Raw genomic sequence first — 72,089 nt, 5'->3', positions numbered from 1 at the left:
TGTTAGACCAGGCTTCAGTGTTTGTAGAGAACCATGAACCACAAAGGATGTACTTCTAGAAAATAATTTTACTAGTGAAAATCTGACTTTTCTTTTTTGTACATCCTTGGATATAGATCATATATATATCTATAATGATAGAGACATCCCAAAGCAATGAAATGAGATGAGGGCACATAGAAACCAAACACCCACCACCAACCCCATATAGATAAGAACCTGCAAAACATGCCAACTAAAGGAAGCATCCTCAGCAGCATGAACATCAACTTGGAACAGCTTGGCTAAAGTATGAACCGAACCCCAGGTAGCAACTTTACAAACTTGAGCTACCAAAGTCTGATGGTGAATAGCCCAGGAGACACCAACACTCCTAGTAGACTGGGCTTTCACCAGAAAGGGTGTAACCTCACCCTTTAAGACATAAACTTCAGAAATACCAGCATAAAAACTGGAGCCTGGGATAACAGGGGTTATATCTGGAAAGGAAATTACTGTCTTTTTTGCCAGTGTTCAATCACCTGAACGTGCCAGCATAACCCTATCATTATGAATATGAAAGTGATCTGTGTCTCAGGATGTACGAAAAAGCAACATAGTTAAAATATAGGTATTTCAAACCTGTATTTAGCTGTTTGCCTGAAGCATTTAACAGAGTACTGTTTACCAACTACTGTACCTATTAGACCATTAAAGAACAATTGTCATTGAACAATTGTCATTGACAAGAACTGTATGTGGGCTGCTTTTGCTGACAAATTCTGATTTGTCTCTTGACTGTATCCTGATTGTCTCTGGACTGTATATTCTGATATATTAGTCCAGTGCAAGCATGAGTAAGTTACGTCATAACTTCTGATTTGGAAACTTGATTTAGGTATTGAGATAAATGGTTGGCATGATAGTCAGCCAACTAACACTTTCATAAGTAGATCCAAAATAGCATTGTCCAAATTTCTCACATGAATGGTTTACTTTATTTAAGTTGCCTAACTGCTTGCTTTGAATGCAAGTTTATAAATATTGAAACAGGGCATACTCAACTGATATTGGCAGTGGTAAACCATACATGAGACAGACTGTCACGTACAGTACCTGATCGAGGCTGAGCTGAGAAGAGGGCTGCCCTTACACCTCTTATCCTGTTTTCCCCTGGGAATGATTACAGGATATAACAGGGCTTAGAGTGGCACAGGTGCCTGCAGGGGATCTGGTTTAGGATGTCTTAATAGCAGATGTGGAGCTGAAGAAGATCAACTGGCAGTAGGCAACAGGCAGGTACAGGATCTCAGATGCGTGGTCAGACAGGCAAAGGTCAGCAACAACTGGACAGAAGGAGTGCCAAACCAGGAGCAGAGCCAGGCCAATGCCAACATCAGATGAGCAGAACAGCAGAAATGAAGCAAGTTTGGATCACAAGCCAAAGTCAGCAAGAGGAGTTCAGGAACGAGCAAGATTTAGCAGCCAAGTCAGAATACAGGAAGACACATGATCAAGTCACAAGCAAAGGGAGCTGATGACCACTCAGATCCTAAGTCTAGTAGTACTTTAAATAGGCCACTGGTTGCCAGAGAAAATACGCTCACCCAAATGGTCACGTGCTCATGTAGATGCATGCAGGGTCCTAATTCTATGCACAGTTCTATTACGCATTTTGCTGAGCACAGGCATTTCTTTGAGCATGGAAATTCCTTTGAACAGGCACTTGAGTATGGGTGTCTTGACACAGGCACACACAAGAACAGTCCAACCATTCATTTTTAAATTACAGTAGATGTAAACACAATTACCAAAATCTCATATATACGTTTTACCATTTCAACGTAAATTCCCAAGCTGTCTTTCCTTCTGCTTTGAGATGCATTATGATTTGATAAATGTAAAAAAAATTTAAACTTAACCAGTAGATGTAGACCTCACCCATGTATGTGGTGCCACAGAGTTGGGCTTTCTTTTGAGCTGCCACATACAGTATATAGGCTCCTGTGTTTGTGCTGAAAGTGCATTCCCAGCACAGAGACCGAGCTGTCACCAACAGATCCTGGTCTCATATCAACAATCAGGAGCTGGGAGGATCGGCTCCCAATCACATGAACAATATGATAGCCGGTTATTTGATATTGCCTAGAGACCCTGTCATCAAATTTTTCACATTAACTATATAACTTCTTACCTAATTGCACATAAATGCTAATTTGTTTTACTCCTGCAAAATCATGTGCATTTATTTATTTATTTATTTTTACAAAGGGTGTACTTAGCCATTAATTGTGCTAACCACTAAGCCAAGGTACCATTATTTTTGTAGGCCTCAAAAAATAAATGTTATGCTGTTATAACCTTATTTATAAAACTTTCAACAATTTCACAAGGTTAAGACAACAGTTTATTGATGGTAATTTAGCGGAACCTGATTTTACTTATCAGCTTAATCATCTGTCTTTAGTTCCAGCTTCACAGCTATCTCCTTGGTCACAGCACAGCAGAGGGGAAATTAATCACACATTTCTCTGAAACAGCTGGGAGATGTGTGTAATATTAATGAAAAAAATGACAAAAGTAATCTTATTAGTCTAGAGATCTTATTACAGCAAAAGAGTCATTATTATTAAGAGAAGTGTTCTGTCTTAGCTGCATAGGAAATTATTGACACTAAATGCCAAAGTGATGTGAAATGGTATTAAATATAAAGAGATAACTAGATCATTTTCTTAATGATGGAATAAAATATCCTAATTTTATACTGTCACCAATATTAGTTATTGGAATTAAATCTAAGTAGTTAAACCTTTTCAATATTTCAATTAATCTGTATATAAATATCTCAAGATCAAAGTCAAGTTTTAAATCAGTAAGGCAATTAGTACTGTTGACAATTAGCAGCTTGCTGACTTATGAATAAACTGGATGCTGTCATGGTCTTGTCATCTCATTCGTGGGTTTGTTCTATTCAATTTTTAGGTGATTTATAGGATGAATACCTCTGTATGTATTTCTCCTGCAAAACCATTTAGGTTCAGCAGTCCCCATCCATAAAAACTGCTTCTTGTCTCATATGCTAATAACAACTATATTGTTTATACTGCCTAAAATGACCCTATTTGTTATAAATAAATGGCTATAAAATGGATCAAATGTTAGTTTTAAGCAGTCCATGTTTACAGAAACTTTTAATAAATTTAGATTTCTAAGCTTATACACAACTTACAGTGGCAAATTCAGTAAACAGAACTCCCCAAAAGTCTGTGCAGCTTGCAGGGCCTGCTCATACCAGGTGAGACTGCTCCAGGCAAGGCAAAAATCCTTGGTCCTTACTACAGTGTTTCTCAACCAGGGTGCTATGAGCACAGGACTCAGTTTGCCTTGGATCAGCGACATAGGTACCGTGACACGGTTAACTGCAAGCGCTATAACAACCAACAACGCTCTAGGCCCAGGACACACAGCATCATTCATTCCTATAGTGATGGCAGTTGGCTCCCCTGCACTATGGCAATGCATGACTTTGATCCAAGGCAGGCGACATGCAGGGCCATCCCCAGCATTCAGGAGAAGACAGAGGTCCACTACCTCCAGGCCTCCTCCACCTCCTGTCCTCTGCCCATGCTACTGGAGTCAAAAGGTAGGGCTGGGATGTGAAGAGGTGACTGTCTGATTGGGGGGGGGGGCTCTGTGATGGGGGATGCTGTGAATGGAAGGGGCTCTGTGTGATTTAGGTGGCTCTGTTGTGGGCATTGGTTGAGCTCTGTGATAGGAGTGTGGTTGGCCAGTTCATAGCCATTGCAGTAAGAACAAAACTTTTTTTCAGTGCAATGCAATCGGCCATATCACATCAAGCTGCTGCCCACAGAACTTAATAAAATGTCACTTGTGACATTTCAATAAAGCTCTAACAAAAAAGTAAACAGTGCAATGCAGGGCCCATGTGTTCAGCAGGGCCTCTGCTGTGAACAAGCCCTTACGTAGCATAGAGAAGGTGACATCAGGCAGTCAAATATATTCCACTTATCAAAAAGAGGAAGAGAGTCACTACTGAGATTTGTTGAAAAAAAACTTACTTTTTTTTGCTTCAATTGGGTCTAAAGCTTAGTTTGTTTTTTTACCTTAATGCAGTCTATGTATAAAGGTAAAAAACATCTGTGTCACAGACTCAACCCCTCACCCCCCCACTTATACTTACCTGAGCCCCATCATGATCCAGCGCTGTGCATGAGAGCTGCGGCTCGCCTGGCCTTGTCCATCCTCACTGGGCAGATTGATAGCAGCAGGAGCCATTGACTCCCACTCCTGTCAATCAACTCCAGTGCTGAGGGAGCAGGGCCAAGTCCCGCTGTCTGTGTCAATGGACGCAGGAGGGGGCCTCGGAAGCTAAACCACACAAGTGCCCCCATGGGAATCAGCTTCCTATTGGGGTACCAGCAAGAGAGGAGGAGCCAAGAGAGCTGGTAAGTATGGAATCACGTTTTCCCACGCCGGCGATCAGGTAGACTCGTGTAAATGAAACAATGCAGTCATGTGCTGGAGCCACTATGGCGCACAACCAGATCCCAACTAGCATTCACCCGCTATAAATCTGCCTTCCACACCTACACCTCCTCTCTCCACGCTGCCAAACAAGCCTACTTCCTGACCCTCATCAAGACCCTCTCCTCCAATCCTTGCCGACTCTTCTCCACCTTCAACTCTCTACTCTCTCCGCCCGAACCTCCACCCAGCACCTCACTCACCGCCCTTGAGATTGCCAATCACTTCAAAAACAAGATTGACGCAATTTGCAAGGACATTGCCGCTGCTCAAACTTCCTCCCCACCCATCCCCTCTCACACAGCAACCCTCTCATCACCCCTCTCTCTCGGCCTCACCACTGTTCAGACCTCCACCTCACCTAACATTCCCCACACTGAAGCCCCCTCAACACTCAACTCCTTCGAGCTTACTACCATTGAGGAGGTCGCCAAGGTCTTCTCTGAAGCCTGCCCCCTTGACCCTGTCCCCTCACAACTTCTACGACCTCCCTCCTCCTCCATCCTACGCTCCCTCACCCACATCTTTAATCTCTCCCTCTCTTCCGGCACATTCCCCTCCCCTCTGAAGCACGCGCACATCACCCCCATACTTAAAAAGCCCTCCCTGGACCCCACTGACCCGAACAACCTTAGACCCATCTCCCTGCTGCCATTCACATCCAAACTCCTCGAGCGCTTAGTCTACAATCGCCTATCTCCCACCTCAATGACAACAACCTCCTCGATCCCCTACAGTTCGGCTTCCGTCCCCTACACTCCACCGAAACCGTCTTACTCAAACACTCCAACGACCTGCTAACCGCCAAAGCTAATGGCCACTATTCAGTGTTCCTACTCCTCGACCTCTCCGCAGCTTTCGACACAGTTGACCACCCCCTCCTCCTCAAAAAGTTACACTCCCGTGGCCTCAGAGATTCCGCTCTCTCCTGGCTCTCATCCTACCTATCACAACGCTCCTTCAGCGTTACCTATAACGCTACCACGTCCCCCTCACTCCCCCTCTCTGTTGGGGTCCCTCAAGGCTCTGTCCTCGGGCCCCTTCTCTTCTCCATCTACACCTCCTCCCTTGGCCAACTCATACACTCTCACGGCTTCAACTACCATCTCTATGCCGACGACACACAAATCTATCTCTCAACCACTCGCCTCACCACCTCAGTCTCCACCCGAATCACAAGCCTACTGAACGACATATCAGATTGAATGTCGCTCCACTTCCTTAAACTGAACCTCTCCAAAACCGAGCTCCTAGTCTTCCCCCCAGCCCGCACACCACCCCCCACTGACTTCTCCATCACGTCCAATAATGCAACCATCAGGCCTGCCCCGCAGGCCAGAGTACTTGGTGTCTTTCTTACTCCAATCTATCCTTCCAGCCCCAAGTCCAATCACTAACAAACTCATGCAGACTCCACCTCCGCAACATCACCAAAATACGCACGTTCCTAACCCCAGAAACCACTAAGCAGCTCATCCACTCCCTCATCATATCACGACTCAATTACTGCAACTCCCTCCTCACTGGCCTGCCTCGCCACAGGCTATCCCCACTTCAGTTGATCCTGAATACGGCAGCCAGACTCATCCACCTTACCAACCGCTCCGTTTCCGCCACCCCCCTCTGCCAATCCCTCCACTGGCTTCTGATTTCCCAACGGATCAAATTCAAAATCCTAACACTGACATACAAAGCTGTCCATCATACTGCCCCAAACTACATCACCGACCTAATATCTAAGTACCACCCTACACGCACTCTCCGCTCCTCACAAGACCTCCTTCTCTCTAGTTCCCTAGTCTCCTCCTCCCATGCCTGCCTCCAGGACTTCTCCAGGGCGTCACCCATACTCTGGAACTCCCTACCCCACAATCACCACAGTTCCGGTGCAGTTTTGATGCAGTTTGCTATGTTCCAGTATGGTTCTGTGCAGCAATAATGCAGCATATTCTACTTTTTTTGCTTTTTTTTTCTGCACTGAAAACTGGAACTGACTGCACTGGTGTGAACTAGGGACATTGGAATGCTTGGAAAACACTGTGCATGCATTTTGAAGAACTGCACTGGAACATAGTAAACTGTATCAAAACTGCACCAGAACAGAGTGTGATGTGAACTGAAACATATCCGGAATGCATCTGGAGTGCATTTTTGTGGTGTGAACTGGCCCTAAGTATAGGTTCATACGTGTGCATTTTCCGCTGCGTTTTGCGGAAACGCACAGCAGTCCATTTAACATGATTTCCTATGGGACAGGTTCACATCTCCGTGTTTTCACCCGATGCATTTTTTAAAAAGGGTCAGGGACTTTTTTAAACGCAAACCTTTGCGTTTTTGGTTCTATAGATTTCTTGTTCAGACATTTTATTAATAATGTAACAATGTAACACAGGTAGAGAGACAATACCAGTATGCATTAGGCATTATACTGACAGCAGAACATAAAGAATAAAAGTTGCAGTGTCAATGTCTTTATAATGAAGGGAAAAGAAGAGTCAAGGAAACAATGCAGCCTTCCTAATGGTATCAAATAAGTTGTTAACGCAAGATGAGATGATATCACTAAATTTGACCAGTCGGGGTAATGACTCTCTGGAACATTGTGAAAAGTTAAGGAAAATCAGAGGGGGGTTGAAAAAAGGAGGGGGGGGGGGAACTGAAGAGCAACTGTAATGAATCCAGGAATGGTAGGGAAGGGTGTGATAACACTTGTGTATTGGATGAGGTGGTTCAGGGATAGTGCCCAAGGGGTGTAGTTTACATATCAAGGGAGGAGAAGTGATTCGTCAAACACTTGTCAAACACAGGAAACACTCGACCCAGGGGTTCGAAACATTCAAGAATTTAGGGATTGTGTCTAGAATTGTGGCTTCCACTTTTGCATGTATCATGGCTTGTGTTACTCTGGTTTGAACAGCAGTAATGTTTAGAGAGGGGGATTTCCAGGATTTTGCAATGACCTGCTTGGCTGCCGTAGTAACTTGCAGGAGGAGTTTGAATTGTGAATTGGTTATGCCAGGAGGGCGCAGGTTGAGTAGAGCTGTTGTCGGATTGGGTTGGAGCGTGGTTGCGCTGAGTTTGGATATCATGTTAAAAATATCAGCCCAGAAGGTTTGAGCTACTGGGCAGTCCCACCAAATATGGTAATGTGTTCCTGGGTCTGTACACCTTCTAAAGCAATTGGGAGAGTAATTAGGGGTGTATTTTGCGATTCTCACTGGGACCAAATACCAATGAGTTAGGACTTTATAGTTGGTTTCTAAGGCTATAATGTTGTGCGAAGAGGATTTTGTGTTGGTCCAGATGTGGTCCCAATCAGATGGATCTAATTGCCTATCTAGGTCTGCTTCCCATCTGCGGGTATACAATGGGAGGGATGTAGTGGCCGAAGTTGTGAGAAGGGAGTATAGACATGAAATGAGGCCACGTCTGTGAGGATCTTTGTAACAGGCCCGTTCAAAGGGAGACATGCGGTCATGTTGGCTAGATATAGTTGCGTAGGGGGCGTAGAAGTGCTGTAATTGTAAATATCTAAATATTTCGGAAGTTGGGAGGCTATATGTTTCCCTTAATGAGGCAAAGGATTTAAACGTATTCCTCTGTAGGAAATGAAGTGTACGGAGCAGGTTAGCAGAGGTCCATTCTTTAAATGAAATTGGCGTTTGCCAGGCCGGGGGAAAGGCTGGGTTTCGAAGATATGAAAGCAAGGGGTTATGCGAAGATTGAAGGAGATAGCGAGTTTTCAGTTTGTCCCACAGTGATAGGAAGTGGGATGTAATGGGATTAGTTATTGAGCGGCGGTCTATTGGCCTTAGCCATAATAAGTTGGCAGTGGAAAGGGGATCACACTCTATTGATTCTAGGGCAGCCCACTGAGGAATTTTGAAGGTCGCATGGTATTTTGGCAATTGTGCTAAGTGTGCTGCTTGGTAATATTTGCTGATATCGGGGAGGCCAATACCACCATTGAGCTTGGAACAATATAGGGTGGAGTGTGGTACACGAGGGCGGACAGTGCCCAAAACGTAGGAGGAAATGCAACGTTGCAGTATGCGAAGGTAATGAGGGGGTACTGTGATTGGGAGTACTCTGAATAAATATAACATTTTTGGGAGGATTGACATCGTTATAACTGCTATTCTGCCTAGCCACGCGAGAGGTAGGGAGGACCATTTGGTCATAAGAGCAGTGAGGTGGGTTAGCATGGGAGTGTAGTTAGCTGTGTAAAGATCCGATAAGTTGGGGGTCAATTTGATTCCCAAGAAAGGGATATGGTGTTGTGACCAGGGAAATGGGAGGATCTGTTTCAGGTGGGCCAACTCTTTAGGGGGGAGGGAGATGTTAAGTCCCATTGATTTTTGGGGATTAATTACAAGGCCAGAGAGCAAGCCAAACCTCTCGAGAAGTCGGAATAGGGATGGAGAGGAGGTCAAGGGAGATGTGAGAAAAAGTAAGATGTCATCCGCAAAGAGGCATAACTTATGGTGAGTACCACCTATCTCGAGTCCCTGGACATCCGGATTAGCTCTAATTAGAAGGGCCAAAGGTTCTATGTCCAGGGCAAAGAGTAAGGGGGACAGAGGGCAGCCTTGTCTTCTGCCCCGGGAGATTGAAAACTGAGATGACCTGTGTCCTAGGTATCTAATTCAGGCTGAGGGCTCTCGATATAGTGAGAAGATCCAGGTTAAAAAGTGTGGGCCAAAGCCCCAACGGCACAGAATATAGTGCAGGTATGGCCATGAGACTGTATCAAATGCTTTCCGGATGTCTAAGGACAGGAAACAGGCAGGAATGTTGTGGGATTTGGCAATATGTGCCAAGAGAGATGCACGTTTGACGTTCTCTCCAGCTTGTCAAGTTGGAATAAAGCCCACTTGGTCATTATGAATTAGAGAACCTATACACAAGTTAAGACGTGTGGAGAGGATTTTGGCCAATAGTTTGATATCAATGTTGAGGAGGGAGATTGGCCTGTAGTTGGACCACTGCGAGTCATCTGAGTTTGGTTTTGGGATCATCGAGATGTTAGCTTGTACTGGTTCTAGGTTGCAGGTATGACCAGATAGTATGGCGTTAAAAGCATTAGTAAGGATTGGTGTAAGGAGATGGGCAAATTTTTTGTAGTATGTAGCGGAGAAACCATCTGGTCCTGGGCGCTTACGGGGCTTTAGATATTTATTAGCATCTAAAGTTTCGGTGGGGGTGATGGATTGTTCTAATGTTGCTAGTTGGTGCTCTGAAAGTTTCGGGAAAGAGATAGAGGCCAGGAGAGCATCGGCTTGGGAGGGGTCGAAGGGTGTGGAGAAAGAATAAAGTCGTGAGAGATGTTTATGGAAAATCCGTAGGATGCGTTCCGGATTACTGGTGAGGTTGCCAGATGCGGTGCGTATACGAATAGGTCTAGTAATCTGATCAAGCCTACGAAGCGAGAGAGCTAAGAATGGACTGGGTTTGTTTGCCCTTGTTTAATATTTGTGTCTGGATCTACGAAGTGAAAGCTCCGCCTGGTCCGTGAGAAAGAGATCAAGAGCTAATCGAGATCGTTCCAGGGCTTCACAGTTGGCAGGTGTAGGAGTCGCTTGGAAGGCTTGATGGGAATGATTATAGGTTTGCTCAAGAGAGAGATGTTGCTGTCTTTTAACTTTATTTAAAAAGGACGCTTTGCTAATACAGAATTCTTGGAGAACCAGTTTATGCACTTCCCATAGTAGGAGAGGATAAATTTCAGGTGTTTGGTTTAGAGACAGGTAATCTTTGAGGACAGCTTTGATTTCTGAACAGTGGGTTGGATTTGCTAGTAAGTTGTCATTGATGATCCAGGAGGGATCAGTGGGGGATGGGGCTAGAGAGGCCATGGATGTGAGTACGGCGCTATGGTCTGACCAAGAAATAGGAAGTATTTCAGAGGTCAAGAGCTGGGGAGAGGAGCTGGCGGTTATGAGAATGTGATCTATCCTAGAGAAGGTCTTATGGGGGTGAGAGTAGAAGGTGTATTGGCGTTTAGCTGGGTTGAGTTCCCTCCAGGTATCTATCATGGAATAAGGCTGTAGTATGGCTTGGAGGGTTTGCTTAGAGGTAGGGAGGGGGGAAGGTTGAGGGGATTTGTCAAGAAAGGGGTATAATGTGCTGTTTGAGTCTCCGCAGACAAGCAAAGTACCTCACTTGTGGTGATCTATAAGCGATAGTATGTGGGAGAGGAATGGTAAGGGACCTTGGTTCGGGGCATAGTATGTCACAATGGTGACGTCTACGTCTAAGAGTTGTCCTACTAGCAGGAGAAAGTGACCCTCTGGATCTTTGATTTCAGTACTTAGTGTAAAGGGTGTTGTACGGTGGAAGGCGATAAGTACCCCTCTGCATTTGGTCGTGGCTGAGGCCGTGTAGACCTGAGGGTAACGGGGGCCAAAAAACATGGGAGTAGAATTGGGGGTGTAGTGTGTTTCCTGTAGGCAAACTACATGAGCTTTAAGTGATACAAAAGAGTGGAAGGCCTTGTTACGTTTCTGTGGTATATTGAGACCCTGCACATTCAGGGTGAGAATGTTTAACGAACCCATGGAGAGAGTGGATAGCATTGTAGGTAATATGGTATCACCAGCTGGGAGGGAGCCTGGCGGTTATTGTGTGGGATAATTAGTTTGCGTAAGAGATTGCGTGAGGTAATGGAATCGTGTGGGGGGGAGGTAAGGGGGATAGGATTAGGGAAGGGTGATAGAAAAAGGGTGTAAGAGGCCATTCAGGGCCTGAAAGGTGGTCCCCGGGGACACCCGAAATCAGAGTGGACCAGGGAGCAGTAATAGCCCAAGTGCTATTAAATAGTCAATAACACAGGGGCTAATGGAGAGTGCACAGGTACATGGACCGCGGGGATGACAGTATTAAAATAAGTATATGGTAGTAGGATCCCGGGAGAGGAGCAGGTAAATAAATTCCTGAAGAATTCAGGGGGTCCTAGGCCCGGGCGGCATCGGTAGCACAAGTAGGTCAATAGGGGTGGGGAGGTATGGTATCTCATGCCGCCAGAGCCAAGGCCTCCGTATATAATCCGAAGTAAAACCTAGGAGGAGTAATACCGAAAACGATATATGAGGTTTAACAGGCTCTCAAAGATATAGCAGAGACAAAAGTTAAAATAACTCTCAACTTATGGGAAAACCCCAAAAAAAACAAAAATGGGGGGGGGGTTCCTGGTACATATATCAGAAAAGGGAGAAAAAAGGGGCAAAATTAGCCCCGGGGGTTAACATAAAAGTAAGCAGTACCCACAGCAGAGAATGGAGTGGGGAAAAAAGAGCATCATGAATGTTAGCGTCAATGCTGACCAAAAGGGTACACCGTTTGGTATAAGTGGTAAAAAGAAAAAAAAAAATTTTGTGGACGCAGTTCAGTCCATGGTGTCTTGTGGAGATAGGCCTGGTGACGAAAAACACCCTCGTTTACGGATGCTGAGTTGACCATCAGTAGCGCGTGGGGGGTAGGATTTCCGTTGTGAACAGGATGTAGACCTCCATTTAGAACTCTCTGACGGTGTTGCTGGGGAGTGTAGATGCAGGTTCCGCAGGGTGTTCAGTAGGTCTTCAGGAGTCTTGCAGGTGAAGTCTCGGGTTTGGTATCGGAAACGCACTGCGAAGGGGAAGTTCCATTTATACGGTATACCGCGTCGTTGAAGTACTTGCAGATGGGGTTTCATAGCTCTGCGTTTGGCGATAGTTGTGGGGCAGAGGTCTTGAAATAGTTGGTAGGCGTGGCCTTGAAACTGTAGGGATTCCGCATTGCGGGCTGCTTGTAGGAGTTGCTCTTTAGTGCAGAAAAAGTGGAGCTTAGCTATAATGTCGCATGGTGGGCCTTCAATGCGCCGTGGAGCTAGCACCCTATGAACTCTACCCATTTCTAAGCGTTCAATTGGAATAGCTGGGACGAGCTCTTGAAATAGTGCCGTTACTGTTGATTGGACGTCAACGATCGATTCAGGAAGGCCAAGGATTTGTAAATTAGAGCACCTTGCTCGGTTTTCAAAGTCCTCCAGTCGCGTTAGTAGTGTTGCGTTTTCGTCACGCAGGAGGTCAAGGTCATCCGTATGTGTCTGAAGTGAAGCATCAAGGCCATCTACTCTCTGTTCTAGATCAGCAGTGTGTTGTCCTAGTTCATGGATTTCTCTGGACAATGTGGCGGTGATGCGGTCAGAGGTTTGCTTCAGAGCTTTATGCAACATCTGTTCAAAGCGTGCTAATAGATCAGGGGGTGTGAGGACAGGTGTGGAAGTGTGTGTGGGGGTGCCTGGTTCAATCTCAGACTCACCCTCCGATGCACAGGGATGGCTGGGCTGTGTATCCTGCAGGGCTGCATATGCAGTCACAGCCTGCTTGTTGCCTTGTGCAGGGGCGGTAGCCATCTTTGATGAGGCCTTTGCCAGAGCCTCTTTAATTGATTTATTTGGTGGGGGAGCCTGGTGGTGGGGTGCTCCCTTTACCATGATGGAGCTTGCCAGGGGGGCTGTCACCAGGAACGGATCCCCTTTATCACTCTGCACCTCAGCGCGGGCTCGGATCCGTGGGTGGGCATTAGGTGAGTGTGTGATGGGGACGGAGCTTCTGTTCCACGTCCTGCAAGCTGCCAACCGAGCCGGGTCGGGTCAGGCGGGGATCGCCCTGGAGACTGGGTCCTCCTTTGCTACTATGCGGGCCGGGATCCGCTGCTTGACAGCTCTGTCTCCTGACGGGGAGACGGAGCTCTATCGGGACATGTCCGTCCCGCCGGCCGCGCATGCGCACTCTCCCGGTTCTACAGATTTCAATGGAGACGCTGCAGAAAACACATTTTTGCGTTTTGATCTGCCTAGCAACAAATTAAAAAAAAATGCAAAACGCATCAAAAACACAACAAAAATGCATGTGCAAAAATGCAAAATGCAGATCAAATGCATAGGTGCGAACCTAGACTAAAGGAACCTGAGCTGTTGAGACTGACATCCATAGTGTGTATACTGGAGTTGAAGTCGAGATACTCATGTGATATTTTTATGCACAGTTATTCCACTTTAGAAAAAAGTTAGCTGCCTTCCATTTAAAAGCATCATATACATTTATTTGAATGACTGATGAACAAACTGATCCACCCGATGTGGCAGGATAAGATGGGTCAGTTTGTTCATCGGACATTCACAGGCTACTTTCACACTGATCCACGGCAATAACACGACAAAAATGCATATGCGCTTTTATGGCGTTGTTACCACTTTTGCAGTTCGTTTTTTACGGGACATGTGCTCAAAAACCGCACCAAAAACGCAACATGGGTGCATTTTTTAATGCATTTTTCAAGCGTTTTCCATTGATTTCAATGGGGAGGTGTGTTTTTGGTGCGTTTTTTTTTTACTGCACCAAAAAATACCGCAAACATGCCCACAATGGATCAGTAAAAAGAGTTCCATAGGAATACATGGTCATGTGTTTTTCTTCTGCTTTATTTAACACAAAAGCAGAAGAAAAACAGATCAGTATGAAAACAGCCTTATAAATGTATATGAGGCTCCCTTTCTTCTGTCTAAAACTGGAATTTATGGAGGTGCCAGTGACCACTGTGACCCTGCATTCAGAGCTGGAGGAGTGATGGTGATGTGTGCCTGAAGTGAGACTACTTTACAGTGCAACGCAAACAGTTATGCCATTACCACCTCAACTGTTCTTTTTCCTGCTCTCCCTAAAAGACACCTCACTATAATTTACCATTATCCTCTAAAATTAATTGTTATCCGTACCCAGGAATTAAATGCAGGAACTCCCTCCTTCTGAGTCACTTTTTGTCTCTGCCCCCTACCCACCTCCGAGCACAGTCACATGGTTCCACCCCCTACCTCCCTGTACCTCTCCATTTAGAGAATACAGAGCCAAGTATCATTTTGTGGTGCTAAATAATTTGTATGGAATTTGTTAATGATAACAGGAAAAGCAGAAGAATAGATCCCAGCTGCCAGCACCAATAGACCCTCCCCCAGCAAACAATAGATTTCTCCAGCAACAATGGACCCCCAAAACAAAATACCTCCCCAGTAACAATAGACCCCCGTCAGCTACAACAGATCTCCCAGCAGCCAGCATCAATAAAATCTCCAGCAGCCAGCATCAATAGACAATAGACCCCTCCGTCAACATTAGATCCTTTCCAGCAACAATTGACACCCATCAACAATAGATCCCCCACCAGCAACAATAGACCATCACTCAAAAATAGATCCCCTTCAGTGACAATAGATCCCCATGCAGCCAGCAACAATAGACCCTCCAACACTCCCCAATACCCCTTGCCATTATATATGCCATTCAATGCTGTAGGTGCCGGAACTGCATTCCCCCGTGTTCCTTCTGAAAAAAAGCCCTGTCCTTACCTAAAGTAACACTCCGGTCACATCGGGTGCAACTTGCATGCGATTTGCATGCCATGCGACTTGCAAATCGTATGACAAGTTGCACCCTATTGTCCGCAATTAGAGCGGTGAAATCGGTGTGGTTCCGACTTTGTCGCAGCAGCACCAATTTCTAAAGTAGTACATACACTACTTTTGGTGCGATTTGCATAGACATCTGCGTCAGATGTCTTGTAAATCGCACCTGAAATCAACATCTCACCCAACTTTGAAATCATACGACTTCACTGTACGTCACAAAGTCGGGCTTGATGTGACCGGGGGGGGGGGGATAAGAGACTTTTTAAGCAATGATAACCCATGAAAATAGCCAGGATCTGTGCAATGATGCCTTTTATTGACATAAAAAAATAATTTTTTGACTGGGAAAAATATAAGTAAATAATGAAAGGTAATTAACAAAAATGTTTGTGCAATATGTTTATGAATGCAACCCAATATTTGTTACAAATGCTTACAACTGTTCTCAGTAGGCTGCCACACGATGCCATGTAACTGCCGCATTACACAAGAAGACAATTGTATGGACATGCACAGTCATCTTGCTTGTGACAGGTGCCTTTCAGAATGTAAGAAATAGGTCTGTTTTTATATCCACTTTTAGCACAATAGAATACATTACTGGCAGTGGCTGTAAACATAAAAAACCTATTCTTGTGTGGGTTTTTTTTTACTAAATAATATATTAAACTTGCAACCACTATACCCTTTTTCATTGCATAGCTACAACATGCTATTGACTATGACCCATTTATTTATACAGATGGACAATGCATAAGGCAGTGTCCTGGTTTCATGTTTCCCAAAATATTTCTTTCTAGGTATTAGACTGCTGAAACCACCTGTCCAATGCAATAAATAGCAAGCAGTTTAACATTCAGGTCTCCTCCAAATATATAAAATATATCCATTAAAACATATATATTAGTCATCTTTCATATTCATATATAAAAATGTGTCAACACTGCTGATTTAAACTTAAAATGCAATTATGTATTACATTTTATCAGAAAGGAAAACTAATACTAATACTACTAATAAAACTAAAACCTTTAAAAATAAACATTTGTGCCTCACCAAGTTTCAGATGTTGCTGGCTTTCAGCAGTGCAGTCTTATGCAGGTCATAGACGGGTCGAACATCGGACGATTTTTCAGCCGAAAAAAATCGGGCAATTTTCGCACCGTTAGTGGGTTAATTGGTTGGCCGTTTTTTTCGGGGTTTTGGCAAATTTTTTTTATCGGTAAAGTTGGAAAAAAATCGGCCGATTTTGCCGATTGCCCAATTTTCCCGGCAATGATGGGCAAATCGGCCAATCGTTTTACCAATAAAAAATCTGCGCATGAGCCATGACCTGCAAGAAGAAGAGGAAGAAAAGGAAGAAGAAGAAGAAGAGGAAGGAGATGAGGAAGAAGAAGAAGAGGAAGACATGAAAAAGTATTGCGGTTGCAACAATGTATCTATTTGTATCCGAATAAAAGCATCTGTATCCGAAATGGATACAAATAGATACAATGTTGCAACCGCAATACTTTTTCATGTCAAATATAATAGCAGAGCTCTCTGCAGGGACAGAAGTAATTAAATGCCAGCCGTAGACGGGACGAAAATCAGCCAATTGTTTTTACCGTTGGTGGTAACATTGGCCTATTGAACGACCGATTTTTCATTTTTCTTTTAAAAACGGCCGGTTTTCGACCCGTCTATGGCCTGCATTATTAACCACTTGCCCTCCTGAAGATTTCCCCCTTTCCTGACCAGGCCATTTTTTGAGATACAGCGTTGTGTTACTTTAACTGAAAATTGCTCAGTCATGCAACGCTGCAGCTAAATGAAATTTACATCCTTTTTTTCTCCCATAAATAGAGCTTTCTTTTAGTGGTATTTGATTGCCTCTACGATTTAAATTTTTTGCGCTATAAACAAAAAAAAAACCACAATTTTGAAAAAAAACTATATTTTTGACTTTTTGCGATTAAACATGTCCAGTAAAAACTTTAAAAAATCTAATCTCATCATAAATTTAGGCCAAAATGTATTGTGTGACATTTCTTTGCTAAAAAAAAATCCCAATACATGTAAATTAATTGGTTTACGTGAAAGTTATAGTGTTTATGGTGGTATAGATACTGGAATTTTTTTAAATTTTATTTTTTTACTAGTAATGGCGGTGATCAGCGACTTATACCGGGGTTGCAGGACTGTGGTGGACATTCTGACAATGGGGGGAACTGTATTGGTGTCACTGACATCGCCAGTGACACCAATACAGTGATCAGTGCTAATAAAAAGCACTGACACTGTACTAACGGCACTGGGCATAAAAGGCTTAACATCTGGGGCAATCAAAGGGTTAACTGTGTGCTGTTTTACTGTGTGCTGTGTGTGTTTTACACTGTGATCACACTGTTTTGTATGGCTCTGCTATGCCCCTTACCCGGAACTGCAAAATCACCTACTGTATATATACGTGATTTTGCGCTGCCATGCTGCCCTGCAGCAGCAGAGGGGTGAGAAAATGTCTATGGTGATGCAGCCAGCAACCAACACTCTTACTTGGAAATTCTGAAAAGGTTATGGGAATCTGAGAAAAGACTAGAACTCTCGCCTGACAAGTGGACTCTACACCATGACAATGCTTCTGCAACATGATGCATTAGGTGTTTGAGAGTTCCTGGCCTAGAAATCTATTCCAATACTTGACCAACCACCATATGCCTTTGACCTAGGAACTTTTGGTTCTTTCCAAAATGTAAAAATGCTTTAAAAGGACACAGATTTGATGACATTCTAGACATCCAGCACACCACGACAAAGATAATGCACAGTATTGTGGAACACAAATTCCAGGGTTATTTCCGGCAGTGGCACAGTCATCTAGAAAGGGGACTACGTTGAAGGAGACAACAGCTGCTAGTATATAAGTAAGCAAACTTACAGTTTTTTTTACAGTCCATTTCGGGAATTAAATTGTCTCACTTCATAAGTATGTTTCAAGTGAGAATGACTCATTGAAATTGTTTATATAAAACATTTGTACTATGTGACCTTATAAAAATGGGTTGGTTCTATACCATACTATTGTGTAGTAGGCATTTTTTTATTAGTTGTTTTTATAGAATCTTTTGTAAGTATAAAGACATTGGCAAATATTGCCCTTTATTTTCATTGATTGTATTATTATTGAGAATGGGTAGCCTTAAAGTGTTACTAAACCCACAACAGTAAAATCAGTCTGTATATGCAGTAAATCATGCTTGTTATACGCACTGTGGAACCTAAGGGGTTAATCCTCCGCATTGTGCAAAAAGGCTGTTTGATCCTGTCTTTTCTGATCCTCCCCTTCTACAGTCCCCAATCCATCTGCTGATAGTACAGAGTTCTAGGAGTCACTCTGCACATGTTCAGTTTGGTGTGTATTGCTAGAGAGTTTTTTTTTGTCTTCGGAGAGTGCATGTGATCAGCACAGGGCCAATCAGCACTGTCCAGACAGAGGATCAGGGGTTATGCTGCCTCATAGGACAGCCAGAGCAGAATGGAAACTCATCCTACACACCTTAACCTGTGCTTAGCTGGACACTAATAGTAGTCACAAGACTGCTTTATACTGCTGATAGGAAAAGGAATTTAGCAGTTTATATTTACTAAAATAATTGCATTTCCATGTTCTGTGTACTGTGGGAGATCAGATATAGTGGATGCAGGGTCCTGGGTTTAGTAACACTTTAAATATGGTCTTTTCCCTTTTTTTAATTTTTTAATTGCAATTTTAAACTTGGGGTGATTAGAGTGCATCAGGAACTCCATAAATTAATGTTTAGGCATACAACAATTAGGCCTATTAGAATTCTCTTGCCGATGCCAACTTTACACTGTTGTATTATCTTGGGTCATGGGTTTAGTTACACTTTTTCCCTATCTTGGAATATGTACTTTTTATGTTACTAGGGATGTTTGTACCAGTTGTAATATAAAAAGCATCTAGGGAAGGCAAATCTTTTTGACACTTTTATTTTATGATTTGAAACACCACTGAAAAAGCAGGGCAAAAAATCTACTTTGTCTGCTTGCAGTACTGCAGTAAGCATACATAATTAAAGAGGAGTTCCAGTCAGTTTTGTGTTTATTAAAAGTCAGCAGCTACAAAAAATAAATGCACGCTCACTTGTCCCAGGGATGTGCTTACCTGTGCCGTCCCTTCTCTCCTTCTTCTCTCCCCGGCGCTAGGCATCTCAACTGTAGGCACCAGGCTGTACCAGCTTGCAGCTTTATAGCTGGGTGCCCACTGCGCATGTGCGAGTCATGCTGCGGATCCTGATTGGTCCAGCAGTCTTCTGGGACCTGTGAAGTGTCCCAGAAGACTGTGGAAGGAAGGAGGGGGGCCAAACTTCCAGCTTACTTTGCCGCAGCGAACTGAGCCAGAAGTGGGAGCGGGTACCTGTCAAAACCAGGTATACGCTCCCCACCCCCCAAAAAAAAAGTGGAGTGGAGGGGGTGAGGAGACAGACAAGCAGAGCTTCCACTTTTGGGTGGAACTCCGCTTTAAAGTATAACTAATAGCAAAACTAAAGGAAAGGTATTGGTACACCTGTCAATTTTTATTGCGATCTGTGCCTCATCAGAGAGATTCACCCTCGCTGTTTGTCATGTTTATTATTATCACTGAGAGTGAAAGTAAAAGAAAATCCCAAAGTTTGGGCTGTCCCCAAAACAGGAATAGTGAGAAAATCTTCCAATGGGGACACTACCTTTTGTGAAAAGCAAGGATTCCCACAATTTGTAGGGATTTCCTCTCACGTCCTGTCTTGGCTATGGGACAGGAAGTATATGGAAATCTCTCCAATGGGACTTATGGCCAAAAATAGACTGAGGGGTTATAAGTCTCCCTTACTCTATCCAAAATGAAAATAAAGTTTTACCTTCTGTTCCAATTTAAATTTAGGTATACAGCACATTCTTCCACCAACAGAAACACACAATTTGTGCAAGGGTATTAAATATGCAGACCCAGTTGGATTGCATTGGCAGGCAAGGCAGTAATCTGGAACCATTTCATGTATGCAGTTACGCATTATTAACAGTCAGTAACTTGGTAGATGGCTGTGTGCTGCCCCTGACAGTCCTGGCTTTCCATCATTTGTAAGCACATACTTACAGACCCAAGGTGCTGGGTAAATGGGTCAGTCTGGAATACAGGGACTGGCTCCCCTATGCCATATCCTCCATCCAAGAGCCCTCTGCTATATTTGTGCATACCCCATTTTGGAAAGGCACACACATTGATCTACCTGTTCAACAAAATGTCAAGAAATGTTTTTGATCTACCCAACTCCTATAAATGAAAACTAACATGCAATGCTACATTCCAAATTGCTGCATTTATAGAGAACCTGACAGAACAGAATAAAGCAGAAGATAGGACTGTTCTGATAGCTTGTTAAAAACATTATGTACTCCAGCTAACCTGTTATAGTAATTATGTGGCAAAATGTATAATTGAATGTACCAAAAAACACAAAGAACAAAACAACCAGCTCTTCAGGCTTGACAATGAAAGACTACAAAGTTTTAAGCCTTAGAACCCTCCTATATAATTTGATACAATTACTAATTAAGGAAACCCTTTAATGATCCTACCAAGACTAGCAATTTTTCCTTCTACCAGAACTGATTTTTTTTTCTTTCACAAATAAAAGCACAGAAGAACAATCTAGATTCTCAAATGTACAGTATACATCTAAAAGCTTTAACTCTATAGTGCCCGGTGCATAAAGCAATCTAAAAATTTCATGAAACTAATTATATTATTTTAGACCATAAACACCCACTGTAGCATGATTGAACTTTTGAATGGTGTTTGGAAACTCATTATAAATTGAAACTCGAAAAACTCGAAAAATTAGAATATCGTGCAAAAGTTCATTTATTCTTATTATTATAGCCAAATTTACCACCCTAACTCATCCCACAGTTTTACACTACATAGACAGTAATATACCGAAATGTACGGATTGTTCCCGATTGGTGTGCTATTACTTTGTGGAACGTTTCGCCGGATGGTTCACGAAATATCGCCGTTTTTGTGGTGAAATTGGTCCCATAGGAATGAATGGCAGAATGTTCAAAACTAGAGTGGGAGCTGACAAAACCTTTTCACAGTTACTCCAGCCACTCCAACCACACAACAGTTACTCAAGCCACTCCACCCAGTTACTCCGCCCACTCTAGTTGTAGACTACTGGTGGAGGCAAGAACACTTCACACAATTTCCTCAGAAATTGTAGCTTTTCTAGTTTCAGTAATGCAACCTAAAAGGTGAAACTAATATATGAGATAGACACATTGCATGCAAAGCAAGATAGTTCAAGCTGTGATTTGTCATATTTGTGATGATTATGGCTTACAGTTCATGAAAACCCCAAATCCACAATCTCAGAAAATTAGAATATTACATGCAATCAATAAAACAAGGATTGTACATAGAACAATATCGGACCTCTGAAAAGTATAAGCATGCATATGTACTCAGTACTTGGTTTGGGCCCCTTTTGCAGCAATTACTGCCTCAATGCAGCGTGGCATGGAAGCTATCAGCCTGTGGCACTGCTGAGGTGTTATGGTAGACCAGGATGCTTCAATAGCGGCCTTCAGCTCTTCTGCATTGTTCGGTCACATGTCTCTCATCTTTCTCTTGGCAATGCCCCATAGATTCTCTATGGGGTTCAGGTCAGGCGAGTTTGCTGGCCAATCAAGCACAGTAATCCCACGGTCATTGAAATAGGTTTTGGTGCTTTTGGCAGTGTGGGCAGGTGCCAAGTCCTGCTGGAAAATGAAGCCAGCATCCCCATAAAGCTCGTCTGCGGAAGGAAGCATGAAGTGCTCCAAAATCTCCTGGTAGACGGCTGCGTTGACCCTGGACTTAATGAAGCACAGTGGACCAACACCAGCAGATGACATGGCTCCCCAAATCAACACAGACTGTGGAAACTTCACACTGGACTTCAAGCATCTTGCAGTGTGTGCCTCTCCATTCTTCCTCCATACTCTGGGTCCTTGGTTTCCAAATGAGATGCAAACGTTGCTCTCATCAGAAAAGAGGACTTTGGATCACTGAGCAACAGACCAGGTCTGTTTTTCTTTCTCAGGTAAGACGCTTCTGACGTTGTTTGTTGTTCAGGAGCTGCTTGACAAGAGAAGTACAACATTTGAAACCCATGTCCAGGATCCGTCTGTGTGTGGTGGCTCTTGATGCACTGACTCCAGCCTCAGTCCACTCCTTGTGAAAGTCCCCAACACTTTTGAATGGCCTTTTCCTGACAATCCTCTCCAGGCAGCGGTCTTCCCTGCTGCTTGTGCACCTTTTTCTTCCACACTTTTCCCTTCCACATAAATTTCTATTAATGTGCTTTGATACAGCACTTTGGGAACATCCAACTTCTTTTGCAATTACCTTTTGAGGCTTTCCCTCCCTATGGAGGGTGTCAATGATGATTTTCTGCATAACTGTCAGGTCAGCAGTCTTTCTCATGATTGTGATTCCTACTGAACCAGACTGAGAGACCATTTAAAGGCTCAGGAACCCTTTGCAGGTGTTATGGCTTAATTAGCTGATTAGAGTGGGACACTTTGAGCCTAGAATATTTCACCTTTTCACAATATTCTAGTTTTCTGAGATTGTGGATTTGGGGTTTTCATGAGCTGTAAGCCATAATCATCACAATTATGACAAATCACGGCTTGAACTATCTTGCTTTGCATGTAATGAGTCTCATATATTAGTTTCACCTTTTAAGTTGAATATTGCTTCCCTGTCTGAACACCAACAACAGACACCACAGCCGACCATACAAGACTAGACGACACCAGTCTTGAAGTAAACCAGGAAGTAAACTACTTTATTTGAACACAGATACAAGATATATAGACTCAGGGGACAATCCCCCCTCCCTGCATAATGACACATTTAGTAACAAGAGACAAAAAGGTATTCAAACTTCACACCAGCTGTCAGGGCAGGAGCTGAGGAACGGACAGGCAGGCCTAACAATGTAACGCACTGGCTGACGACAACCACCACCCACAGACCGAAGTCCCTCAGGGCGCAGAGTCTAAGTCCCAGGCTGCCCTTCACCAGGGCCCCTGATGGTGGGGATGGACTTGACGCAGCCAGGAACCAGGTCGCGGCCCCCAAGACACCTCAGCTGCGGTAATGGCCGCCGCCAATGGCGTGTAGCTGGTGGAAGAGACAAAAGAGTAGTCAGACAAGCCGGGGTCAACAACAGCAGGACAAAACAGTACAGGACAGCAGACGAGAATCACAGGTCACAAGCCGGGTTCAGCAACAGAGGATCAGATCAAAGGAGAATACAAAGAATAGTCTAGTCACAAGCCGAATCAGATACCAGGAGAGTCACGAGAGTCAGAACAGAGTAATAGCAACACCAAGACACAAGACACAAGTGCAAAGAGCATGTGCGGGCCACAGACTTATATGTCATCAGCCACACCCCTCTGGGGGATGGACCACAGAAACCTGAAGGCATAAAAGGATTCCCATCATGCACAGCAGAATCCAAGATGGACGCCAGCACATGGAGTAACATAACCTCAGGGAAAAGGTAGGACCTTGACAGTACCTCCTCCTCAAGGGCCCCTCCCCCTCTGCGGCTCAACAAAAGGTTTCCGAGGAAAGCGGGTATGAAAAGCGCGGAGGAGGGCAGGAGCATGGACATCCGCGGAAGGAACCCAGGAATGCTTCTCGGGACCATAACCGCGCCAATGAACCAGGAACTGTAATCGACCGCGCACCAATCGAGAGTCCAGGATCTGGCTCACCTCATACTCCTCATGACCATCAACCCGGACAGGACGGGGCCGAGGAAGAGAGGTAGTGAAGCGATTGCAGATCAGAGGTTTCAACAGAGAAACATGAAAGATATTGGAGATCCGCATCCCAGACGGAAGGGCAAGGGCATAGGCCACCGGATTCACTTTGCGGAGAATGCGGAAAGGACCGACAAAACGGGGAGCTAGTTTGGGTGTGGGCACCCGAAGATTGAGGTTGCGAGTAGACAACCACACCCGATCGCCGACCTGGTATGAAGGAGCGGGCAACCGTCTGCGATCAGCCTGGAACTTCTGGCGCTGAGCTGAGTCCCTCAAGGCCCTCTCTATCTGCCCCCATGAAGAATGCAGGGCAGCAAGATGGTTCTCCACAGCCGGAATGTCCTGTGGTGAGAACCTCTCAGATAATACCGCGGGTTGGAACCCATAGTTGGCCATGAAGGGAGACATCCCGGAGGAGGAGTTGACTGCCGAGTTCCTGGCAAACTCTGCCCACGGCAGGAGATCGGCCCAATCATCCTGATGGTCTGAAACATAACACCGAAGGAATTGTTCTAAGGCCTGATTGGAACGCTCCGCAGCCCCATTGGACTGCGGGTGGTAGGATGAAGAAAAGGAGAGACTAATACCCAACTGGGAGCAGAAGCCGCGCCAGAATCTGGACACGAACTGACTCCCGCGGTCTGAGACAATCACCTTAGGTAACCCATGCAGGCGAAAAATCTCCCTGGAAAAGACCGTGACCAGTTCTTGCGCTGTGGGTAATTTCCTGAGTGGAATGCAATGGCACATCTTGGAAAAACCGATCGACGATCATGAGGATGACCGTATGACCCCGAGACACCGGGAGGTCTACAATAAAGTCCATCCCTAGATGTGACCAAGGACGCTCCCCATTGGGAATGGGTTGCAGAAGACCCAAAGGGAGATGCCCTTGGAGACTTATTCTGGGCACAGATCGAACATGCCGCTACATAAGAGGCAATGTCGGCACGGAGGGTTGGCCACCAGAATAAGCGAGAGACGACCCAACACAGCTGGTTCTTCCCCGGATGCCCGGCAGTTTTGGCGTTATGGTAGGTACGCAGCAGGCGGGTGCGCAATCCCTCGGGTACGAAACATCTACCCTCCGGCTTCCCGGGAGGAGCATCAGTTTGAGCCGCCAAAATCTGCTCCCCAAGGGGAGAGGTCAGACTGGTGCGAATGGCAGCCAGGATCTGATCTGGAGGTATAAGTGAGATTGGCTCAGAGTCCTCCCTGGACAACTCAGAGTATTGCCGTGATAACGCATCAGCCCTGACATTCTTGGAACCAGGCAAATATGAAACCACATAGTTGAAGCGTGACAAGAACAGAGCCCATCTGGCCTGGCGGGGTGTCAATCTCTTGGCCTCCGAAAGATAAGTCAGGTTCTTGTGATCGGTAAGAATGAGGACCGGAACCGCGGAACCCTCGAGCAGGTGCCTCCATTCCTTGAGAGCCAGAATGATGACCAACAACTCCCGATCTCCAATCTGGTAGTTGCACTCAGCCGAGGAAAGCTTCCTGGAGTAGAACCCGCAGGGAAGTAGGGGTCCATCGGGCGACCGACGCTGAGACAGGAGAGCCCCTACTCCCATCTCGGAAGCATCAACTTCGAGGACGAAGGGCAACCCAGGATTGGGATGCGAAAGAATCGGAGCCGAAGCAAAGGCAGCTTTCAGAGCCTCGAAAGCTATGATGGCCTCGGATGGCCACTCGTGAGGGTTACTCCCCTTCTTGGTTAGGTCAGAGAGAGGCTTTGCCAATGTGGAGAAGTTCCTGATGAACTTCCGATAGTAGTTGGCAAAACCCAGAAAGCGCTGAATGGGCCGAAGACCATTGAGACGAGGCCACTGCAGAACCGCCGCAACCTTCTGAGGGTCCATGGAAAATCCCTCCGCGGAAATTATGTAGCCCAAAAAGGCAACCTGGGATCGATGGAACTCGCACTTCTCGAGTTTACAAAAGAGTCCGTTCTCACGCAATCGTTGCAGCACCTGCTTGACATCCTGGACATGGGACTCCATGGAGGTAGAGTAAACCAAGATGTCATCCAGGTAAACCACTACGCACTGCTGCAACAAATCACGAAGGACATCGTTTATGAATTCCTGAAAAACCGCGGGCGCGTTACACAATCCGAAGGGCATCACCAGGTATTCGTAGTGCCCAGTTCTGGTGTTAAACGCGGTCTTCCACTCATCCCCCTGTCTGATCCGTACGAGGTTGTACGCCGCCCTAAGGTCAAGTTTGGTAAAGACTGTTGCTCCCTTAAGGCGGTCGAACAACTCAGAAATCAAAGGAATTGGATATGCATTTTTAATGGTAATCCGATTGAGACCCCTATAATCGATGCAGGGCCTCAATTCCCCACCTTTCTTCTTTACGAAAAAAAAACCCGCTCCTGCTGGGGAAGTAGACTTACGAATGTGCCCCCGGGAAAGCGCATCCACAACGTACTCCTCCATGGCCTTATTCTCCGCAACCGAGAGAGGGTACACCCTGCCACGTGGAGGAGTGGCCCCGGGTTGCAAGGATATGGCGCAGTCGTAAGGACGATGCGGTGGTAAGGTACCAGCGCGTACCTTATCAAACACGTCCCGGTACTCCCCATAGTCGGTGGGCAACGCAGAGTCCGAGGAGGCACACAATACCTTAACCGGCCCCCGGATGCACCCGGCCCCACACTGTGGAGACCATGAGAGAATCTCGGCTGTTTGCCAATTGAAGGTTGGATTGTGCCTCTGGAGCCAGGGATACCCCAAAACCACCGAATAGTGTGGGGAAGAAATCACCTGAAAACAGGCCAACTCCCTGTGAACAGCCCCAATGGCTACCTCTATTGGCAGAGTCTCGTGGGTAACCTGCGGCGGTTGCAGGGCCTGCCATCTATTGCTTCAAGAACCAATGGGGCAGCACGAGCCTGCAGGGGAATGGAGTGCTGTGCAGCAAACGAGCTGTCCAAGAACAACCCACCGGCCCCAGAGTCTACCAACGCCTGGGCCGTCACCGAGCCCCCCGTCCAAGAAAGGACCACGGTGATCAGTGGCTTATCCTTGCGGAACGCCGGGGACGAGGAAACTCCACCCAAGATCTGTCCCCGACATGATCTCAGGTGCGAGCGTTTCCCGGACGGACCGGACAAGACTGCCGAAAGTGCCCACCGAGGCCACAGTACAGGCAGCGACCCTCCCGACGCCGAGTGGCCCGCTCCCCCTCGGAAAGGCAAGCAAACCCCAGCTGCATGGGTTCCCCACCAGACAAGCTATCCCCAGGAGGCGTGGGAGGAGAGGGAGGAACGGGTGGGACAGAAAACGCAGGTGCCAGTCGATTGGAAGGCCTCCGCAGGCGTTCCTTGAGTGAAGGCCTCTCCCTGAGCCTGGTGTCAATCAGGATCAGGAAAGAGATGAGCTCCTCCAACACCACAGGCAGTTCCTTAGCTGCAATCTCGTCCTTCAATGTGTCAGAAAGACCATGGGAAAACGCAGCCACCAGAGCCTCATTGTTCCAACCGACCTCTGCCGCCAGGGTACGAAACTCTATAGCGTACTCGGCCACGGTCCGTGAACCCTGATGCATGGTCATGAGCAGCTTGGCCGCCGAGGCGGAACGAGCCGGTACGTCGAATACCCTACGGAAGGCATCGACAAAACCGGAAAAATCTTGAATCACCGGGTCGTTCCTCTCCCATAAGGGATTTGCCCAGGCCAAGGCCTTGTCTGAGAGTAGCGAAATTAGGAACCCCACCTTTGACCTCTCAGACGGAAAGGCGTGGGGTATTAATTCAAAATAAATACCCACCTGGTTGAGGAACCCACGACACTGACTCGGCTCACCCCCAAAGCGCTGTGGAAGAGGGGCAGAACCAGTCATACCTCTGGGCGCCGCTGATGCAGCCGTCGAGGTGGTGGACGCAATAGGCGGAGAAGCAGCGGGAGAGACCACCGGAGCGACTACCGGCCTAATAGCACCAGGAGCAAGGTGTGCAGTGCGTGCAAGCAGAGTTTGCAACGCCTGAGCGAACTGATCCAACAGGTGATCCTGTTGATCGAGTCTGGCGACTAGCATTGGGAGCGAAGGCGTGCCTGCACCGTCAGGGTTCATGGCACTTGTGTAATGTCAGGGCAGGAGCTGAGGAACGGACAGGCAGGCCTAACAATGTAACACACTGGCTGACGACAACCACCACCCACAGACCGAAGTCCCTCAGGGCGCGGAGTCTAAGTCCCAGGCTGCCCTTCACCAGGGCCCCTGATGGTGGGGATGGACTTGACGCAGCCAGGAACCAGGTCGCGGCCCCCGAGACACCTCAGCTGCGGTAATGGCCGCCGCCAATGGCGTGTGGCTGGTGGAAGAGACAAAAGAGTAGTCAGCCAAGCCGGGGTCAACAACAGCAGGACAAAACAGTACAGGACAGCAGACGAGAATCACAGGTCACAAGCCGGGTTCAGCAACAGAGGATCAGATCAAAGGAGAATACAAAGAATAGTCTAGTCACAAGCCGAATCAGATACCAGGAGAGTCACGAGAGTCAGAACAGAGTAATAGCAACACCAAGACACAAGACACAAGTGCAAAGAGCATGTGCGGGCCACAGACTTATATGTCATCAGCCACACCCCTCTGGGGGATGGACCACAGAAACCTGAAGGCATAAAAGGATTCCCATCATGCACAGCAGAATCCAAGATGGACGCCAGCACATGGAGTAACATAACCTCAGGGAAAAGGTAGGACCTTGACACCAGCAGACAGTCCCATCAGGAAGGAGAGCTGCTGGAGACACCCCCGCCCACTAAGCTAATACATATAAACACATACATCCCATAATAGTTTACTCCCAAGCCAGACAGACAATAGTACAATGGGATGCAGCCACTTAACATTAAACAATCAACAACCCCCACCCCACCTATCTACCTATCTCCTAAACATGTCTACACAGTCTGAGACAAAGCCCACACAATATTAGGACAGGTCACCCTGTACCCCTAACAGGCACAGGGTGATTTACACATAAGAGGGATATGGGGAGTGGAGACAGGGGTCTCCCCACCTCTCCAAAGTGAGCTGGGTTCCATGGGCCCCCCACCCAAAGTGACTCCCGTAACACTGTTCTTTTTCAATCCAGAGGTATCAATTTAACAAGCAATGTCCATCAGTGACTGTTATATAAATCCATAAATAGTCTATGAATTATTCACTTTCTCAGATTCAGTGCTGTGTCCATGAAAAACGTAAACAATGTACTCTGCTCCGTTTGGGTGAAAAACGTGCTCACCTTATGACCAGACCTAAGAACTATAGGTCAAGTGAGCTACTTATTCGATAATATGGTTATGGTTCCAAGAAAAAATAAAAATACCAAAAACCCAAAAATAAAGCATATATTTCATAGTGCAACACTGTATAAAACAATATGCCTCAAACAGCATCAATCTATACACTCACATTCACTTTAATAAAAATGTTCCCTCAACCAACTCTTCTTGTGTTGTAAATAGTGTATATTCCAAATCGTCACCTCCAAACGTTCTCACTTGCCCATCACCCTTATGTGCAATGCAGGTTCACCTTCTCTTTTGACCTACAGTTGTGTCCAAAATTATTCAACCCCCAATGCTGTAAAGGGGTTTAGGGACTATAGTGTACATTTGGAATTGTATTCAGAATCAAATCCTACAAGGACGTTGTAACTACCCAAATGCAACTAAAATGACATCAATTGTTTATGTAATACAGTAGTAAATGGTTCTTATGTGGTTTCTTCATTGCCACAATTATTCAACCCCTTAAAGACTACCACTCTGAAGAACAGAGGTTCATACAGGTGCTTTCCATCAGGTATTGAAAACACCTGTGGATGTCACCGAGCAGCAATCAAGCATAATAAGCACCAATTAGGCAGCTTTAAAATGACTGTGATACTCAGCTCCTTCTAGACATTTACTGGTGTGGTTACAAACATGGTGAAGGCAAGAGAATGGTCCAGGAAGACAAGAGAAGAGGTGATTTCTCTTCACAGGAAGGGCAATGGCTATAAGAAGATTGCAAAGATGTTAAACATACCAAGAGACACCTTAGGAAGCATCATTCGCAAATTCAAGGCAAAGGGCACTGTTGAAACGCTACCTGGTCGTGGCAGAAAGAAGATGCTGACTTCGACTGCTGTGCGCTACCTGAAGCGTAGAGTGGAGAGAAGTCCCCGTGTGACTGCTGAGGAACTGAGAAAAGATTTGTCAGATGTGGGTACAGAAGTTTCAGCCCAGACAATAAGACGCACACTGCGTAATGAAGGCCTCCGTGCCAGAACTCCCAGGCGTACCCCCTTGCTGTCTCCAAAGAATAAGAAGAGTCGACTGCAGTATGCCAAAAGCCATGTGGACAAACCACAAAAGTTGTGGGATAGTGTTCTGTGGACTGATGAAACAAAATTAGAACTGTTTGGGCCCATGGATCAACGCTATGTTTGGAGGAGGAAGAACAAGGCCTATGATGAAAAGAACACCTTGCCTACTGTGAAGCATGGTGGAGGGTCAATCATGCTTTGGGGCTGTTTTGCTTCTGCAGGTACAGGGAAGCTTCAGCGTGTGCAAGGTACCATGAATTCTCTTCAGTACCAGGAGATATTGGATGGAAACGTGATGCAGTCCGTCACACACCTGAGGCTTGGGAGACGTTGGACCTTTCAACAGGACAATGATCCCAAGCATACCTCCAAGTCCACTAGAGCATGGTTGCAGAGGAAAGGCTGGAACATTTTGGAGTGGCCATCGCAGTCACCAGACTTAAATCCGATTGAGAACCTCTGGTGGGACTTAAAGAAAGCAGTTGCAGTGCGCAAGCCTAAGAATGTGACTGAACTGGAGGCCTTTGCCCATGAAGAATGGGCGAAGATACCCGTAGATCGCTGCAAGACACTTGTGTCAAGCTATGCTTCACGTTTAAAAGCTGTTATAACTGTAAAAGGATGCTGTACTAAGTACTAAGATTGAATGTCACTTGGGGGTTGAATAAAACTGATAATGCTGTGAGCACAGAAAAGACATTTGTGGTTATTTCATTATAACTGTTATGTTATATTTGTCTGACCTACAAGTGCCTCTTTAATGTAAATGTAAGCAAGATGACTGAATGATCAAAAGCAATGTCAAACTGGCCAAAACACTCAATTTCAGTGGGGGTTGAATAATTTTGGACACAACTGTACATATCCATAGATCATAATGGCGTTCTGTTACTCCAACTTAGTATGTCCACGTCTGCCTGTTAGTGGCTACTGCATCAGTCCTGTCCCTTTAAGAGAGTGATGTCTTGCTGTGTCCGCCTTGGGGGGTGCAGAGTCTGGAGGAGAAGCCTAGTAGGCTGGCCGAATCAGTATAAATATAGAATGAATAACAGCTACCTTGAAAACTGTTGTCCTAATTTTCTAAGGAGTACATAAAGGTGCTATATCAGTTTTCCTGGAGTTGCCCCTAAAACAGTTCATTATACAGCTGCTAAAATATATGCCACTCTGTCTATCCACTTTTGTGATGAACACACGCCTGCTACAATTAATAACCAGGAAAATTATATCTCTATTTCCTACTGAAACACACAGGTGCTGACTGGATGATTAATAATTAACATACTCCTTAGATTTCCCTCCTCCTGCAAGTTGTCTAAACAGATTTTCTTCCAGCCACTGAAAAAGTATAATAAAACTCCAACTGTCCAGTGCCTCAGTTATCCGTTAAAGTGTTATTAAACCCAGGAGCCTGCATTTACTATATCTGGTCTCCCACAGTACACACAACATGGAAATGCAATTATTTTAATAAATATAAACTGCTAAATACCTTTTTTCATCAGCATTTAGAGCAGTTTTTTTACTTTTATCAGTGTCCAGCAGAGCACTAGTTAAAGCTTGTAGGAGGAGTTTTCATTCTCCCCTTATTGTCCTATGAGGCTGCAGGACCCCTGACCCTCTGTCTGGACAGTGCTGATTGGTCCAGTGCTGATCACATGCACTCTCCCAAGAAAAAAAACTCTCTAGCAGTACACACCAAACTGAGCATGTGCAGCTTACTCCTAAGGCTCTGTTCCATCCGGAGATGGATTGGGGACAGTAGAAGAAGGGGAGGATCAGAGAAGAAAGTATCATACATTATTTTTACACAATGCAAAGGATTAACCCCTTAGGTTCCACAGTGAGTATAACAAGCAGGCTTTACTGCATATACAGAATGATTTTACTGTTGTGGGTTTAGTAACACTTTAACTGTCAAAGGTGAGTACTCTCCTGCCTTTAACTTCCCCAGACTCTTACTGTATCAAAATGGGTCTAAGCTTCACAACACCCCTGTCTCTGTGTCCTCTGTTCCTTCTAATATTGCTTTCACTTCAGTGTTTCCACATCTTCCACAAAAATCTACTACTAAACAAGCCCTCAATGACCTCTGTGGCTTCATATACTCTGGTGCAAATTATCCTCATAATTCACAAAAGAAGCAGCAAGGTCACCCAAACCACATCTTCAAAGTCAGTTCATATGCTTGCGTGGGTTTCCTCCGGGTGCTCCGGTTTCCTCCCACACTCCAAAGACATGCTGGTAGGTGAATTGACTCCTGTCTAAATTGGCCCTAGTATGTGTATGTACAGTTGCAAGAAAAAGTATGTGAACCCCTTGGGATTACATGGAGTTTTGCATGAATTGGGCATAAAATGTGCTTTGAACGTCATCTAAGTCACAACAATAGAAGAACACAGTCTGCTGAACATAATACTACACAAACATTAGATGTTGTCATGGTTTAATTGCACATAACATGTAAACATTCACAGTGCAGGGAGGAAAAAGTATGTGAGGCCCTAGCTTAATGACTTCTCCCAGAGCTAATTGGAGCCAGGAGTGAGCCAACCTTGACTCCAATCAGTGTGATGATATTGGATGTGTTGCTGACAGCTGTCCTGCCCTTAAAAAACACACACCTGTTTTGGGTTTACTGGTTTCAAGAAGAACTGTCTGATGTGAACCATGCCTCGCAGAAAAGAGCTCTCAGAAGACCTAAGCTCAAGAATTGTTGACTTGCATGAAGCTGGAAAGGGTTACAAAAGTATCTCCAAAAGCCTTGATGTTCGTGTCCACGGTAAGACAGACTGTCTACAAATGGAGAAAGTTTAGCACTGTTGCTACTCTCCCTAGGCGTGGTTGTCCTGTAAAAATGACTGCAAGAGCACAGCGCAGAATGCTGCATGAGGTAAAGAAGAATCCCAGAGTGTCAGCTAAAGACCTACAGAAATCTCTGGCACATGCTAACATTTTTGTTGACACATCTACAATAAGGAAAACATTAAACAAGAATGGAGTACATGGGAGGACACCACGGAGGAAGCCATTGCTGTCCAAAAAGAATATTGCAGCATGTTTGAAGTTTGCAAAAGAGCACCTGGATGTTCCACAGCACTACTGGCAAAATATACTGTGGACAGATGAAACCAAGATTGAGTTGTTTGGGAAGAACACACAACACTATGTGTGGAGAAAAAAAGGCACAGCAAACCAACATCAAAACCTCATCTCCACTGTAAAACATGGCGGAGGGAGCATCATGGTTTGGGGCTGCTTTGCTGCCTCAGGGCCTGGACGGATTGTTGTCATTGATGGGAAAATGAATTCCAGAGTTTATCAAGACATTTTGCAGGAAAACGTATGACCATCTGTCCGCCAACTGAAGCTCCGCAGAGGATGGGTGATGCAACAGGACAATGACCCAAAGCATACAAGTAATTCAACAAAACAATGGCTGCAACAGCACAGAATACGCCTTCTGGCGTGGCCCAGTCAGAGTCCTGACCTGAACCCGATTGAAATGCTGTGGCATGACCTTAAGAGAGCGATTCACACCAGACATCCCAAGAATATTGCTACACTGAAACAGTTTTGTGAAGAGGAGTGGTCCAAAATTACTCCAGATCATTGTGCAGGTCTGATCTGCAACTACAGGAAACGTTTGGTTGAGGTTATTGCTGCCAAAGGAGGGTCAACCAGTTATTAAGTCCAAAGGTTCACATACCTTTTCCTCCCTGCACTGTGAATGTTTACATGTTATGTGCAATTAAACCATGGTAACATCTAATGTTTGTGTAGTATTATGTTCAGCAGACTGTGTTCTTCTATTGTTGTGACTTAGATGACGTTCAAAGCACATTTTATGCCCAATTCATGCAAAACTCCACGTAATCCCAAGGGGTTCACATACTTTTTCTTGCAACTGTATGAATGTAAGTTAGTGACCTTAGATTGTACACCCCTTGAGGGTTAGGGACTGATGTGAATGTTCAATATATATGTAAAAGTGCTGCGTAAATTGACAGCGCTATATAAGTACCTGAAATAAATAAATAAAATATGGGTCACCAAAGTCCAATAAAAATTAAAATCTTAGTGCTACAGTTTACAGCCCCTAGAACATTTCTGTATGTATTAAAGTGGATGTTACAGTACCTAGACAAATCACATTCCTGATATTTGTACCATGTACTTGTATGAAAAAGTATCCTGTTCTCTTTGCATTGCTTCCTTTGTGTGAAATAATAAAAGAATAAACATATTCTGAAATACCTGGTGATCCTGACAGTCCCCCTGCTTTCCTATTTCAAACTTCCAGGGCATGGAAGCACATCCATCCCAGCATGCTCAGTTTTCTTCTTTGCAGTTCACTTGGAACATGGCCTTCCAGTAATTCAATAGTAAGGCTTGTGCTGGTATGCTCCTTGGCACAGTTTTTCACTGAGAAGATCAGTGGACTGCTGCTTCTCTGACTCCTACTGATACGCCCCCAGGTACAGCTCTTCATTGGAAAGATCAGTGTACTGCTCTCCCTCTGCCTCCTGCTGACACACTTCCCAAGTACAGCCCATCACTGGGAAGATCAGTGTACTGCTCTCCCTCTGCCTCCTGCTGACACACTCCCCAGGTATAGCCCATCACTGGGAAGATCAGTGTACTGCTCTCCTTTTGCCTCCTGCTTACACACTCCCCAAGTACAGCACATCACTGGGAAGATCAGTGTACTGCTCTCCCTCTGCCTCCTGCTTACACACTCCCCAGGTACAGCCCATCACTGGGAAGATCAGTGTACTGCTCTCCTTCTGCCTCCTGCTGACACACTCCCCAAGTACAGCCCATCACTGGGAAGATCAGTGTACTACTCTCCTTCTGCCTCCTGCTGACATGCCCCTCTGCAGTCTCCACCCCCAGCTCTCTAAACCTCTTATGCAGCTGAGAACAGAGGTCATGTGATCACTAATAAAAAAAGAAAAAAGGTGATTTATAATGTTATTTGTATACAGTTAGGTTCATATATATTTGGACACAGGCACACTTTTCATATTTTTGGCTCTGCATACCTCCAGAATAAATTTAAAGAAAACAATCCAAATGACTATGAAGTGCAGACTTTCAACTTTAATTCAAGGGGTAGAACATAAATATCAAGTACAAATTTTAAGAACTGTAACCTTTTTTATGCACAGTCCTTCCATTTTCAGGGGCTCAAATGTAATTGGACAAATGAATATAATCATAAATAACATGTGCATTTTTAATATTTTGTTGAGAATCCTTTACTGACTGCCTGAAGTCTGGAACCCATGGACATTTCCAAAGACTGGGTTTCCTCCTTTCTGATGCTTTGCAAGGCTCTAACTGCAGCTGTCTTCAGTTGTTCTTTGTTTGTGGGTCTTTCTGCCTTTATTTTTGCCTTCAGCAAGTGAATTGCATGCTCAATTGGGTTGAGATCAGGTGAGTGACTTGACCATTGCAGAATATTCCACTTTTCCTTCAAAAGCTCCTGGGTTGCTTTTGCAGTGTGTTTTGGATCATTGTCCAACTGTACTGTGAAGTGCCGTCCAATCAACTTTGCTGCATTTGGCTGAATCTGAGCTGACAGTATACTGTATCATCAATAAACATCAATGACCGAGTGCCACTGGAAGCCATGCATGCCCATGCCATCACACTGCCTCCACCATGTTTTACAGATGGCGTTGTGTGCTTTGGATCATGAGTTGTTCCAAGCCTTCTCCATACTTTTTTTTCTCTCCGTCATTCTGGTACAAATTAATCTTAGTTTCATCCATCCAAAGAATGCTTTTCCAGAACTGGTCTGTTTTTTTTAGATGTTTTTTGGCAAAGTCTAATCTGGCTTTTCTATTCTTCAGACTTATGAATGGTTTGCACCTTGTGGTGAACCCTCTGTATTTGCTCTTGTGAAGTCTTCTCTTGATTGTAGACTTTGACATTGATACACCCACATCCTGGAAAGTGTCCTTCACTTGTCTGGATGTTGCGAATGGGTTTCTCTTTACCATAGAGAGGATCTTGCGATCATCCACGACTGTTGTCTTCCATGGACGTCCATGCCTTTTTATGTTGCTGAGCTCATCAGTGTGTTGTTTTCCTCAAAATGTACCAAACTGTTTGGCCACTCCTAATGTTGCTTTCATTTTTGAAGCCTTGCAATGGCCTGTTTCACTGGCATGGACAGCTCCTTTGAAGGCATGATGTAGGTTCACAGCAATAGATTCCAAATGCAAATACCACACTTAGAATCAACTCCAGACTTTTTACCTGCTTCATTGATTAAAAAATAACAAAGGAGTAGCCCACACCTGGCCATGAAACAGCTTTTGACTAAATTGTCCAATTAATTTTGATCCCTTGAAAAAAGGGGGAAGGCTACTTTTTAGAGCTGTAATTCCTAAACCCTTCCTCCAATTTGGAAATTCATACCCTCAAATTAAACCTGAGTGTGCACTTTCAGCCCATATCCATTATATAACTATAGCTTGAATATGTTTTGGTAAATACCTGAAAAAAAATAAAATTGTGCCTGTGTCCAAATATATATGGACCTAACTGTATACACAAACGCTTTGCCTTGAATTTCAATTTTAAACAGAATGGGTTGTTTAACAAGGTAAGGGTTCACATTCATGACTTTTGACATGATAAAAAATATCAGGATTTTTTCATATAAACTTCAGTTTCTGACTAATTTCATCAGTTTTCCTTCATTCTTGATATTATTTTAACTTTGCACCTAGATACAAATTTTCATTGTCATTTTGTTCAATGCTAGGACCATAAATAATGCATATCTTGTGGATTATTCTTATACTTTTATGCAGCTTACAATATTACCTAGCTTCCCACACTGGTCAGGGTATGCCTATGTGACTGGGTTTATATGAGAGCAGGCTAAATATTGTCTTATTATCAGTCAGATAAAACAGAAAAATATTATCAGTATTCAGTTAAACAGAGATTTTCAAACATATTTGAAAATCTCTGTGTGTGATAATCAGTGCTTCTGATACCCTGAAGTACTGTCATGATGTCTAGTTATACCCTACATGGCCCAACAGTTATGGCATCCTTCATAAATTGTTGAAAGCTCAATTATTGAGAGACATCTAGAGACTATAATGTTTACAGTGAAAATTATTTTATTAAAGCTCTGTTTGTAACCCTGGAAAAAAGCAAGGCAGAAAGTGTGCTGCACACTGTGGATATATTTAATTATCAAATATAACTGTACATATACATTATATGATTGAACACATTAATCTGGTCTTATTTCCATATACTGTGCAGAAAGCTGTGATTCTGCTCAGGATATAAGTAAACACAGAAGAGTAACAACACTAGTGTCCTTACGTCATAAATCATAGCAGAATGTTCACCTGAAAATAAGGAAAGAGAAATTATACCTATAAATAGAATTATAAACTGCCTTGCATAGTAATTAATTACTATGAGTTGCAATAAATCAGCTGATAGTAATTACATTCATTCCATAATGACCCAACCCTCTAAAAAACTTTCAATCATAATATCACACTATATATAACGTAATACAATTACTATGTTGCAAGTCTACAAGCACAAGCACACATGCCAGCTATAAAAATACAAACAAGTTTGATCTGTCATGAAGAAAAGTAACACTCAATCAGGTAATTACACTGCTTGCATTTGTAATGGTGTATTAATGATTACAGAGCTGCGTTACTTTAAGCCATTATTTTCTGCCTAGAGTTCAGCTTTAATGTCCAATGCATGTCAGCTCCCATAAAGAAACTGCCTGGTGACAAAGAACATTTACCAGGTGGTCTGTACAGTGTCCCTAAGGTAGGCACCTGGTTCCATGCAATGCCCTGGATCTTGCATCTAAACTGAGTGAGAGAATGTCACCAGCACACCACAGATCTTCAGAATGAGTCCAAAAACTATATTAACCAGTCACATAATTTTAACAGAAGCAGCGTTTCAGAGCCTCTCAGAACCCCATTCATCAGGTATGTGACGTCACATGGCTGATGAAGGAGTCATGTAAAGCTCCATAAATGTTGCTTCTGTTACAATTATGTTATCATAGAGAATAGCTTTGGACCCCTTCTGGAGATCCTTTGATTCTGATTACCTTTGGTTCCAGTCGGTGGTCGTTACTGCACCCATTAACACTTACAGCCACGCTGCAGGAACGTGTGCTTTGGGAATAGTATGTTAGTATCAGGGGTGGACTGACAACTCATGGGGCCCCCGGGCAATAGGGGATCATAGGGCCCCTGTGTCCTTGCCCAAACTCAAAAAAGCCTATGAAAAAGGTACCGGAGACATCTCATGGGGCCCCCTACTGACCCCGGGCCTTCGGGCAGTGCCCGAGTTTCCAAATGGTCAGTCCGCCCCTGGTTAGTATTGCATCTGAACTGGACTAATTTGGTTAAAATGTGAAGACATTTACACCTTCTGCCAGGTGCACCTGGATCAGCCTTTCTCAGCCTTTTTAACACAGGGGAGTCCTAAAAAAAAATTTCAGTTCACAGTACATTAGCCTGTTGGTTAGTGGGAAGAGAATTTCTTACACTGGCGGTCAGAGAATCAATATTATATAATAGACTGCATGTGTACCTCATCTCTTAGTAGCAATTCAAAGAAAGGAAAAAGAAACATAATGGAACTTTACTGGTACAGTAACGGACAAATTCATATACCTGAATTGACATGTCTATTTGAATTACATGTTGCAATGACATTATATAAAAACAATACATGGCTAACCAGCCCAAACAGTAACGGCATAGTGTTCCATAGCATAATATCCTCCAAAGGTTGATGCGTTTCGCTTGTTAGCTTCTTCAGGACCCAAAAATTGGAGGAGGAGAGATCAAATGCCTTAGCTAGAAAATATATATATATATCATTAAACATACAGTATAAATTTCACGTTAACGTTAAAAAAAAACAAAAAAAACCCTGTTATCCGCAAACTCACATATCAGCATAGACGGTGATGCGGGGCAACAGCACCCATATAGGAAGTCAACAAAATGGTCTCGAGTGGGCATCCACATCCAAAGCCCCTCATACCATTCTCAATCAGATGATGTCCTATTCCAAAGAACAAAAGAAGACAATCCCAATAAAGGGAGAGATAGAGAAGGAAAAAAAAGGGATGATAAATCCAATCCAAAGACAACAATCGGTCACTTATGTAGTCAGAAGGCAAGTAGCGTATATATTCAGACTTCAGTATTGCGTGATGTAAATCCACTCCTTTAAATGACCATATATAACAATACAAGATGTCTTCCGAATCAATGGCTCTTGTAGTCAAACAAAAAAAGCCATACTAAAGAAATAACCCAGTAACTACTCTATCTATCTTATCAACCAGTATGTCTCGTACCTCTAGAGCACTCCATATCATAGTCCGCTCGCTGTATGCGTTTTTCCAATGGTACCAGAAACAACATACAGTGGGGCGCTTAAACAGCGTCATCTGCCAGAAACACAGCATGACTCCCTTGCATCATTTCCACCCTGATCAAAGCAAAGGGCAGAAATGAACCACGCTCCCAAGTGAAATCGCTCATGCATTAGCACAGCCCTACGTCACTTCCGCCCTGGTCAGACACAGGGCAGAAGTACAGTGCTTCCACAGCCCAAGCACACAGAGCGAATGTGCGCCACCACTCAATCCACAACATGGCCCATTAACATTAGCATCTGTAACAAACAGTAATAAACAACGGCAAAGCAATGGTAAAACAGCGGTAAAACAGAGCACTGCCAGGCAACCACCACCTCAGCTCCACCACCTCGGGAGACCCTAGACTATAAAAGTCCAGTCTCCCAGACAGGGCGGACTGACAACTCATGGGGCCCCCGGGCAATAGGGGATGATGGGGCCCCCTACTGACCCTGGGCCCTTGGAGAGTGCCCGAGTTTCCAAATGGTCAGTCCGCCCCTGCTCCCAGATAATGTCCATAGCCAACAACCCCTGTTGCTCATATTAATTTTTAACAAAAAAAAAGAGAGACAAGTCTAGTGATATTCCCTATAAAACAACATACATTAGTTCATGATAAGAGCCATAGAAGGGCAAAGGGCATGAACGCCCACTCAAGCCAGACAGACCAAGAAATGCCACAACATCCACACCACTGCATCACAGCAAATATTAAAAGGTTTAATGAGGAAAACAGTTTAATATGTACATGGAAACATAAAAATAAAGCAAACTCATCACAGGCTTGACGTATATATATCACCAGCACAGATAGCATAGCTGCATCAGTTATGTACTGTTATGGCCTAGGAGACCATTGTCGGTTCCCCAAAGTGTCTACCATTAATCAAAATGATCCTACTGTACCGTTTCTTACAAAAAAGGTGTATAGCTTAGTGCCTCATTCAGACCTGGAGGGGATGTTGCATTTAGAGTATAAATTCATCTCGCCTCCTTCTGTAGCACTTTTAGATCAAAGTTTCCTCCTCAAGGGTCTTCAAATACCCTTTCTGCAAAACGAATTATATCCGTATTATGGCCATGTTTCAAAGCTACATGTCTCCCAAGGAGTGTATGTAGCAAATTTTGTCTATTATAATAAATATGATCATATATTCTTTTCCAAAAATTCCTGATGGTTTTACCAACATAAAAGGCACCACATTTTCACAACATGATATAAACTACACCCTTAGTTTGGCAGTCTACAAATTGTCTAGCCCTGTTTATCATCCCATTAGGTAGGGGTATAGATGTTTCCTACATTATCCAAGCACAGTAATCACATGATCCACATGTGAAAGTGCCCTTCCTATCCTCAATGTTAGATGAAATATCACAAAAATTGCTCTTAACCAAACAATCCTTTAATGATTTGGATCTTTTATATGTAATTTGAGGATAATCCTTAATATGTTTATTCAGAATTGGATCACTGGTCAATAAATGCCAGTACTCTGTATAGCATCTAATTCTCTGATGCTGGCTGGAAAAATGTAGTGACAATCCTAACTAGATCCTGCTGATTTCTTTCCTGTTTATCAAATATCAAGGTATGTCTCGTCTGCAGTTTAACCCTATTATAAGAAGAAACAAAATGCATCCAAATAGATACGGAAAACGTATCATAACTATATCTCCGACTCACTTAAATGAAAGCGCGGATTGTAAACCTTAAATACTGGGACACAGAAAAAAATGTCAGTTGACTAGAGCATTACCGCCTACAAAGTGGTTAATTAAATCCCATGCGGAGTAATATTCACTACAAAAATCTTTTCTGTAACTCTATTATAAGCCTTCTTTAAGACCGTCTTAGAGTATTCTCTCCTTAGCAATCTCATCCTAAGGGCCGCTGCTTCTTTCTCAAACATTTCATCTGTTGAACAATTTTGTCTAATCTGCAAATATTGAGAATACAGAATACTTCCAATTAATGGGTGAGGATGAGCACTCCCTGCATGGAGAATAGTATTCCCCGCCATAGGCTTTCTATATAAGGTAGAGCCCAATGTCCCGTCCTCTTGGATAAAAACTGAAATATCCAAAAATGAAATAATACTGGAATCATGTTGTACAGTGAATTTAACATTGTAACTATTCTGAGCTAACAGCTTCATAAATCCCTAAAGAGAACACACATCAGACTCACAAATAAGAAAAACATCATATATATACCTAAACCAACAAAGAATGTTGGATAGATACAGGGAGAAGCATCCAAAAAGAGGGCCTCCACATCAATAGAAACCAGCAAACAACCAGATGGAACTGCTACACCATCCAGTTTGCGAAGCAAATCTGGGGTATCCTGAATATAGGACAGAAGGGTTTGCACATGAGGATGCAAATAAGCATCGACCAGCCAACTACCCTTTTCTATCTTGGCCCCTATTCCAGAGATGATAGGTCTGCCTGGTGGCCTTTCTATATTTTTATGTGTCTTAGGAAGGGCATAAAAGGCCAGAATCCTCGGGAAAAGGACCAATAGCACCTTGTAAGGTTCTTTATCTATCATAGTATCAGTATATGCCTCCTTAATAATATTATCAAACTCCTTATTAAAGGTAAGTGCAATCTTCTCAGAAATTGGCATGTACCATTCCTCATTAGACAAAATATCAAGGCACATCTGCTTGTACATTACAACCACATTGCCTCCTTTATCAGAAATTTTAATCGTAAGGGTATTATTCTTACATTCTTAAATGAGATGCTATACAGAGCACTGGCATTTATTGACCGGTGATCCAATTCTGAATAAATATATTAAGGATTATCCTCAAATTACATATGAAAGATCCAAATCATTAAAGGATTGTTTGGTTAAGAGCAATTTTTGTGATATTCCATCTAACGTTGATGATAGGAAGGACACTTTCACATGTGGATCATGTGATTATTGTGCTTGGATAATGGAGGGAATAACTATACCCCTACTGTAAGGAAATATGTCTTATTAACTGGCATCCATTTTATATAATATCTCCATTTCTAGATGTGTGAACAGTTAGTTTTGTTTTTGTAACTTCTCTCTCATTTCTGAGAATAGTTTCCATTTTACTGTAAACGGAACTACCTTATATGGTATCCCTCAACTATTTGCAGTTTCTGTTCTTCACGTAACTATATTAATAAGAATGGAATGTTTCATTGGTCATCATAAGATTAAGCAATGCTGTCAGGGTCCTGTCCACGGCAGAAGTTCTGGAAGATCTGGCATTTCTGCCAGTACCCTGCATGGCCTCAGAAGCACACATCAGCCTCAGTTTGGTGCCAGACGGCCTTTATAAGGAGGCTTATCACTTCCTCAAGTTGCTGGGTGATCTCTAGCTCCCCGTGCCTTGTTCCTGTTTCCTGTTATTGCGACCTGTGATTTCCTGATTCCGACTCGGCTTGGTCTTGGACCTGTCTACTCTGTTTTACCCCTGATCTGACCTCGGTTTGGCTTATGTATACTCTCTCTCGCTCCTCTGTGTATGACCTCGGCTATCCCATCTGACTACGTCTGCTCTGATTCCCACCTGGTACCTGACCTTGACTTGAACTGACTACCCAGTAAACATCTAAATCCCGGAAGGCTTCCATACCACGCACAGACGTCTCCTGTCTGCAGACCTATCTCCGTGCACCAGCTGTGCTTCTGAGTGGGCCGCCAACCAGCACTCCTACAGGTGACCTGTGCAACTTTGGGCCTTACTCCCGCTGTCCCACTCTCAGGGGAGTCTGGAACTTAGCCACAAGGGAAGCCCTCTCTCCATTGGCCTCCATCGCCAGGTACGTGATAAACACCTACTGAGTTTTGTATAACAGTTCTTGTTTTAGATTAAACTTTTAGAGATTTAGCTTGCACACCTTGGTGTCTGGAGTTTTATTTCTACCAGGCCTAAGGGTGAAAATAATGAGGACGGGGCTATAGATAAAGGGTGATTCCTATCACCTACCTAATGGGATGATACACAGGACTAGACAATTTGTAGGCTGCCAAACTAAGGGAGTAGTTTATATCATGTTGTGTAAATGTGGTGCCTTTTATGTTGATAAAATCATCCAAAATTTTTGGAAAAGAATATATGATCACATTTATTATATTAGAAGAAATTTGTTATATACACCCATTGGGAGACATGTAGCTTTGAAACATGGTCATAACACAGATATGATTCATTTTGCAGCCCTAGAAAGGGTATTTGAGGACTTTGACCAAAAAGTGCTACAGAAGGAGGCGAGTTGGATTTATACTCTAAATGCAACATCCCCTCCAGATCTGAATGAGGCACTAAGCTATACACCTTTTTTGTAAGAAACAGTACAGTAAGAACATTTTGGTTGATGGTATACCCTTCGGGAAACAGACAATGATCTCCTAGGCCATAACAGTACATAACCGATGCAGCTATGCTATCTGTGCTGGTGATATACGTCGAGCCTGTGATGAGTTTGCATGGGGCTTTATTTTTATGTTTGTATATACATATTAAACTGTTTTCTGCATTATACTTTTTAATATTTGCTGTGATACGGTGGTGTAGACGATGCGGCATTTCTTGGACTGTCTGACTTGACTGGGCATTCATGCGCTTTGCCCTTCTATGGCTCTTATCATGAACTAGTGTATGTTGTTTTATAGGGAATATCATTAGACTTGTCCCTCCTCCTTTTGTTTGTTAAAAATTAATATGAGCAACAGGGGCGGTTGGCTATGGACTTAATCTGGGAGACTGGTTCAACCTATACGGGGTTAACTGATCTTGCAACCCATAGTGATCTGCAGGATCAGCTTCAGCGGTTTGCAGCCTGTAAGGGGTTAACTGTGGCAGCTCTGTGCTAAAGTCAGAGATCGGCTTCTTTGGTCTGAAACCAGCACATGCGCAGTTGCTTCAGGAGATACATATCTTCACGGGTCGGGATACTCATTTTACTGCTACGCCGGCACCGCTCCTTCCTCTCTGGAGGGGTGACACCACGTATTACTGCACCGGGTGACACCAACGCTAGGGACGCCACTGGCCAAGACATTTATACTTGGCACTGGTTGAGAATGGATTGCAACAATAAGTTGCAGCAGTGGGGCAGTGTACTTGGTAGGGGGTTATTGACTAGCCTCATGGTAATATGTATTGTTTAATATTTGCATATAGGTGTCCTCAGTTTGCTGAGGTGCAAAAGCTTGGCATACTAAAGGATGCATCGGCTAATTGTCTTGAGAGTTGGTAGGCACTGTGTACTGAGCTTGGATAAGGGGTACAGCTGCAGTGGCTGGGAGCTAAAGTTTGGGGAGAGCGTGGGAGAAGTGTGATGCATATGATGCAACTGAGTCTCTGCTGCTGTTATGTTCTTCATGTTTGCAAGCAATTTGTTGTAAAACTTTTAATCTTGCTATGACTGTGGCATGGTCACGTTGTTTCTCCAAAACTTCAATCTTTGTTCTCTTGCATGTAGCTTCTGCTCCCATCTCTGCTTTCTTGTGTGCAGTTTCTGCTGCTTCTGCTTCTATCTCTGCTTTTTTGGGGGGCAAAAGCTGCTTGATTTTTAGAAGCTTTAGCACAAGCTTTAATATGTTGTTGGATGAGAATGAAAGATCTTGATTGTAGAGACTTGGCACATCTTGAGGAGTGTCTCTTAGATGCACAGCAATGATATTTAGATTCATGAAGTTGTGTAATTCTCACTTCTGCCTTTGTCTTTGTTTGTACAACTAAACTCTATGTCCAGATTAAGCTCATAATATCCCTTTAATTCTTCCTGTGACTCTTGTTGTATCACTTTTACCCCCTTCCTGTAACCACTTCCGTACAGGGCACTTTTACCCCCTTCCTACCCAGGCCAATTTTCAGCTTTCAGAGCTGTCACACTTTGAATGACAAATACTCAGTCATGCAACACTGTACCCAAACTAAATTATTATAATCTTTTTGAGACAGATAGAGCTTTCTTGTGGTGGTATTTAATCACTACTGGGTTTTTTTATTTTGTGTGATATAAGCAAAAAAATGCTGAAACTTTTCACAAAAAATGCATTTTTCATAGTTTCTATTATTAATTTATACTGCTACATAGCTTTGACAAAAATAACCCAAATTAGTGTATATGTTTTAGTTTGTTTGAAAGTTATGGAGTCTACAAGCTATAGTACGTATCACTGAAAATTGATCAATCTTGATGTACTGACAGCCCTTTTTGGAAAGTAGACAGTCCAAGGTATTTAGTAAGAGACATGGTGAGTTTTTTTGAAGTTTCAAAATGGAGAATTTAAATACATTTTTTTTTCTGCAAAATTGGCATTTTAACAAGTTATTTCTCACATACGGCCTAGGCATACTTGCAACTCCACCCCAAAACACATTCTGCTACTCCACCTGTATGGCAATACCACATGTGTGAGACTTTTTCACAGCCTAGCCAAATAGAGAGGCCCAACATCCAAGAAGCACCTTCAAGCCTTCTAGGGACATAAATTACACATCTAATTTCCTGACTACCTATCACACTTTTGATGGCCCTGGAATACCAGGATAATGGAAACACCCAAAAAAATTATCCCATTTTGGAAAGCAATCACCCCAACATATATTGTATGAGACATAATGAGTCTTTTGAACATGTCATTTTTCCACAAGTGTTTGTAAAATGTGGAAAGAAAATAATAAAAAACTGCCTTTTTTACACACATAGTTGATAGTTGTTAGCTTATAAGATATTTCTAACACACAGCATATACATATCAAGAATTACACCCCAAAATACATTCTGCTGCTGCTCCTGAGTATGGGGATACCACATGTGTGGGACTTTTTCAAAGCCTAGCCACATAGAGAGGACCAACATTCAGGGAGCACCTTCAGGCATTCTATGAGCATGATGGGCTGCACTGATGACTGTGGTGACAGCAGGGCCGCTGTTAGAAATCATGGGGCCCGTACAGTCTACCTGACAGGGCCCCCTTTTACCCCACCTCTGGCCCTGCCCTCGACCACAACCCTGGCCCCTCCCCTCGCCCCACCTCAAAACAAAATGCAGCTTTGTCTTCAAGTGCATGCAGTAGAAGGGAGAGGAGTTACAAATCCAAGTATAAATGAGGCCTAAGGCTGGCCATACACTATACAATTTTCTGTCCAATTTCTGCCCAATTTCCTTTAGATTTACCTTCAACTATGTAGTGCAAGAGCCTGCCTAATTGGATACAATTGAAAGTTTTGTTAGGTTTGACCTCGTATTATATGGTTTTTGGTAAATCTAAACCAAACATTTCAAGAAAATTGTATAATGTATGGCCAGCATTAGGCTACAGGGCTTTTTTCTCATAGAATAGGTGCTAAAAGCAGGCAGCTGAGCCTCTGGGTCAGCTTAAAATAAGTCAGCTTTATTAAGTGACAGAAAGTTGCTTACATACAGCGCTCTGTAGCAAACTTCAGACGCTGTTTGAAATCCACTTATGTGTCAGCATGAAGTGGTGGAGCTGAAGAATTGAATGTTGGAGATCCAGCTGAAGATTCATTCAGCCGTCGGTTGCAATAGGAGGTCAGGCTGACAGCTCAGGCTTCTAGAGACACTGAAGGTGTGAGGCTAGAGCTGTCAGCCCACCCGACCCCCTCCTCTGCTGTATATGCAGGTAGAGCAGGGACGGTTTTCAATGTGTCATCGACTCACCAGGAGAGTATCTCTGTGAACGGCAATACAAGGAGATTTATGGAATTTGAAGTTGCAGGCTGGTCAGGCCCCCCTGTCACAATGAAGGGTCCAGGTCCCCTACAGGAGGCCTGGAGGTACCCCCTTATCAGCGGCCCTGGGTGACAGGTACACTAATAGGCTGCACTGATGACTGTGGTGACAGGTACACTGATTAGGGCTGCACTGATGACTGCAGTGACAGGTACACTGATTAGGGCTGCACTGATGACAGCAGTGACAGGTACACTGATTAGGGCTGCACTGATGTCTGCAGTGACAGGTACACTGATTAGGGCTGCACTAATGACTGCTGTGACAGGTACACTGAATCGGGCTGCACTGATGACAGCAGTGACAGGTACATTGATTAGGGCTGCACTGATGACTGCAGTGACAGGTACACTGATTAGGGCTGCACTGATGACTGCAGTGACAGGTACACTGATTAGGGCTGCACTAATGACTTCTGTGACGGGTACACTGAATCGGGTTGCACTGATGACAGCAGTGACAGGTACACTGATTAGGGCTGCACTGATGACTGCAGTGACAGGTACACTGAATCGGGCTGCACTGATGACAGCAGTGACAGGTACACTGATTAGGGCTGCACTGATGACTGCAGTGACAGGTACACTGACTAGGGCTGCACTGATGACTGCAGTGACAGGTACACTGATTAGGGCTGCACTAATGACTGCAGTTGTGACAGGTACACTAATTAGGATACACTAATGGCTGCTGCTGTGTCAGGTAAACTGATGTCCGCTGTTGTGACAGGTACACTGATTAGGGTACATTGATCAGAGCTGTTTTCTCCTCACACACAGGATGTGTATAAGGTGAATCCAGTAAGACTGTTTGTTGATATCACGTGATCGGCTGTGATTGGACACAGTCGATCACATGGTAAAGAGCCGCTATCATTGGCTCTTCCGATCGGTGATGCGCTGTGTCCGAGGGACACAGCTCACGGCCGATTACCACTCCGCGTGCCCGTTAATGTGCACGAGCGGTGAGATGGAGAGGACGTCATGTGACATCCATTCGGAGGGACAAAAAGCCTGCCCAGTTCTTCATATCACTCTCATAATTCTGTTGATCCTTCCAATTTGGTTTCCCCAGTGTTTACCTTGTTTGCTTAATTCCTGATCTGGAAATAATTCTGGTTCTTGTGTTTCAGCCTCCATAGAAAATGTATTGTTTTGCTGTGACACTGCTGACATCCAAAGAGTTATCTGCCGATCTCTGAGAAATGTATCATTTGCTTCGTTTTGTGTCTGGAGGTTGTTTGTGAAGCATAGTCTGCTTTCTGTCTCACTTGTTTTAGAAGGTATTATAAGCAGAAAGTAGAATGGCATGTAGTAATGTAGGCAGCTTCTGCTGTATACATGTATGGTGCACAAACGGACTCATATAACAGGTCCATTAGACAATTACTGTAGTACTGTAGGCTGTAAGATGGTGTGCTGTAATTAGCTTGCCGACATGTACAGGCTTGTATGACAATGGCTGCTCTGTCGTAAGCTGCTGTATATCCAGGATCATATTATATCTCACCAGGGCTGCCATCAGCGGGGGACAGACACACACACACATTTGTAAGGGGCCCGCCTTTAACACAGGGCAGCTGCCGTCAAAGTGAACCTGCCAGGATGCAGAAGAGGGTGGAGTGGGGGGCAGATCCCCAAGTGTGTGCAGGAAGCGGTCAGGGCGTTCTGTCAGGCAGGCTCCAGTCAGGAATGGTGGTGTGTGCCTGGCTGTGAGGGGTGGGTCAGGCAAGGGGGTACCGGCGTGGGGGCCCATGGAGGAGGAGAAAGAGGAGGAGTTCAGGGTGGAGCAACCCCCCCCCCCCCTCCCCTTGCAGCTGCCTCTGGAGATTCTGGTGGAGATGGGACACAGGCTCAGCTACTCCTCCTGGCACCAGGTCCTCTCCACTGACACCATCTGAAGAAGCCACTGCAGGACAGGTGAGAGCTGAGAGGACTGGTGCTTCCAAAGGTGTGTGTGATCAAAGTGACACTGCTTCCCTCTTGTGACACTGCCAACTCCAGTCCTGCTGTTCCCCTCCTGTGACACTGCCCCCCTCCAGTTTCGCTGCCCCCCTCCTGTCCAGCTGCCCCCTCCTGTCCCACCGCCCTCCCCTCCTGTCCCATTTCCCGCCACTTGTCCCACTGCCCCCCTCCTATCCCACTGCACCCACCTGTCCCACTGTAACCCTCTCCTGTCCCATTGGCCCCCTCCTGTCACACTGTCCCTCTGCCCCCCACCTGTCACACTGTCCCCCCTCCTGTCACACTGTTCCCCGCCTGTCTCACTGCCCCTCTCCTGTCTCACTGCCTCCCTCCTGTGGGGGGAGGAGATGGGACTGGAGGAGGACATGGGATGGAGGATTTTGGATTGGAGGAGGACATGGAACGGAGGGGATGAGACTGGAAGATGACATTGGATGGAGGAGATGGGATGGAGGTGATGGGACTGGAAGAGGAGTACATAGGATGGAGCAGATAGGACTGAAGGAGGAGAAGGAGAATGTGGGATGCAGGAGATGGGACTGGAGGAGGAGGAGGACATGGGATGGAGGAGATGGGACTGGAGGAGGATGAGGACATGGGATGGAGGAGGAGGAGGACATGGGATAGGAGAGATGAGACTGGAAGAGGAGGACAAGGGATGAGGGAGATTGGACTGGAAGAGGAGGACATGGAACGGGGGAGATGGGACTGGAGGAGGAGGAGGACGACGACATGGGATGGAGAAGGTGGAGGACATAGAACGGGACCCGGTGGGATGGCCAGTGGGTGGATTCAGTGGTATGGCCAGTGGGAGGGCCCTGGGGAATGTTGGTGGTCAGGCCCAAGGGGGGGGGGGGTGGCCCTGGCCTAAAACTGTGTTACTGGCCCCAAAATTTCTGATGGCTGCCCTGCATTTCATAGTATATTTCATAGCTATAGATTATATTTTTTTAACTGGAAGCAAATGATCGTGTGAATGAAGCTAAAAAAGATTTTAGCCTGTTTTGCTTCCCCAATCTAAGTATTACAAGTGTGATTTCCATAACTGATCCAGTTGTGGTGGGATAGCTATAATTTACAATCTCAGCAGCATTGGCAGACAGTGTCTCAATCCAAATGAAAATCTTGCAGATTGCAGAAACCTTAATCAAAAATGTATGCAGATCTTCACATCTGAACATCAGATAGGATTGTGTAATGCAAGGCTGGAGACAAACACCAAGAGCAAGTCACATACACCACACAGGTACAATTAACCAGCACTTACACCATTATTCTAAGCATGTGAGAGACCCGCTACCAAGTGTACAGCTGCCCTGGCACATCATACAACCATCCACTCAGCACCCCAAGAAATAACAGAATCCAACTGCAGCATTCTTGCACTGTCAAAACCTCCACCTTTATTATCACACAACACACAGGAGGATATATCTTATAGTCATCACAATCTGCATAATAACACACCAATAGTAATGTGAGCATTACAGCATGAAATAAACACATCTTTTGACAGCGTCACAGAATAGAATTAATAAATTACTGAAGCTATGGGAAAACGGGAAGGAAGAGACCCCATCAGAACCATAATACACAGGGAATCATGTAGAAGCCTTGACGCACGATTGATCGATGAGCCCATGTAGCCTTGACAGGAGTCCGAGCATCAGAGCGTCCCCTTTCACATGAGAGGGCTTCTGGCTTCACCGTGTCCTGGCCTCTCCTTAAATACCCTGTTTCAGTGTCCTTGGCAACATTCCCAAACCGGACGGGCACCACACCCACTTCAGAAAATGTTTACAAAAACTCTGAAAGGTCCCATGAGGTAAGAGTCTCACCCAGTCACTTTACTGGACAGACAACTTCTTATCTTGTACCCCCAATCTTAATGGTACATTTCTAACTACACAAACAAGTTCTTATCTACTCTTAACTTAAAGATTTCTAACTTCTCATCTAAATTCACAAACAAGTTCTTATCTAATTTAAGCAGTCTAATGTAACATTTCTAAATGTTACAAACAAGTTCAATCTCACAAACACTTCGTATCTGCTTTAAGCAGTCTAATGTCTTGTGACTCTGTTCCTCTAGCCTTAAGAAATGACATTAATGTCATTTCCCGTGATTCTGGCATGTGGGCAACGATGCTTTATTGTAAAAATCCCCAGGAAAACAAGGGCCAAAGGCCAAAACATTTCATAGGCATTACAGATAGGTAAAAAAAATAAAATTTGTGTAGCTCCAGCAATTACATGGGCTCAGAACACAAACTAAAGACACTTTAAAAAGAGTGTGGGACTAGCTATAGAGAGCACCTCCCAGCACTATGGAGTGAGGAAGGGACAAAATTATTTAACCACCTTCCGCCCGCCATATAGTACAATGACGGGCGCAAGGTGGTTCTCTCGTTCTGATAGGACGTCATACGACGTCCTTCCATGCTCACCGTGCATGCGCAACTCAGGGAGCGCGCAGCGCGGCGATCGCCGGTGAGCTGTGTCCCTCGGACACAGCGGATCACGGAAAGAGCCAAAGATGTCGGCTCGGTCATGTGATCAGCTGTGTCCAATCACAGCTGATCACATGTAAACACGGAAATGCCGGTTATCGGCATTTCTCTCCACACTGGCAGCTCGAGAGGAGAGGAGAGCCGTTAATCGGCTTTCCGCGGAGGGGAAATGTACACTGATCATCAGGGCACTGATGATCAGTGTTCCCTGATGATGAGTGTGGCCCCAGAAGTGCCACCTGTCAGTGTCTATCAGTGCCACGTGCCAGTGCCACGTGCCAGTGTCTATCAGTGCCACATCAATGCCACATATCAGTGCATACCAGTGCACATCAATGCCACATATCAGTGCCCATCTGAGCTGCCTTTCAATGTCACCCATCAATGCCAATCAGTGCCAACTATCAGTGCTGCCAATCAGTGCCACCTATCAGTGCCAGTCAGTGTCGACTATCAGTGCGCATCAGTGCCGCCTATCAGTGCCAGTCAGTGCCGCCTAACAGTGCCAGTCAGTGCCGCCTAACAGTGCAGCCTATCAGTGCCAGTCAGTGCTGCCTATCAGTGCTGCCTATCAGTGCCATATATCAGTGCTGCCTTTCAGGTGCCCATCAGTGATGCCTGTCAATGCCCATCAGTGCAACCTACCAGTGCCTCCTCATCAGTGCTAATCAGTGCCACCTATCAGTGTCTATCAGTGCAGCATATCAGTGCCCATCACTGCAGCCTCATTAGCGCACATCAGTGAAGGAGAAAAATCACTTATTTACAAAATTGTAAAATACAAAATTTTACAAAACATTTTTTTTTCAACATTTTCAGTGGTTTTTGGTTTGTTTAAGAAAAAATAAAAATCCCAGAGGTGATTAATTACCACCAAAAGAAAGCTCTATCTGTCTCAAAAAAATGATAAAAATTTCATATGGGTACAGTGTTGCATGACTGCGCAATTGTCATTCAAAGTGTGACAGCGCTGAAAGCTGGAAATTGGCCTGGGCAGGAAGGGGGTATAAGTGCCCTGTAGGCTAGTGGTTAAGGACGAAAAAAAAAATGCATGTGTAACTTGATAGGAGTGCATGCCATCTGCTTGTCTCATTGGCCTGCTCCCACCAAGCTCTGCTGTGAATACTCAGGTGTTTGCCCATGTATATGGTACCCAAATGACTGTTACTTTTACCACAGATCATACACTGCAGGCAGAGGCTTCAGACCACAACAGTACTTTCGGCAGCAGGAACATTAAAAAGACCCACACTGCAGAGCTCTTTCTATTTGCTGCCTATTGAAGCATTAGAGTACTGCCTGGTGCTAGTCAATTTCTACCAAGCACATACCTGAGGTCTATCATTTATATTTTTGGAAATAAATGGGAATACAAGGATAGGAGGGTGTTTGGTAAACGTAAGGTTATAGTTTTGAAGGTTTTTGTGCACTCTGTTTTGACATTTTATTAAACCTTTAAGACAATGCAGTGTGCTACTGCCAAAAAGGAGTTCACAAACTATACTATTAAAGTGGTTCTAAAGGCATGAAGGTATTTTACCTTAATGCATTCTCTGCGTGGGAGTGGGAAACAGAGCTGAGCCGTACTATGTGCCTATATCTATGCAAACCTGCACATCTGCCCCCATAGCAAGTGGCTTGCTAGGGAGGCAGACACAGAAAACAAAGAGCAGATAATGCTGGCCATCCCCACTCTTTACATTGCGATGTTCAGAAACAGACAAAATAGCAAATAGCGGCTACAGAGGTGTGACGTCACGCCGACCGGCGCCACGAGGGCCCCGGCGGCCGTTTGCATTTTTCACATGTATGGTCAGTATCTTTCTTGCTCCTGCCTGTATTGTTTTTTTGGGAATAAAATACTCCTTGCCATAAGGATATTACACTATCTGGCCTCCTTTGTTCTTTGAGCTCTGGTGGGAGCCATTCACATCTGCAGAGCGGCCATTTCCACACGTGGCAACACTATCAAGTGGCGAGGGGCATTTGACCAGACCCATATAAGGATCCTTGATATCCTGAGAGTATCTGCTTTAAATGCGCATTGGGATTGCGTATCTGGTGAGTGCGCAATCCTTACATATCTATCACCTCATCCACGGATCCAGCTATTGGATTTCTTGAAGATCATTTGGGATCTTTCCTGATCACGCCATAGACTGTATTTTGGTTTAGTGTCCAATCACCTATAGTCACCAATAGGTGACATTTTTATTTTTATTTGCACTTTAAAATTGTTTTATTATGCTGTTTCATTCTATTGGTTTTTGGCATAAAGATGTTTATATGTTTTAAACACAACATTTTAGCGCTGCACCCTGCTTTATTTTGATCACTTTGGAGGTTTATATGGTAACTTTTTTGGTGTTCAGCTGCTGCTTTCGAATTCTATTCATTTATCATTTTACCTGAAGCTCTCACTTACCCTGTGAATTACAGACAAAATAGCAAGTTCACTGCATGAACTGATAAAAGGTTTAATTTAGAATTACAAACAGCTTAATCACATATCTTTTCTTAAAATGCAAGCATTTTGTAATATGTATTTGAAACTATTTTTTGTACATAATGTAAGTCCCCCACCCCCCTGAGTTTAGTTTACCTTGAACAGAAGGATGACTGTTGGGCAGGGCTTAGCTAAAGTCAGGGTCAGGGGCGTATTTACCACAAGGCAAAAAAGGCATTTGCCTAGGGTGGCATTTTTTAGGGGGGCAGCACTGCCCCCAGAAGAAGGAACATATGCGACATGGGGACCAGGTGGAATCTGAGAGGGGCTGCTTGATGGTGTATGCAGAGCCCGACTGCCTTTCCCAGGGCTCTCTCGGGTGAGGGTGGGGATGGGGCAGGGGTGTTGTTGGTCACTGTCAAGCTCTCTCAGTGGGGGGGGTCTGGTGTTGGTCAGTGTCAGGCTCTCTCCATGGGGGGGGGTCTGGTGTTGGTCTGTGTCAGGCGCTCTCCGCCAGGGAGGGGGGGCGTCCGATTTCTGTGTTGCCTAGGGCATCACAAAACCTAAATATGCCACTGGTCAGGGTAATCAAGTCTTTGTAACAAAATGAGAGAAGAACTCAGAAAAGGGTATTCTGACTTATACGGGTAACAGCTGGCCAACTGATAGAAAAAATGGAAAACTTCCATATACAGATTCCTATACCTACAGTTGATCTACAGCAGTGGTCAATAATGTTCAATAATGTAATGCTACAGAAAGCTGTCAGAGACTGTAGACATGCAACAGGAGATGGTTAGAGAGTGCTAAAGTATGGCAGGACTTGCTGGAGGCTGTGAACATGCTATAGTAGTTGGAAATTGGAGACATGCCTGAGGAAGCTGTCATAGATTGGAAATACATTCCATGAGACTGATAAAGATCACTGCTAACACAGGGCAGTATGCATATGTGTAGGGTTCCTGAAGGCCACTGGTTGAGCACCAGCACCTCAGAAGGGAGTCAGATATTCCCTTTATCAACAATCTCCTATGGTGATTGTAATTTGTAATACCTATAAATGTTAATATGCAGTTATTTTTTTGTGCATTTTGGACAACTTTGTCTGTGAAGAAGCCTTTCTGTATGTGAAGTTTAAATCTCTTTTCCTCCAGATGCTTGTAAGTTGGAGACATCCTGTAAAGAAATTATTCTACTACACAGTTTGGTGACATCTGCCAATACAGAAATTGTACTTTTAATACCAAACTCTTTACCATTTATGAAACATTCCTGTCCAAAACTAGGAATTGGACTGTGCTCTTATGTGTTACAACAGTCTAAGTGAACATAAAAGTAAATATAAACATAAATATATACAAAATTAAAAGTCCATCATCAATAATAATTATAACATGGTGCTAAATAAATCCAAAGGTGATGAAACTATTTTTACCATTAAACAGTAAATAGGTTAAAAAAGTTAGGGTCCTACCACTGAACCTTGGGGTAAACAACTAATGACCTTAGACCATTCAGAGTATGAATCATTCAAGCAAGTGTGAATGGATCCTCAAGGTGTTTGCTACTGCAATGTATCCATGACGCAGTACTGTCCTTTTTTATCGCAAATATTCCTATTATAAATGTTCAACAACAAAGAAAATGCTAAACAAATAATTACTTTTCATGAGTTGGAAAAACTTTGCCAAGATATTGTACTCAACAGTGTTAACAACTTTGCTTATGCAATATCATAACTAGGTTACTGATGTATTACGTTTCTTGCAAGTTACAAGATAAACAAAAGGCTTTCTACGTTCATATTTAATGAGTTCTAGTGTCTAATGTACATGCCAAGCCTTTTCCTAGCAAGCAAATCTGCCAAAATTAACAGTTTGGAACATTGCTATTAAAATGAAACTCCACTTTTGGAAAAAATACTTGATTTACCATGTCCTTTCTTAAACTGATATCTTTATTGGAGGGACTGCTTTCAGTAACTGCCTAGTGCAACCTCAATGTTGTAATAAAAAATGCTGCAGTATCTTCATTCTTTAAAGTGTGGATGAAGCTTGGACAGTATGTCACCAAGCATTAAACTCCTGTTGCATGGAATGACGGTAATTTGACTTATACATTGTATGTTTTATAAGACCTCAGAGAAAAGAAAGTGAGCACATCCCATAAACTGGAAAAAGATTTATGGGGGTTATGTACCCATATAGTGCACAAAATGCCCCCAGGGTGCCAGATTAAAAGGAACCAAATTTTTAATTTTTTAACAATTTCAAAATTGATTTTTTACAATTGTTCTAGTCTACTGAAATTCATGTAAGCCATCTTGTAAACTTACTTTTTGCAGAATGCCACAGGATTTGCTTCCCTATGCCTTGTGAATATGCACTGTTACATTGCCCATTTAACAGAGCCTGCCTTCTACAACTATACTGCAGAGCTGCTGTAGATGAGGAGTTTCAGGAGCCACAGGCAGCACAGGCAAAACACATCTGAAATCATCACTGCTTTCAGACAGCAATGTCACATGGGATAGGTGGTCCTTAGAAATCGAAAGTAAACCCCATGAAGCAACCAAGAAGGCACCACAAAGCATGCAGGGAATCCAGACAGTTGTGGATAGAGATGGCCAGCAAATAGGCAGCCCCTACAAGTATATATTGAATTGCCAAAATAACAATTGTTTGTATTGCTACTACAAAGATGATATTAAAAAAAAAAGTGTTTGCTGTGACTTTAAAAATTACAGGTAGCTGCAGATTAGAATTTTGGGGAGTAGGGAATTAATTTGTCTTTAGTCTTTAAAATTTAAGTTCAAAGTGAAAGTGAATATAAAATGGGTTAGTGAAAGAAAAAATTGTGCAGGAAAGCACTTGCAATACTTGATTTTTCTGAGCTGTGATGATAGGTTCTCTTTAAAATGATCTACAGACTGTAAGGAAAGCAGTCGTTATGTTCTTTACAACAAGCTTGCCAAATTGATCACTGATAGAGTAACTTTATGAGTCCTGAATAGCTGTTTGTAGCATAAAATAATTCTTGTATTCAAACACGATGAATGGAGCCTTTTATTTATTCTACAAAATGTTTTTTTTACTGTATAGTTCATATGACTAATATCAAGTTAATGATTAAATAATCAGAGTGTTAGTTTAACAATAAACTCATAGATTTTAAAGTGTAATCAACAGATATGTAGAGGTAAATGCGTCTCTTATCTTTTTCTATGAAAACTCTCTCCAAGCACCATTTCATGGCCACCTTAAAGTGACAATAAAGCTTGTTTCGTTTTTTTTAAATAACAAACATGTTTATACTTACCTGCTCTGTGCAGTGATTTTGCATAGAGCAGCCCCGATCCTCTTCTTTTTTGGTCCCTGCCAGCGCTCCTCCTCCTGAAGCAGTGCCCCTCAAGGAAAGCTGTTCACACTGGGGGGCACCGCTGCATGATCATCCCCGAGCCACTGCTCTATGTTTCCATAAGACACACAGAGCCCTGCCCCCTGCTCTCTCCTCATTGGCTCACTGGCAGTGTTGACAGCAGTGGGAGCCAATGGGCTCCCGCTGCTGTCTCAGCCAATGAGGAGGAAGAGTCCCCAGACAGCAAAGGCTGTCTAGAATGGTGCTGGATCGGAGGGGGCTCAGGTAAGTATTGGGAAGGGTCTGGGGGGGCCACTGAACACAAGGTTTTTTACCTTCATGCATAGAATGAAGGTAAAAAACTTTGAGCCTTTACAACCACTTTAAATAAGCATTCCTTAATTCCCAGAAGTTGCATCATAAAAATAATGCTTTGGAGAAATGAAGAACGATTTAGTAGAAGATAAAAACAGTCCTTAAAGATGAACTTTATACAAAATAAAAAATGACATCTAGGATGTGGTCTGTCATTAGCATTAACACGCCACTGCAGTCTTTTGTTTTTCTGAGCCCACTCCTGTATCATAGTTGTATTACCAATAGACATGTGCACGCCAGAACTTCATTGAAGAATTTTGTTTCATCATATTCGTTATGTTGAACTTATTCATTTACGGTATTCTTCTTTTTGTATCTTCGGCATTTTTTTCGTATATTGGTTTGGGTGGATTCGAGAAATTTTGCAGTATTTCCTGGAAGATTGCTATATATTCGATATATTATTGAATTGGAAGGATTCTAAATTTCTGGATGCTGATCCAACCCACCAAGAGAAATGGCATAAGCTGATTGGACAAGCCAGATTAACAAATGGAACAAATTAAAAAATGTAGTTAGTTTCCCCATGGGCCCGAACTATTACTGCATGTGACATCATCCAAATAAAACAAATGCATTCATTAATTTCATTATAATTTTTATTTTCGGATTTGTTGACATTCATTACCATGTCCATTTGGAGATTCGTATACATTCCAATTTCCGAAAATGAAATTTTTGTCCGCAAACAAATCTTAATGTCTAATTACCATGTTGTCCAGAAAAATTAGCAGTTAGAGGGTTGAGATAAACCATTTACCAAAGAGGTGCATTCATTTAATGGGAATCACTCTCCCCTAGACTCCCAGGATCACGTTTTACATGTGATAAACACATGCTGATGTTCGACAGTTTGCCTATTCTGATCTCTGGCTCCCGTCCCTTGCATCTCCCCTGCTTCTTACACTGAGTCCTACTACAACCCCCACTAAGCCTAAACCTATCCGTACTATACTCAACACGAGATAGGGGATCCTGTACAAACAGTCATTTAGCTTTTAGTTTCCAGCAGCCAGTCCGTACTGGTCACTCCTCCATAGTCCCCCTACTTTTCCTCCCCCCTTTATAACCCATATTTACCCCTATTTTCCACTCTACCTTCTCCCCTTCCTTCTCGCTACTCTCCCACCCCCTACCTATTACTTACATCCCCCCCCCCTTTTTTTTTGTTTCTCTCTTTCCTCCCTTTCCACACACTCCGGGATCGGTACTCCTCTCTGGCGTCTCCTATACCTATTTCAACTATGTCTCCTACACGTCTCACGTACCTGAATGTAAGGGGACTGAGCACCCCAGAAAAATGTTCCAGACTTCTAGCAGACCTCAAAAAGCTCAACACCCATATAGCCTTTTTGCAAGAAACCCACTTTAGGCAGGACGAGTTCCAGAAGCTCACTAATAGAGATTTCCCATGGGTTTATCACTGCCTCTCTCCGCTTTCGAAGTCCAAGGGTGTCAGTATCTTGGTGGCCAAATCAGTTTAATGGACATTTTTGGACCTCTAGGTCGATATATAATGCTTAAGGGAGACATGCGGTCTACCACAGTGACCATGGTTAATGTTTATCTTCCAAATACTGACCAGCTCAGTTTTCTTCAATCCCTGATGTTGATTATATTAGCTTTTTCAGAGGGCACTCTCCTGATGGGGGATGGGGTGATTTATACTACTCCCCACAACCCTGCCAGTTACAGCCCATCTTTGTCAGGTGATTAGTCATGGCCAATCACAGCTAATTACAACAAAAGAAGTTGAATTAATCAATTTCATTCAGTTAAATGCTTACAACTTATGTAAAAAATAATACTGATCACTTCCCCAAAGTAGTACATTGTTACTATGGTAACATTATACTACTTTGGTCATAGTGTAATATGAAAAAAAATCTTAAAAAAAGAGAAAAAATTTAATAAAATTAAAAAACAAAATTGGAAAACAATTATCAATTTTTTTTCATACTGTCACCAGTCAGTGTCCCTGATCACTGCCACGCCAGTTATATAATAATGCTGTACTGCACTGGTGACAGTATGTAAAAAAAAATTGTGAAAATAATTTTTTTAATTTCTTCATTTTCCGAAAAATGATGACTAAAAAATTACAACTTCAAAAAACTCGCCATGCCTCTTATGAAATACTTCGGGCTGTCTACTTTGCAAAGAGGGGTCATTTGGGGGATATCTGTACTGTTCTGACATTTTTGGGCCTCAAGAAATTAGATTGGCTGTCAGTACTTCAGGATTGATCAATTTTTCACATGTATCCCATAGTTTGTGAACTCTATAATATTCCTACAGACTAAATAATAAACACAGATTTGGGTTATTTTCACCAAAGACATGTAGCAGAATACATCTCGGCCTAAATGTATGAAGAACAATTATTTACTTGCAAACTTTTATAACAGAAACAAAGAAACGTGTTTTTTTTTTCACAATTTTCGGTCTTCTTTTGTTAATTTAGCAAAAAATAAAAACCACGGTGGTGATTAAATACCACCAAAAGAAAGCTCTAGTTATGTGAACAAAATGATAACATTTTAGTTTGGGTACAATGTTGTATGACCGCGCAATTGTGATTCAAAGTGTGAGAGAGATGAAACCTGAAAATTGGCCTGGACAGGAAAGGGGTAAAAGTGCCCGGTATTGAAGTGGTTAAAAATGGTATTACCAATTCTCCAATGGTATGCAAACTTTTGAGCACAATTTCACATGGGCTGATTTTCTTGAAGGCACTTGCACAGTTTGTAGCCCCTTATACTCCAGACCTGAAATGAGGTCTTAAACAGAGCAGGCTTCACCCACAGGCCATATGTTGGACGACAGCAGGATATTACATTGTCAGTGGTCAGTGGTGAATACAGAAATCTCCATACACTTTGGACACAGTGCAAAGGTATCCCTTAATACTACTATTATGTCTTCTGCTTGAATGTTTTTAGTCTAGTGTTATGATATAATCTCTGTTGGTTTAATTCTTTAACTCATCTGGTAGAATATTCTTAAGGATTTTTTCTCTTTGGATCAAATGTTAGGGAATGTTACTTGCGAGCTGAAAGGTAACAAAAAAACTTTCACACACATTACAAGTGTGGGTGTTATTCATGATTTTTGTGCGAATGCTGAGACGTTCACAATGCAAATATGGTTATAAAAGGACCCCTAAAGTTGACCTAAACTCATAAAATGATTTTTTATGTTATAGGGATGTTCTAGAAAAATTATCTGTGCCTAAGCTGTACTCTGAAAAATCTACCTTTTCTCTTAGGTCCTGTAAACAATGCACTTCCTGCTCCTAGGCACTCTTGTGTCTGTAGCCTCATAGCTGTATATCTTCAATGTAAGCTCATCTATGGCACTCTTGCTTTTGACTGCTATTTTTATGAGATTTGGAGGGCGATTTGGTGATGTCACTACGGTGCTTCTTGCTGTTCTTTCTGTAGGAAGCTATGCCTGAAGACCTGCTGACAAGCTGCTTCCTGGTTCGCTTCATTTATTCTGTGAATCTGTACTTTCTGATGTGTTTAAATGTTCTTTCATAATTCATAAGACCACCAGTCATCAAAGAGGCAGCTCTGACACGAGGACCAAAGCCCTGTTTCTACCAAGATGGTGGCATTCATACAAGAATACAATGCAGGACAAGGCATGGGTGGGGCACAATTCTACAGTTCACATCTTCTTCTAATTTTATAATCAGCATAGAGGGTTACAGTCATTCAAACACTAAGACTAGCTTTCCTGTATGGCTGGATTCATTCACAAGGAATGTATTGGCATCTGCAGACACAGATATGACTGAGACATTCACTACAGAAAACACAATATCTTTAACAAACACTAGCCAACCAACTAGCATGATCCAACTCTGCCATTATCTTATCTTGTAATTAGCCATTAGGTAAAAATGTAAAGCATCTGCCAAGAACTACATGAACACAATCATATTTAAGAAGACATTTCAAAGAGAAATAATGCTGTGCAAAGGACAAGAACCCATTGTTACCAGTCAGATTACACATTTTATCAGTTCCTTTTATTAAAACGGTATGTAAACTCTGACAACAATATTTTCTTATTTGATCCTTTCTAAACATACTATTGAAAGTGTTTTGCTACATCTGTTTGATAAGTGCAAAAAAGACCTGTTGATCTTGTCAGAGATTCTGAGCTAGTAATGTATGGTTCCACTGTAAACCCATACACCCACCCTTCACAATGGTTACCTATGGATGTCTGTGTGGTATGGTTTGATGAATTATCAAATGTAAATAGTTTAGAGCTATCCTGTGAGTACTTTCTTTGTTATCTCAATGTCACGTACCTGGGTAGTGAGCCTGACGTGAAGAGGTAGACCTCTCATACAACCCCAGCTCAAAGACTGCTGAGAGTGGGACAGCAGTCACAAGAGCACGGTGGGGTATGAGGCCTGAGATCTGTCCGGAGATAGCAGTTGGACTGATGAGTAGCAGACCAGAGCAGGGTGCAGATGTATCCGTGCCGGATGGATGGATGTGGGAGCACCGCGTAGAGAGAAGCAGAGTCAGACGAGCTGGGTTCGGTATTAGATGAGACAGATCAGGCTTTAGACGGCAGGCAGGAGAATAGTTGGGTCACAGGCCAGGTTCAATAACAGGAGGTCAATCAAGCTGGAGCAGGCAGAAGAGCAATCCAAGGACAAGCCGGTAGTCAGGGCAGGAGGTGATCAATCAGAAGTCAGGAAACAGGCTGGTTTGGCAACAGGGAACAATCACAGAAGTCAGGAACAAGAGCAGGGGAAAAGACCATACAGCAACAAGGTAACCACAGCAGCCAGTTTAAATAGCCCTCTTGGCACCAGCAATAGTGACAGGCGCGCACTCGCGTGTGCGCGTGCGCATGTGGGAGCGCAGCTGCGAGCGCCTCTGTCCAGGCACCCGCACATCTGTTCGGTTCACCAGAACCCTGCGCATGCGCATATTTGTGCGCTGCGGAGCTTCACCTGGACTACTGGCAGGCATTTCCTGACACTCAATGAGCCTAATTAGTCTTTCTAGTTCTTATTTTGGTACTACAGATCAATTAGCCCTTTATGTTGTGGAAAATCGAGTAGGGGAAAGGTTTGAGTAATTTAGCAAAAGGCCACTAGGAGGGCTGTCACCACTCAGCCCACAAAAAATGCTGTTTTGTCAGCCCACAACAGCAAATTAGGAGCTAAGTGCAATTTTACAGAAGAGATATTTTGCTGGGGAACATAAAGAGAACCTGCATGTATTGTAGATATGTCCTACATATGCTTTTTCTCGTTTTGCCCGGCATACACTTTAAATGAGCCAGATAAATAAATGCCAGAGCTGTACCATGTAACAAGCTTAAGGATTTGTTGAACTCACAAAATTATAAAATCTGATCATTGATACTGTACTTTGTAATAAAATCCCACATTTAAATACCCCTACCTCTACTATACTGTTATAGCAATTGTGCATACAGTTACACAGTATGGTTGCATAAAGACACCAGTCCATCCAGTTCAACCTCTGTTAGTGAGTGTGTGTATGCAATTAAGTCAATACTATTCTCGTATCCCTGTATATTGTGTTTGCTAAGATGCCTATCCAACTTTTTTCGAAAATACCGACATTCTTTGCTGACGCCACCAATTGTAAACAAAGAAGCCTGCAAATTCTCAGGCTACCTATCCATCTCTTTGGAAGGACAGAAAATCTGAAAATGGGTGCAAAAGGAGAAGCTCAAGTAGTGACATTTTAGTGACAAGCACAAAAACTCACTGAAATATGTTCCTCAAACATGGTCGGTTTGGAAACATTTCTGGCACTCTCCAAAGTTCGCCTCTCATGTGTAAGCCAGTGATCTACTGACTGCCAATATCTAGTAGACGCCCTGGTTTGTTGCGTCATAGCGCTCGGACTCCTCAACCCCATACCCTCCCCCCTTTATTTTCTTCTCCCCTCCCTCTCTCCCCTTCTTTACCTTATCTCACACTGTACACCTTTTCTCTTTCCTTTATACATTACTTGCATACCAGTTGACTTCCGATGCCAATATACTGGATACATAGAGCTCACCTACCATTCTGCTACTCACCACATAGTAATCACTACATAGATGTCGGCACCGGTACTTATGCTACCCAAGTTATTGGCAGATGATCATTATATATATGGTTTCATAATCTTTCTATGCCGTAGCTATTAAAATATTCTTACCTGCCCTCGTGGGTGGTTGAAATAGCTACAGTATGTATACACTCCCTATGTGCTATGGAGTGCTGTTCTGGTTTTTTTTTTTTTTTCTTCTGCAATATTATTCCCTTTATATTTCCTGTAATATACCAATGGTGGAAAGCATATTCTATCTGTTGTACAGTATCTCTATTGTTCTGTTTTCTTGTGAAAAAAATTTAAAACTCAATAAAACTGATTAAACATAAATATATTCCTTAACCTCCCTAGCGGTATGATTATTTCAGATTTTTGGTGCTGAAAGCGGTACCATTATTTTGCATGGAAATATGTAGTTTTTTTATTGTAGGCTGTAATATTTAGGAATAACTCACTGAAATCTGTCCGAACAAGTCTATTAAACATCCCGGGTATGATAAAATTTGAAACAGGAAATCATAAATTATACTTTAATAAATAATCATAAAAAATAATAATATAATAATAATACATTTAATTCAATAATATAATCAAACCGAAAACACTGAAATTTGAAATATAGCGCCAAGTTCGCACATCGCTGAGCAAAGTCGCAAAATCGTGTCTGATGATGAATTTCCCCACGAATCATTATCACTCAATTTTGCAAGTGGTTCTGATTTACTATCGCTGTTCTCTAGCTGATCTAAACCCGCTTTTGACCTAAAGGGACACTTTTTGGACGCCATGGACGTTTCTCAGTTTCCAGGCAGAAAGAACAGGCAAAATGCAGGCAGGGCACAGGACAAAGCAGTAGGGACAAAATGTATGTGAAATAAGTTGAAACAGCAATGTTTTACTATGTAAAATGTGTTTTGAAAAAAATGACATTTTTTAAAATTTTCAAATTTCCCGCCGCCAGCGGTGCCCGTATGTCCCGACGTCACAGGGACTGGAACACAGAAGCCGGATGCCGGCATTGGCTGGAGGAGATGGCCGGGGATGCTGCAGGGGACACATCGCGGGAGCGAAGGACAAGGTAAGCTCTGCAGGGACTCCCTATGCAGCGCCGCATGGTAAGCCCGAGTGTAGCTCAGGGTTACCGCTTTTGGTACTGACATTTTACCCCGAGCTACACTCGGGAATAACGCTAGGGAGGTTAATAATGAGGATATGAATCCACTTTATGAGCACCAAATGCCTTTGCAAACCCCTCCCCAGATATTACCTTTTAAAAGTAACAGTTTTATCATTCCTGCACTGCACATATAGCCTGTGTAGAAAGCAGAGCTGTGGGAGGAACCTATGAGCTCCACATACTACAGGTTGCCTGCAAACAAAATACAGTAAGGGTGTGGAGACAAGTCACCCTGCACAAGGACAGAAAGCAGCAGTGACTGATCTTTGTTGCAGGAAACTCCTGCACAGAGGCATGCTGGATTACAGTACAGATTTGGAAGAAATACACAAAGCACACCAAGATTAGAATTGGTGTAGTATACAGATCCCCAGGACAGACTGAAGATTATGATAAGTTGTTGATTGACGAGATAACTCAAATGGCAATGAAGTGGGAGGTTTTGATTATGGGTGACTTCTACATGCCTGACATTAACTGGAATTCTCAAACTTCTATTACAAGCAGTAGCAGGGATGTAATGGAAGCACTGAATGGGGTTTCTCTAAAACAGTTAGTAAAAAGTCCAACCCAAGGTGATCATATTCTAGACCTAGTACTGAGAAACGGGGATCGACTGTCTAGTGTTGAGGTGTGAGAAAATGTGGGTTCTAGTGATTACCAATGTCTTTGGTTTGATATTAAAATAAGAACTAAAAAATCATATACAAAAACAAAAGGTTTAGATTAAAAAAAAAACTGATTTTGCAGAAATGGGTGAATTTGTAAACAATGAATTGAAAGGTTGGAGTAAAACGACAGGAGTTATTAATCACTGGGCACTGTTAAAGTCTACCATGCTGGAGGCAACTAGATTATATGTCAGGCCAGTTAGTAAGAATAAACAGAAGAAAAAACCAATATGGTTCATTAAAGAGATTAGTAGAATAGTAAAGGAAAGAAAATCAGCATATAGGAGATTCAAGGAAACAGGAGGTGTAACTGACAGAGAAGAGTATAAGAATAGACAAAAAGAGGCCAAACACATTATCAGTGCTGCCAAAGCACAGAAAGAGGAGGAAATTGCTAAATTTATTAAAAAAGGAAATAAAACCCTTTTCAGGTATATTAGTGTTAGAAAGAAAAAATACAATGGGATCACTAAAATTAAAACTGGGAACAACACTTATGTTGATGGAGACCTGGAAGTAGCAAACCACCTAAACAATTACTTCTGTTCAGTCTTCTCAGAAATAAATTGTACTATCAATAAAAAGTTAGAAATCATATTAGTTCTAATAATGGTTCATTTTTAGGATTTCCAGAGACAGAGGTAGCAGAGGAACTGGCTAGGTTAAAGAATATTAAAGCAATGGGCCCTGATGGTATTCTTGCCAGAGTTCTAAGAGAACTTTGAGGTATAGTTATTGGACCATTAACAAATCTTTTTAATCAATATATTTTAACAGGAGAAGTTCCCCATTACTGGTGGATAGCTAATATTGTACCTATTCACAAGAAGGGCTACAAGGTAGAAGCTGGCAATTACAGGCCAGTGAGTTTGACATCGGTTGTACTCAAGTGGAATCACTCCTGAAAAGAAGGATCATTGAATACTTAAAAACACACAATTTGCTGCACCCAAAGCAGCATGGCTTTACTGAGGGCAGATCATGTCAGACTAATCTGATTGGATTTTTTGACTATATTACCAATGTTTTGGACCAGGGTGGTGCTGTGGACATAGCATATCTTGATTTCAGCAAGGCATTTGATACAGTTCCACATAATGATCTAATACAAACATTGTACAAGCTAGGACTTAGCCCTTGGGTGGTTCAGAGTGTGGTTGTAAATGGAGTTCACTGAGAATAGAGACCAGTCACTAGTGTACCACAAGACTCTGTAGTAGGCCCTGTTCCAGTTAATCTATGTATAAGTGATATAACTTAACGTTTGTTTGGTAAGGTGTGTCTTTTTACTGATGACACAAAGTTGTGTAATAGGGTTGATATCCCGGGAGGTGTCTGTAACATGGAACATGATTTGGCATTCCTGGAAGATTGGTCAAAGAAGTGGAAATTGCAGTTCAATGTTTCTAAATGTAAAATAATGCACCTAGGGAAAAATAATCTTTCGAGAGAGTACAACATTGGGGTACAGTGGTGGCCAGCATTAGAAAGGGAAAGGATTTGGGTGTACTTATTTCAGATGATTGCAAAATGAGCAAACAGTGTGGCCAGGAAGTGGGGAAAGGGAATAGAATTCTAGGATGCATCACTAGAGGGATCACCAGCAGGAGGATAAAGATCTATATAGATCTTTAGTTAGACCTTATTTAGAATACTATGTCCAGTTCTGGAGACTTCACGTACAAAAAGATATTGATAAGACAGAACGAATACAGAGACGGGTAACAAATATGATGAAAGGTCTGGGGAATAAAACTTACCAGGAGTGACTTCAGAAACTTAATATGTACAGTATGGATGAAAGAAGGGAGAGGGGAGACATGATTTAAACCTTTAAATACATCAAGGGGGTGAATAAGGTTCAGGCAGTGTTTTCAACAGTAAACCAAAATCATGAACACGGGGACATGACCTTAAACTGGAGGAAAGTTCAAAACTAATCTCAGAAAGTATTTTACTGAAAGAGTAGTTGATACCTGGAATAAACTTCCTGCAGAGGTAGTGAGTCAGTCAACAGTAAATAGCTTCAAACATGCTTGGGACAAGTATAGATCTATACTGGGACAAAAAATCTAACAGAAAAAACAAAAACAAAGCAAAAAAAACCCCAAAACAAAAACAAAAAAAATGGGCGGACTCAATGGTCCACTCGGTCTTTTTCTGCCGTCACTTTTCTATGTTTCTATTCAACTAATACACATGCCTCATGTTTTTAAACAATTAATGTTTATCCTGGAGTTCCGTTTTAATAAAAAGTAGAACCCTGGCAGCCTAAAGATTTGTCTCATAGCAAGTTTTCATCAAAATTAGAATGAAAAGTAATGTATGCGTTATTTAGATGAAGCATGAAACAATTTGGAAAAATATACTAACCACCAGAGAATAAGTACTGGTATTACAATGCAGTGTGTCTAAATATGATGATGAATAAATCAAATTAGAAAAGCGCCAAAGTAAAAATAAAAATTATGTAAATATGAGCAGCAAATAAAGCCCTAAATAAAGGTAAGAGTAATATAAACAAATATAGGAATGTACTATATATTAACTCAATCAAAAAACACTTAGTAGTGCAATATAAACAAAAAAGTTCATGTGTATAGTCCAAAAAATTTTCCACTCTGTAACTTGTGAAGAAATATATATATCACCGTGATCACAATCCACCACCAGCAGAAATAAATAAACTCATCAGAGCTAAATGCTGATTAGATTATAAACCAGCATTAGCACTGTTGCTCTGGAAGCGATGATAAGATGTATCCAGACTTTAGAAGCAAAACTCTGTAGCAAATTGGGATATCCAAACTCTGGGAGTAATACTCTGCAGCAACACCAAGCCAATGGGTAAGGAAACCTTTTATCTGATCATCTTCTCCATTGTAATCGTGGAACCACACTCAGGATAATAAAGAAAAGGCATGATGGTGCTGCGTGTTTTAAAATATTGACATTTATTAAACAGCTAAAAAGACTCACAAACAAGGTGCCACGCCGACACCAGCATAATCAGCATGAATGATCCGCAAACAGACCACAAAAGACAGACGAGTCCTGCTTGCCGTGAACCCCAACAGCGTCCTGATGTCACACCTATCCAAGCTCCGCCCTGCGCGTTTCGTCACCAGGACGTCCTCACAGAGCGGCTTAGATGTCAGCCGCCATATTAACCTTATATATACCGCACGCATTCTGCAATGCAGACGGCTTAAACCAATCAGCACAACATCCCATCGATGTAGCGAACTGATTGTTACAAATAGGTAACTGTTAATTTATTGCAAACGTGTTACTATATCAAATACAAATTGCTGTCTCACAGGACAATCATAGACAACTGAAAACATATAAAAACGAGTAATACAAGTATCTAAAAAACGGACAAGAATAACGGATATAAACTTCCATTTAAAGGGCCATTTCCACATATAAAAGGGTACTCCACTCAAAAATATTCAAAAAATATTAAAATATAAAAATAAGAATCTTTTTGGAATTTATATCTAAATGATAAAGCAAAAAAAGCAAACAAAAAGGGGGAAACCTTTAACATAAAAGTAAATATCCACAATTACAATAAGGCATAATTCCAACCAATTAAAAACAAACAATATATAAAATAAAATTGCATATATTCATTATATATAATTATTCCTCCATAATTGAGTGTAGACATGATCAATTAGTCATCCATGAATACATAGATTCAAAAATTTGTCAAAAAACAATTTAAATCAATATCTATATTCAAACCATTAGGTCTTAATACATCCAATTCATATATACAAAATGTTTCTCTCTTAGATAACTCGTTGATCATGTCCACACCTCGCCAGTGTCTCTTCATTTTTTCTATCCCATAAAAAGATAATAGACTTGGGTCACTATTATGTTTTAACTTGAAGTGTCTCGACACACTATGCTTATCATAGCCTTTTTTAATATTATTAAGGTGTTCCACTATCCTAGTTTTTAATAATCTACTAGTTCTTCCCACATACTGAAAATGACACAGGCATTCCAAAACCTAAACTAAATGGGATGAATTGCATGAAACTAATGCATCAATCTTATATTCTTTATTGGTTGATATAAACTGAAAGGACTTCCTCTTTTTCTTAGAATTTCTATTAACCGTTTTACATGCTTTCCATTTATTACAATGAAAAAAACCCTGTAAGTTAGGGAAACATTTTATGTCTTTAGGTGGATCCAAAACATTATGGACCAATTTGGTCCTTAAAGATCTATTTTTTCTGTATATAAATCTGGGTTTTTGAGGGATGATGTTTTTAAGAGTCTCATCTTTCCTTAATATCAGCCAGTATTTTTTGAAAATGCCCTCAATCTGTTTATGTTGATTGTTATAATTTGTAATAAAGGCAATATTATCCCCATTATCTTTGATTTTCCTACCAGACAGAAGAGTATCCCTATCTCTCTTGTTGATCTCTCTCAGTTTCTAAGAAAGATTTTTTATACCCTTTTTTCACAAATCAATTAATAATTCCGTCTGATCTACAAAATCCTTATGCATACTGCAGTTCCTTTTAATTCGTGTAAACTGACTTCATGGAGTATTATATTACCATCTTGGATGGTGTCCAGTGGAAATGGGGATAAAGCTATTTTTATCAATATCTTTAAAGAAGGTTTTAGCATATTCTCCAATACGGGAAAATATAGAACTAATCCCACTAACAATGGGCCTACCCGGGGGTTTAAGAATCACCAGATTATGCTGCCCAGTGCACTCCATAATCCAGCAGACCTGGTCAGAAACATCCCCTCAGTTCTTCAGCACTACAACTCTGTATGAGGACACTCTACAAAGAGAATTAAACAAGAACAACTTAAAAAAAAAAAAAATATATATATATATATATATATATATATACAGTTGCAAGAAAAAGTATGTGAACCCCTTGGGATTACGTGGAGTTTTGCATGAATTAGGCATAAAATGTGCTCTGAACGTCATCTAAGTCACAACAATAGAAGAACACAGTCTGCTGAACATATTACTACACAAACATTAGATGTTGCCATGGTTTAATTGCACATAACATGTAAACATTCACAGTGCAGGGAGGAAAAAGTATGTGAACCTTTGGACTTAATAACTGGTTGACCCTCCTTTGGCAGCAATAACCTCAACCAAACGTTTCCTGTAGTTGCAGATCAGACCTGCAAAACGATCTGGAGTAATTTTGGACCACTCCTCTTCACAAAACTGTTTCAGTGTAGCAATATTCTTGGGATGTCTGGTGGGAATCGCTCTCTTAAGGTCATGCCACAGCATTTCAATTGGGTTGAGGTCAGGACTCTGACTGGGCCACTCCAGAAGGCGTATTCTGTGCTGTTGCAGCCATTGTTTTGTTGAATTACTTGTATGCTTTGGGTCATTGTCCTGTTGCATCACCCATCCTCTGCGGAGCTTCAGTTGGCGGACAGATGGTCGCACGTTTTCCTGCAAAATGTCTTGATAAACTCTGGAATTCATTTTCCCATCAATGACAACAATCCGTCCAGGCCCTGAGGCAGCAAAGCAGCCCCAAACCATGATGCTCCCTCCACCGTTTTACAGTGGGGATGAGGTTTTGATGTTGGTGTGCTGTGCCTTTTTTTCTCCACACATAGTGTTGTTTGTTCTTCTCAAACAACTCAATCTTGGTTTCATCTGTCCACAGTATATTTTGCCAGTAGTGCTGTGGAACATCCAGGTGCTCTTTTGCAAACTTCAAACGTGCTGAAATTTTCTTTTTGGACAGCAATGGCTTCCTCCGTGGTGTCCTCCCATGTACTCCATTCTTGTTTAATGTTTTCCTTATTGTAGATGTGTCAACAAAAATGTTAGCATGTGCCAGAGATTTCTGTAGGTCTTTAGCTGACACTCTGGGATTCTTCTTTACCTCATGCAGCATTCTGCGTTGTGCTCTTGCAGTCATATTTACAGGACGACGACGCCTAGGGAGAGTAGCAACAGTGCTAAACTTTCTCCATTTGTAGACAGTTTGTCTTACCATGGACACATGAACATCAAGGCTTTTGGAGATACTTTTGTAACCCTTTCCAGCTTTATGCAAGTCAACAATTCTTGATCGTAAGT

This window comes from Staurois parvus, unplaced genomic scaffold (assembly GCF_062004578.1).
Source record: "Staurois parvus isolate SC_StPar_1 unplaced genomic scaffold, SC_StPar_1.0 ptg000537l, whole genome shotgun sequence".
NCBI lineage: Eukaryota > Metazoa > Chordata > Amphibia > Anura > Ranidae > Staurois > Staurois parvus.
Note: the sequence above shows the minus strand (reverse complement) of the source record.